This window comes from Miscanthus floridulus, chromosome 1, assembly GCF_019320115.1.
Source record: "Miscanthus floridulus cultivar M001 chromosome 1, ASM1932011v1, whole genome shotgun sequence".
Taxonomy (NCBI): domain Eukaryota; kingdom Viridiplantae; phylum Streptophyta; class Magnoliopsida; order Poales; family Poaceae; genus Miscanthus; species Miscanthus floridulus.
The window spans coordinates 144,433,615-144,505,703 of NC_089580.1; the positions used below are offsets into that span (position 1 = coordinate 144,433,615).

Genomic DNA, 72,089 nt, shown 5'->3' on the forward strand with positions numbered 1-72,089 from the left:
ATGCGTAAAGTGTATTTATTACTTCTACCATGGTGTGTAGCATCATTATCATGTTCCCAAGGATGACCCAATAAGAGTGAACAAGCTTACATAGGTACCACATCACAATCAACAGAATTAGCATAAGAACCAATAGAAAATGAAACTCTGTAAGTTTGTGTTACCTTTGCTTTACCAGAATCATTTAGCCACTGAATATGGTATGGACGAGGGTGTGGCCGTGTGGTCAAGCCAAGCTTCTTGACCAAATTAGAACTCACCAAATTGTTGCAGCTACCTCCGTCAATAATGACACATGCGCAACGGTCGCTGATGACGAAGAAAATCTAGAACAAGTTATGGCGTTGTAGCTTCTCAGGTTGCTAGACTTGTGAGATGAGCACCCGCTGTACAATGATGCTCCTATAAGTCGTCGTAGCCTTGTCACCAAGGACTTCGCTGTCCTCCTCATCTGCATCTTGGTCTTCTTCATCCTCAATGTCAGAGGTGCTGATGTAACCATCTTCTGTAGCAATATATGCCCGCTGACTTGGGCAGTCCTTCTGCAGATGGCCAATGCCATTGTCGTAGAACCGACCAATTTATAAGAGTACAAGTACAATGGCAGCCCGCAAGCGGTCGCACTGTCATACTTGAACCCATATAAACCCGGTAGTCCGTCGAGTACCACGACAGTTCTCGATAAACGATTTACAACAACCAAGATCGCACATGATTCAACATACATGCCACATATTACATAAAGTTCACAGATACATTTCATCATCAGAGTACGAATAAAAGTTATTACAAACTGAGTTTGATAGCTAAAGCGGAAGCAATTAAGTTTGAAAATAAAGTTTCCAACATAGTTTGATACAGTGCCAAATAGGATCACGGTCCACAAAAGCAAAGATAGGGATTAATAAAGAAGCCTGCCCAAGGCTTACTCCTCATCCACGGTAGGATAGAAGCAACTCTTGCAATAACCATGATACACAGTGCCATCTGCAATAATGGGAAATAAAACCCTGAGTACGAGAAGGTACTCAGCTAGACTTACCCGTCATGAACCAGAAATAAAATGACTCCAAGGATTATGCAAGGCTGTATAAGTGGACATAACTCGACAACATTTTGCATAAAAGCAATTGACTCATTGTACAGTTACAATTTCTTTATCAAGTTAATTATAACTATCCATTTCTAGATTAGCAACTATCCTGTGCCAAACATGTGGTATATCAATTGAGAAGCATACAATAGTAACCATAGCAGGTATTGTAATTCCGTATTCATCCGAACCATCATGTTCCATAACACAGTTACTACGATGTTGGGACTAGCCAAGTTTCTCACTATCCGGAAGAGACGGCGATTCAAATCGATTTCAACCAGCTGGGAATTTATTCCTAACACAAACCCAGGTCTACCAGCCACGATAGCCTTAGGTCACCTTTGGTACAACTCAAGTACACATTTCGCGGGTCCGTACCACGCCGCACAATCTGGAACACCAGATGCCAGGTCATTCAGGCCTAGCCTGCCCTTGGGCTCAGTCTGATCATTCCCTAGAAGGAGCGCACAACAGAACGGGTCTCGGCCTGAGTTGAATTACTCCGCTTCGTGGTCGGAATGAGTTATCCGGCCAGCTAAGTGAGAGGCATGCGTTCAATCTTGTCAAAAGCGCCAACAACGGTACGGTCCTTAATCGACACAGACGGGGATAGATCCACACCCAAGACCTCCATGTCTTGTTGCTTCTCTATCGACCTCCCGCCTGGTCTTGATTTTCTTTTACCCCATGGTTCTGTTCCACAATAGCAAATATAGCCAACCGTGCTCCGGTATCCACCTATATCTCGCAGGTGATAGGACATCACCTGACTTCTACCGGTCTAATGCATCAATCATAAGTACTTAAGTAAACATTTGTAAAATACTGGGAGACTTAGAATGCTCCAGGGCTTGCCTCGTAGAAAAGAAGTAGGGCGGTGGTCAGGGCACTCCGGAAGCTCTTTAGGATTCTGCTCCACGCCTTCGGGAGCTGTGGCTTGCGGATTCTCCTGCTGGTCCCCTTCCTCTGCTTCTTCGAATTCCAGCAACGTTATCTCTTCCTCCGATCCTAGATGCATGAATATGGCATAAGTATTACGAATGCATATGTGTTAACAAGTGCATCATGTTTATTGAGTAGGTGCATATCTCTTCTCGATTATTTAATTAACTACTTCCATAATGCATCGACTATACCACAAAACAGTAGCTACTTGTTTCACTCATAACTGGGGTTCTACTAATCCAAATACAGTGATCTTGGACTTTCTGGAAAGCTTATCAAATTATCTACAACTTTGTTATTAAGCATTTTTACAGCAAACATCATCCCTATCATGCAACTTATCCAACTACAGAATCTGTTCGGGAACTAATCTAATTCGCATTACAATGTAACAATACTTCTACTTCATGTAATCATTCAAAGTTTGACAACACAAAGTCTACCAACAGTTTAAGCATACCAAATACATCCAAGAAAATATAATGGTGAAGCCTAAACTATATCTTTATATGCCTTTATTATTTTATTTGGATACATAGGTTAAATAATAAATATATACAAATGTGCATCAAAAATTCTTAAAAATTTATAGTGCCTTACTAATGCTATCAAAGGACTACTGCAAAAGTTTCATACCATTTTATTTAATAAAACACTCTGTACAAAAATGACAAGATAGAAAGGCTTACAATAGCAAAAATAGAAAACCCTAGTGAAAAGTGTCAAGCAATAGATTTCCTATTTTTCTTAGCATCCTTATGGTACTAGGATTACCTCCAACAAATTTCATGAGTTTTGGATTCATAAATAATTTATAAAAATTCATACAAGGATTAACTATTTATAAAAGAAAAATCTATAACTATAAATCTACACATACACTGATCCTCAAATTTTTACCAAAGTTCATATATGACAAGAATAGCTTACCAAAAATTTTCATAATTTTTGGAGCACAGGAACTCTAGATATAAAATAAACAAATTTACATGTATTCAAAAACACACTTCAAATCTCTATTTAAATCTCCAAAAATTTCTACTGTAAATGCCAAGAACATATTTTTCCTAAATACTACACTTCCTAAGGAACACTACACAATTTATTGCACAATTTTTGAAGCTACCAAACTGAAGATATATAAATCACAAAAGAATTCAAAAACTAGAATCAAATGAACTATCCCACACTCTAACTGTCGCTGACCGGTGGGACCCGCTGGTCAGGGGACCCCACGCGTCAGTGACTCGAAACAGGGCAGCGGTGCTGCACAGCGTTGGCGTGGCCAAAGCTCAACGACGGTGAGTTCGCCGGCGGTGAGGTCTTCACCACGTGACCTACGTGACCTAGCGCGCCGGTTGAGTTACTCGGAGAAGGAAATGAAAAATGGAGCACGGGATGGGTCGGGCGGGCGCTGGCGGTGTTAAAGCCACGCTCTGGCTCATCACTGCCACGCTAGGCAGAACGCCGGTGACGCGCGGCCAACCGCGACGTCCACGCGACGCGCGACGACTGACGCCGGTCAGCCACTGAAGCCAGCGTTTCAGATTTGATTCAGTTCATCAGAAAACACGATGGCCTCCTGACAGCGTGTTTTCACATCGATCAAACTCCTAATCCGTGGAGTATTAGCTCACACCATCTAAACCAAAATTGTAGCTCAATGTACCAGCTACAACTCTTGTTCAAAGATCCTGCTCTAATTCTCAACCAATAATGAGTAATGTCATCTCCAAGATGGGTTTGTCAGGCTATCAGTGAACAAGGACTTAGCAAAATTTCATAAGTCATGAGATGTTGATTTTTCTGATTCTTGTGATACCAATTCAAGCATGTTAGAAGCTAAATTAGTCAATGACCCAGAAATAAAAGTTGTTCCTTATGCCAAATACTACAACTTTGCTTTAGTGAGCTCCTCCATGCAAGGTCTCTAACACCTAGTTCAAACTTGGTCAAACATGTCACATTTAAATGATGATACACATCAAAGCATGGCTTAATGACCTTTTTACCCCTAACCATGAATATCAAAGTTGTTCATAATGATACTCTAAACATGTTTAAGCAATTTGCAAGGTCATTTAATCATTTCATGCAGTAGTCACTCATAGGGCTAGCTAGTGTAATCACATGAAACTTAAGTGTTGGTTCATGAAATGTGACCATTAACAAAGTCCTATTTCCTAACCTAGGTGTTGCTATATGTTTGAGTGACTCACATCCACCAAGTACCTGTGTACACTCATGATCATATGCATAGACACATGGAGACATGAAATAACGAGAAAAGTTGCATATGTTTAAGAAACATGCGATAACAAGCACACGTTGCAGATGTTTCAATCCAATATTTCAATGGTAAATGCTTGTTTATGAATGCTTGATGATCATGCTCATGTTATGCAAGTCAAGTTATGCAAGGCTAACACCCGAGGTGTTACAGCCCCTCCCCCTTATAAAAATCTCGTCCCGAGATTTGCAAGACCTACCATTCTTGGAAAAAGGCGGGGATAAATTTCTCTTAGATAATCTTCTCTTTCCTACGTAGCATCTTGTTCACTCTGATTGTTCCACACCACCTTATAGAACTTAATAACCTTACTCCGTGTTACTCTCTCCATCTCCTCTAATACTCGAATTGGCTTTTCTTTATAGGTCAAATCCGATTGAAGCTGCATGTTGGTGGGTGCAATAGCTTCTTCAGGTACTCGAAGACATTTCTTCAACTGAGAAACATGGAACACATCAAATATTACACTCATCTCTGGTGGAAGTTGTAACTTATACGCAACATTTCCTTTTCGTTCCAAAATTTTGTATGGCCCTACATATCTTGGTGAAAGCTTCTTTTTCATCCCAAATCTTTTCACACCTTTCATAGGTGATACTCTCAAGTATACATAGTCACTCACTTCAAAAGTTAGTGGTCTTCTTCTTCTGTCGGCATAACTCTTTTGTCTTGATTGAGCTGCCTTCATATGTTGTTGGATGATACATACTTGCTCTTTGGCTTCATTGACAAAGTCAATACCAAAGTATCTCCTTTCACCGGGCTCAATCCAATTCAATGGGGTTCTACATTTTCTGCCATACAAGGCTTCAAATGGAGCCATCTTGATACTCGCTTGATAACTGTTGTTATAGGAGAATTCAGCTAAAGGTAACCATTTCTCCCATGAACCTTTTGAAGATATAACACAAGCTCTAAGTAAATCTTCTAGGATTTGGTTCACTCGCTCTATCTGTCCTGAAGTTTGCGGATGGTATGCTGAACTTCTGATTAGCTTGGTCCCCAAAGCCTGGTGTAAGTGCTCCCAGAAACAAGCTATGAACTGTGGTCCTCGATCTGAGATTATAGTCCTGGGTACTCCATGCAGTCTCACGATCTGGGAAACATATATCTCAGCGTATTTTCCAACTATATACCGTGTGTTCACGGGTATAAAGTGTGCTGACTTGGTGAGACAATCAACAATAACCCATATTGAATCGTGACCTTGTGGTGTCATTGGAAGGCCTGTGATAAAGTCCATGCTGATTTCCTCCCATTTCCATCTTGGAATAGGCAATGGCTGAAGTAGTTCGGCAGATTTCATATGGACAGCTTTTACTCTACTGCAGTTATCACACCTAGCAACATAGGCTGTGATCTCTTTCTTCATCTTTGTTCACCAAAAACGGGTTTTCAAATCTTGATACATCTTACTACTACCCGGATGGATAGACAATTTGGATGAGTGAGCTTCATCTAAAATTTGATTCCTTAGCTCACGGTCTTTTGGTACCACCAGTCGGTCCTCAAACCATAATACACCTCTTTCATCCAATCTAAAATGTTTGGTTTCTTGCTCTTGCATTTTTCTCTTGATGTGACTTATTCCTACATCGGTCTGCTGTAGCTCTATGATTTTGCTCTCAAGTGAATAACTGATCGTGATATTGTGTAGTACAGCAGGATGTAACAAGTTGAATCCATCTTCCAACAATGCCGCCACAGTGTTGCAATGAGACTTTCGACTAAGTGCATCGGCCACTACATTAGCTTTACCCGGATGGTAATGCACTTCTAAATTGTAGTCCTTAATTAGCTCTAACCATCTTCTTTGTCTCATGTTCAGCTCTGGTTGGGTAAAAATATACTTGAGACTTTTGTGGTCAGTGTATATATGACATACATTGCCCAATAAATAGTGTCTCCATATCTTTAATGCATGAACAACTGCTGCAAGTTCTAAATCATGTGTAGGGTAGTTGACTTCATGTTTTCTCAATTGCCGAGAAGCATATGCAATAACTCTTCCTTCTTGCATAAGCACACATCCCAAACCTATTCCCAATGCGTCACAAAATACATTAAAAGGCTTTTCAATGTCTGGTTGTGCTAGCACAGGTGCCGTAGTCAACAAAGTTCTGAGGGTGTGAAAAGCTGCTTCACATTCTGGTGTCCAATTGTACTTCTCATCTTTCTGAAGTAGTCTAGTCATAGACTTAGCTATCTTTGAGAAGTCTGGAATGAAACGACAATAATATCCTGCTAACCCTAGAAAACTCTGAACTTCATGAACCGAAGTTGGGGCTTTTCAATCCATGACCTCTTGTACTTTTGATGGGTCTACAAAGATTCTATCCCTAGATAAGATGTGACCTAAGAAAGGTACTTTGCTCAACCAAAATTCACATTTGCTAAACTTTGCATAAAGTTTATGCTCTCTCAGTCTGGATAAAACAATCCTTAGATGTTCTTCATGATCTGTCTCATTTTTTGAATAAATCAATATATCATCGATAAACACGACCACAAACTTGTCAAGTTCGGGCATGAATACCGAGTTCATCAGGTACATGAAGTAGGCTGGAGCATTTGTTAGTCCAAAAGACATAACCAAATACTCGTATAAGCCGTACCTAGTAGAGAAAGCAGTTTTTGGTATATCTTCCGGTCTGATCTTTATCTGATGGTAACCTGATCTCAAGTCAATTTTGGAGAATACCTTTGCCTTCGCTAGCTGATCGAACAAAATGTTGATGCGGGGTAACGGATATTTGTTCTTGATGGTCACAGCATTGAGTGGTCTGTAATCTACACACCTTCTCAATGACTTGTCCTTCTTTTTTCACAAACAAGGCTGGACATCCCCACGGAAATGAGCTAGGTTGGATAAGACCCTTGTCCAATAGATCTTGCAATTGAACCTTAAGTTCCGCTAACTCATTGGGTGGCATTCTATGGGGCCTTCTTGATATGGGTGCCGTACCTGGCACTAACTCGATCTTAAATTCCACGTCCCTATCCGGTGGTAGACCTGGTAATTCCTCTGGAAATACATCCGGAAACTCACAAACCACTGGGATATCACAAAGTGTGGTGGTTTGGATAGCACAAGCTAAATGTTTGTTAACACTGGATTTTGGTCAATTCTGGAAGATGACAGGTAGACCCACATGCGGGAAGAAGAGTGTTCGGCAAACAACGCAAGCGGTCGGCTAAATGCTTGTGCGGTCGGTTATTCTGGAAGGCGGTAACTCCATTCGGGAAAACAGAAGATGGCAGGCAAGACCGATCGGAAAGATGAGAGTTGTATTAATAAAGGAATCTATAAGTTTAGGGTAAGGAATCGTAAGTTTCCAAGTTTGTTTAGAAGTTCCTTTGTAAATCGTAGTCCTTTGGGACTCACATTTTGTCTAGGGTATAAATATTGACCCTCGACCATTGTAATAAGGGTTCACAACCAAATCAATACAACCGGCCCCGTGCCAACTTTCGAGTCCTTTTGTCGTGTCGTCGAGTTCTTCGAGAGGAGTCATCGATCCGTCGACCTCCGTAAGTTCCGACAACCTTGTTATCATGTCTAGTATCATGCGGTGGATTTAGACGTGATGCAAGTAGTCTTGTTTGTTTTTTCAATGATCGTGCGGCGGATCTTTGCTTGACAATCAAGAAGTCTTTGCTTATGCTTTGCTTATGAGTAAATACCGTGCGGCAGGCGTTTGTTCAATACGCTTAGTGAAAGCAAGATAGTTATCGGCTCTATTAGATATGGCAAATCTAAATAGATTCATTAAGTTATCCAGTGTTGCATGTTTTAAATATTTTATATATTTGTAACACACTTCTGCCCGATCTAGATCAATATTGTTCGGCCCTCCCTTATGGTTTTATTCGCGCTTCAATGATCATTGTTTTCGTATTACCTTCGCAAATAGATAATACGCTCGTAATGGCTGAGTTATTTTGATCTAGATTGTCACATGTCGTGGGTTCGTGTATTTTAATTACGTTTAAGCTTTGACGAAACTAGGTGTCGTGCGGCAGATGCAGGTTTTAGATTAGTTTGAATGTATTTATTTGCACGTTCCTGCTTCATGGACCCCAACTCGGCTAGATTGCCGAGCTTGGTTATGCATTAACTCATAATCAATTTCACTTGTTCAAACATGTCTTCCCATGCACGTATATTCGGCAATCAGATCTCCACATGCATTTATCTTATCATTAGCTGAATGGTTTATGAACTCATTGGCAGACAGCTCTCTATAGCTGTATGTCATTGTAAGTGGCTTCAGGGCCGTATATGTGGAACTGTCTGGTATTACCCGACATGTTCCAGTTTGACATTTAATTATTTTGTCCCTTGTTAGTTTTCAGGTCAAACTGACTGGCACGCTTCCGGATAACGAAGCACCCGGGAACCCGATTGAAGCTACGCTTTTCGGCTTGCTGTGTGTGAGGCACAGTGTCACATTTTGTGTCAACAATGTTGGAGTTTGAAATTGCGGGAGAGTGGTACTAGAAAAGCATTCCCTCCCGTGGGTTCCCTCAACATAATAGTACGGGTGCTAGTGTCAATAAGAACACCATGATCCTTCATCCAATTCATGCCTAAGATTACACTTATCGATAACCCAGGCAATATTATCAAATCCGTTGTGTACTCCCTCCCTTGTATAGAGATGAGTACATTTTTTACTATCTTTTTGGTAGTAACAGTACCCCCTGCTGAACTTATGTTATAACCCCCTTTACTTACTTCAATTATTTCTTGATCATGTCTAGATGCAAATACTTGACTCATAAATGAATGAGAAGCTCCCGAATCAAATAAAACAACAGCGGGATGCTTGTTGACGAGAAACATACCAGCCGTGATAACTTCTCCAGCGGGCACTTCTTCAACAGCGGTATAATGCACGTGTCCCTAACGTGCCCTGGCATTCGCCTACCTCTGATTGTTCTGATTCTGGTTGACATTCTTCTTAGGGTGGGGGCATTCCTTGGACCAATGACCCAGTTGGTTGCAGTTGAAACATGGTTGATTATTTTTGAATCCCGTGGAGCTGTCCTGACTGCCATTTCCTTTTGGTAAGGCAATAGTGAACGCCTTATGGAATGGTTTCTGTGGCCTGTTATTCTGAACTTTAGGTGGTGGAGGCCTAAACTTGGGTGCAGGTGGATGGAATTGTGGCCTAGTTGTGATAGGCACTTTTGACTGGAAAGATCCGGAGGCACCGGCCTCATATGCCCTCTTGCGACCCTTAGCAACTGCGTGCATGTTGTTGTGGTTTTCTTGGGTCAAGGCATCACTAATAAACTCATTGTACGTGGCACACCCAGAATTGGCCATGGTCTTCATCAGTTTGGTACCCAGACCTCACTTGAAACTCTCTATCTTTTTCTCCTCAGTATCCACAAAACCTGGAGCGTATCTGGACAAGTTGTTGAATGCGTGCATATATTCTATGAGAGTCTTTGTTCCTTGAGTGAGCCTCATAAATTCGGTCGCTTTCATGCGCATCAGGCCTGGGGGAATATGATGTCCCCTAAAAGCCAGCTTGAAATGTTCCCAGGTCACTCGTGCATTAGTAGGCAAGGATGACAGGAAATGTGTCCACCAGATCCCTGCTGGTCCTTGCAATTGATGAGAAGCATACTCAGCTTTCAGATGCTCGGTGACCCTCAGCAGACGAAATTTCTACTCAATGGTATTTAGCCACTCGTCAGCCTGCAGTGGTTCTTCAGCCACCTTGAAGATTGCAGGCTTCGTATCCAGAAACTCCTTGAATGTACTGTGCTGATTTGGCTCGGCCCCTGGTTGATGTGGGTGGCCACAAGCGGTGTTTTGCGCGATGAGGCACAACGCTTCCTCCATTGTCCTTTGGCTCCCTAGGAACTAGGTAAAGAACTCCTGAGCAGACGGCGGCAGTGGGGGTGGCAAGTCATCATGGTTGCCATCCTGGCTGCCACCAGCTTCAGCACGGGTGCACGTCATCTACGAAGTTGCAATAATAAGTGATTATTGGTTGATGCCAAGAGATTGCAGATGAATCATAATCATGCCAAACTGAAATTACTGAAGAAAATTCTCAAATTCACAACAACAACAGAGGCATAACAATTCATTCTCTCAACATGACATCACCAATTTGACCACTTATCGCGCTCATAACACATGCAAATTTAAATCGTGATTACCAACAAAGGACTGGAATTGCATTGATGTTCAACCAAACGTGCGATAGTCATGCGATTAACAACATTACATGATAGTCGGATTACTATTACCAAATTCGAGCTACAGGTCCATTACATGAATAAAGGTGATACATTGGCCCCTCCACTAAGTACTAAGTGATCTAATCCTCATCATGATCACTATTAAGGTCAGACGTAGGATCATCTCCTTCCTCAGGCTCCACTTCTTCCTCTTCCTCGTCCTCCTCTGGATCCATCTCTGTGGCTCCAGGCGGAATATAAGGGTGGAGCTGGTTATTCAGCAGATGAACCTCTTCATGTAGGTTATCATTGTATTCTTCTGCATTGGCCAGCTGCTGCTCCAGCTCAAACTGTCGAGCTCTCAGAACATCTTCCCTGGACCAGGCTGCATTCCTCTGGTGAGTTAACCGAGCCATCTCTACATTGAGCCTCTCAATCTCGGCGTCGTGCTCCCTCTGAAGCTGACGTCGGTCCTCGCGGGCATGACCAAGAGCACCAGACACACGTCTGAGGCTACCTTCTACTCCATCTAACACCTTCATCACTGCAAACATGGCGTTCATGGCAGGGTTATCACTGTTCTGCCCTTCTGCTACACCAATCTCTAAGGATCTTCCTCTTGCCTGCTGCCACGAGTCAGTGGAGGGGTTGCCCCTCGGAAAGACTCCAACCAAAGCGGCTGCCAGCTCCTGAGGAAAACGATCCATGATATCCCTCAGGATCCCAAAGGCTGCCCTACCAGCTGCTTCTTTAGCAGTCCTGCCAGTTGACTCATAACACCAACCTGTCCACTCAGAATCGTCACCTCGGGGATGAACAACGGCCTCCACAGTAACCAAAAGACCTTCTCCCAACTGCTCATTCGCCCAAAAGTAGCAGGGTTCCATTCCATCAGGATAGCCTACATAGCTGAGCACTCTCCACAAGAGTGTAGGCATCCCAAACTCTCCAAGAAACGTATGGTGTTGACGGGTACGTGGAGCAAGCTGACGGCTGGGAGCTCTGCCTCCGGTGGACTTGCGAGCGGTCTGCTTTGTGCGTGCCATCTGCACCATTAACATGTACCACTTGGTGAGACAATGCCATAATGGATAAGAGTTACATAACCGAGTAAGAATTTTATAAGGGGAGGAACAATTTAATTATGTGAATGGTAATTATCATGATGCATGCTCGTTCCGTATGTCCTCACAAACTTAGGAAAAATTTGTTTCTAACGGTAGACACGGTGGCATACATTCGTTCTCTCATATATAGCGTAACTAGTCGAGCTACACGTTTCGTTGTTAGTGTACCTGCATAAGAATTTCATTTCAGCCCTAAACCCATAATGAAATATGCAGAATGTAATTGTAAATACTTCCATATATGTATACTCATACATATACTTCCGTATCAATCTACCCGACAATAATTTAAACCCATAATTAAATACGTACCATATACACATACAAGCATGCATACATAGCCATACCAAAGCTAACTCTTCCCGACCGCACGCTCACATCTTACGGTCATACACTCATCATCTTACCTTGGCGTAGAGGCATTTGATCCATACATTATCACTCAAGTGAATGGCATCCATACTATAGCATGCCGTATGGACGACGAAGTAAAAACCCCCATATTAGTACTTAAATAGCCACCAATAGTCCTTAATTTGGGCATAAGGAAAGTGATCATTGGCACACTTTAGATTTCATATACCTATTAATATAACTATTAGTTGCTAGAGAAGGGTTTTTGGAAAACAAAAACTTTTGTTTTAATTACACATGTGACAATTAATGTTGAACCTTGCTCTGATACCAGCTGTCGTAGAACCGATCAATTTATAAGAGTACAGGTACAATGGCAGCCCGTAAGCGGTCGCACTGTCATACTTAAACCCATATAAACCCGGTAGTCCATCGAGTACCACGATGGGTCTCCATAAAAGATTTACAACAACCAAGATCGCACATGATTCAACATACATGCCACATATTACATAAAGTTCACAGATACATTTCATCATCAGAGTACGAATAAAAGTTATTACAAACCGAGTTTGATAGCTAAAGCGGAAGCAATTAAGTTTGAAAATAAAGTTTCCAACATAGTTTGATACAGTGCCAAATAGGATCGCGGTCCACAAAAGCAAAGATAGGGATTAATAAAGAAGCCTGCCCAAGGCTTACTCCTCATCCACGGTGGGATAGAAGCAACTCTTGCAATAACCATGATACACAGTGCCATCTGCAATAATGGGAAATAAAACCCTGAGTACGAGAAGGTACTTAGCTAGAATTACCCGTCATGAACCAGAAATAAAATGACTCCAAGGATTATGCAAGGCTGTATAAGTGGACGTAACTCAACAACATTTTGCATAAAAGCAATTGACTCATTGTATAGTTACAATTTCTTTATCAAGTTAATTATAACTATCCATTTCTAGATTAGCAACTATCCTGTGCCAAACATGTGGTATATCAATTGAGAAGCATACAATAGTAACCATAGCAGGTATTGTAATTCCGTATTCATCCGAACCATCATGTTCCATAACACAGTTACTACGATGTTGGGACTAGCCAAGTTTCTCACTATCCGGGAGAGACGGCGATTCGAATCGATTTCAACCAGCTGGGAATTTATTCCTAACACAAACCCAGGTCTACCAGCCATGATAGCCTTAGGTCACCTTTGGTACAACTCAGGTACACATTTCGCGAGTCTATACCACGCCGCACAATCTGGAACACCAGATGCCAGGTCATTCAGGCCTAGCCTACCCTTAGGCTCAGTCTGATCGTTCCCCAGAAGGAGCGCACAACAGAACGGGTCCCGGCCTGAGTTGAATTACTCGGCTTCACGGTCAGAACGAGTTATCCGGTCAGCTAAGTGAGAGGCATGCGTTCAATCTTGTCAGAAGTGCCAACAACGGTACGGTCCTTAATTGACACAGACGGGGATAGATCCACACCCAAGACCTCCATGTCTTGTTGCTTCTCTATCGACCTCCCGCCCGGTCTCGATTTTCTTTTACCCCATGGTTCTGTTCCACGATAGCAAATATAGCCAATCATGCTCTGGTATCCACCTATATCTCGCAGGTGACAGAACATCACCTGACTTCTACCGGTCTAAGCATGGCTAAGCATATATTCGATCCTAGACCTATACCGGTTAAAGGTGTAATATCTGGACAAGGAATTTATATGCAACAAGTGGTTCCATTCAACCCTTATAACCTAATGCATCAATCATAAGTACTTAAGTAAACATTTGTAAAATACTGGGAGACTTAGAATGCTCCGGGGCTTACCTCGTAGAAAAGAAGTAGGGCGGTGGTCAGGGCACTCCGGAAGCTCTTCAGGATTCTGCTCCACGCCTTCGGGAGCTGTGGCTTGCGGATTCTCCTGCTGGTCCCCTTCCTCTGCTTCTTCGAATTCCAGCAATGTTATCTCTTCCTCCGATCCTAGATGCATGAATATGGCATAAGTATTACGAATGCATATGTGTTAACAAGTGCATCATGTTTATTGAGTAGGTGCATATCTCTTCTCGATTATTTAATTAACTACTTCCACAATGCATCGACTATACCACAAAATAGTAGCTACTTGTTTCACTCATAACTGGGGTTCTACTAATCCAAATATAGTGATCTTGGACTTTCTGGAAAGCTTATCAAATTATCTACAACTTTGTTATTAAGCATTTTTACAGCAAACATCATCCCTATCATGCAACTTATCCAACTACAGAATCTGTCCGGGAACTAATCTAATTCACATTACAATGTAACAATACTTCTACTTCATGTAATCATTCAAAGTTTGATAACACGAAGTCTACCAACAGTTTAAGCATACCAAATACATCCAAGAAAATATAATGGTGAAGCCTAAACTATTTCTTTATATGCCTTTATTATTTTATTTGGATACATAGGTTAAATAATAAATATATATCAAATGTGCATAAAAAATTCTTAAAAATTTACAGTGCCTTACTAATGCTATCAAAGGACTACTACAAAAGTTTCATGCCATTTTATTTAATAAAACACTCTATACAAAAATGACAAGACAGAAAGGCTTACAATAGCAAAAATAGAAAACCCTAGTAAAAAGTGTCAAGCAACAGATTTCCTATTTTTCTTAGCATCCTTATGGTACTAGGATTACCTCCAACAAATTTCATGAATTTTGGATTCATAAATAATTTATAAAAATTCATACAAGGATTAACTATTTATAAAAGAAAAATCTATAACTATAAATCTACACATGCACTGATCCTCAAATTTTTACCAGAGTTCATATATGACAAGAATAGCTTACCACAAAAATTTCATAATTTTTGGAGCACAAGAACTCTAGATATAAAATAAACAAATTTGCATGTATTCAAAAACACATTTCAAATCTCTATTTAAATCTCCAAAAATTTCTACTGTAAATGCCAAGAACATATTTTCCTAAATACTACACTTCCTAAGGAACACTACACAATTTATTACACAATTTTTGAAGCTACCAAACTGAAGATATAAAAATCACAAAAGAATTCAAAAACTGGAATCAAATGAACTATCCCACACTCTAACTGTCGCTGACCGGTGGGACCCGCTGGTCAGGGGACCCCATGCGTCAGTGACTCGAAACAGGGCAGCGGTGCTGCACAGCACTGGCGCGGCCAAAGCTCAACGGCGGTGAGGTCTTCATCGCGTGACCTACGTGACCTAGCGCGCCGGTTGAGTTACTCGGTGGGACCTCTTGTCGGGGCTATGCACGGCGACGGCGCTCATGGCGGAGCGGTGGCGCTGGACGACGGCGCTACGCCGGTGGAGGCTATGGTGGCTCAAATAAATGCTATGCCGAGCATCACCGAGCTACGGTGGACCTAGCTAGTGCCCTATCGTGGCCTAGGGTGGACGGTGGCGACGTGGCCACGGTGACAGGGCTAGCGACGGAGCTCCGGTGAGCTCGTGCGTGTTGCTGTGGCTTACCAAGCGCGGTCAGCGAGCGTGGGTGGAGGCAGTGAGTCGCGGGGGCTCTAGTGGAGGCGTTGCAGTGGTGGAGAAGCGACGAGGGCGAGCGGGCGTTGGCTATGGCGACGATGGAGGCTCTCGGTGATGCGGAAGCTCGGCAGCTGCGCGCAAGGACAAAGGAGGAGCCGAGGAAATGAAAAATGGAGCGCGGGATGGGTCGGGCGGGCGCTGGCGGTGTTAAAGCCGCGCTCTGGCTCGTCACTGCCGCACTGGGCAGAACGCCGGCGATGCGCGGCCAACCACGACGACTGACGCCGGTCGGCCACTGAAGCCAGCGTTTTAGATTTGATTCAGTTTGTCAGAAAGCACGATGGCCTCCTGACAGCGTGTTTTCACGTCGATTAAACTCCTAATCCGTGGAGTATTAGCTCACACCGTCTAAACCAAAATTGTAGCTCAATGTACCAGCTACAACTCTTGTTCAAAGATCCTGCTCTAATTCTCAACCAATAACGAGTAATGTCATCACCAAGATGGGTTTGTCAGGCTATCAGTGAACAAGGACTTAGCAAAATTTCATAAGTCATGAGATGTTGATTTTTCTGATTCTTGTGATACCAATTCAAGCATGTTAGAAGCTAAATCAGTTAATGACCCAGAAATAAAAGTTGTTCCCCATGCCAAATACTACAACTTTGCTTTAGTGAGCTCCTCCATGCAAGGTCTCTAACACCTAGTTCAAACTTGGTCAAACATGTCACATTTAAATGATGATACACATCAAAGCATGGCTTAATGACCTTTTTACCCCTAACCATGAATATCAAAGTTGTTCATAATGATACTCTAAACATGTTTAAGCAATTTGCAAGGTCATTTAATCATTTCATGCAGTAGTCACTCATAGGGCTAGCTAGTGTAATCACATGAAACTTAAGTGCTGGTTCATGAAATGTGACCATTAACAAAGTCCTATTTGCTAACCTAGGTGTTGCTATATGTTTGAGTGACTCACATCCACCAAGTACCTATGTCCACTCATGATCATATGCATAGACACATGGAGACATGAAATAACGAGAAAAATTGCATATGTTTAAGAAACATGCGATAACAAGCACACGTTGCAGATGTTTCAATCCAATGTTTCAATGGTAAATGCTTGTTTATGAATGCTTGATGATCATGCTCATGTTATGCAAGTCAAGTTATGCAAGGCTAACACCCGAGGTGTTACAGCCATGGCAGCGGTGGCACTGAATGCCCGAAGTGCGTCCCGTCGATGCAACGGATGAGGAACTCTTGGTAGGCACCTACAAATAATTTTTACCTGAATCTGAAGGTCATGCGGGAGGTGCCTTAGGTGTAGCAGAAACTCCAGAGGCTGCTGGTCGCTTGCTCGCTGGTGGAGGCACCCAAAAAGTGGTTGGCTTGGCTAGCCCTGAAGATGGTGCCAAGCGTGGTGTGTATGTGCTGGTGCTGACCTTGCTCTTGCCCTGCTGTTCACGCCCCTGCAATTTCTTTTCTGCAAGCATAGCAAACTGAAACAACTGGTTGACAGTATTAAATTCTTTATAATCAACAATGTCCTAAATCTCACGCCTCAAACCCAAATAAAAATGACAAATGGCATCTTCGTTTCCCTCCACAACACTACAGCGCATCAATCCCTTTTGGAGCTCACCATAGTAATCCTGTACAGATTTATCTCCTTGTTCTAAACGCATCAATTTCTTACGCAAATCTCTATGATAAGAAGGAGGAACAAAATGATCACGCATAGCTACCTTAAGTTCTTCCCATGTACCAGGTAAAGCATCCTGTGCAGCTAGCCCATTCCACCAAATAATGGGAAAATCCTTAAACTCACTAGTAGCTTGACAAACTCTATGATGCTCAGGCACAAGGTGGGCACTAAACTTTTGTTCTACTGTCATCTCCCGATCAAGATATCCCTCAGCATTGTAATGACCCGAAAAAGATGGTATTGTGAACTTAATCTTAGCATAAGGATCATCGGGTACACGGTGATTATTACATTGATGGTGGTGGACACCACCCATACCTGTCGTGTTGCGGCGAAGACGTCGTCATAATCTTGCTTGTCGGAAGGCTGCTCGATCCATGTTTCCAGCGACATCATGCACTGTGTCTTCTGGCAAGAGACCATCGGTGTTGCTGCTGGAGATGTCATTATTGTTGACCGCCACCAATGTTTCCAACTCAGTAGCCTTGTTGGTTAGTATGGAAATTCATTTGTCCAACCTCTCCATGCTGTTGCCAATGTTGAGTTCAATGAGTGCGTCAGTGACGGCCTTCCTGATGGCCTCATTCATCCTTTTTTGGGCATCCTCTACAACAGCTTGTAGTTGCTCTTGACTGACACACTCGTTGAAACCCTTAGGGTTGTTATCTCGAGTCTATTCACCTCCTACCATTGTAAACACAAAAACAGGAACAAACGGTGAAAGTTATCCCTACTAAATGACTATGTGGTTGCAGTGGTGTCACTTTTCACAGCAAGTGGAGGCATCTTATCAAGCTCTTACAAAGTTCTTACCAACGCAAGTAGTGGGCGGTACAACCGGTGGCTGGTTCGTGATACCTGTGAGCTAGTGGTACCGAGATTGCAAAGCCCTTTGTCTGTACTGATCTGAAGAATTTGTGGAGCTTGGAAGGCAAACAAAGAGTAATATGTATATCTGGCACACAAGTCAGTAACAGAAAGTAATGCTAAATTATAGTCCAAAATACTTATTCTCGTTGCTGGTCTAAAGTGTTGCAAGTACCAGGTGTGTGATAAAAGTATGGTGGATAGCAAGGTGATAGGTATGAGAAAAACAAGTATGGTGGATGGAGACAGCAACACAAACAAGTAACCAGACAACACACGCTAACACAGCTCACTTTGGTCTTCTCTATGTGCTCCTCTAAATATTGTTCCTCTTTTGCCCCTCTCTTTTTTCTATTTTTTGGGCTATCGTTGTTTTTTTGGGAAATTTCAACTTTTTATTTTATTTTTTTATATTTTTTCTTTACTTAGGAGCACAAAAGAAGTAACCACAGAAAATATGAGCTCAAACAAGTGAAAGACGTGGCATGTGGAATTTTCAGAAAACTAGATCAAAATCGATAAAAACCTTGTGACCACGAAAAGAAGATCTTGTGACTAGTTTTTGACCAATTTAAAAATCTTTGACCCTAGCAAAGTCGGGGATGGGCGGATCCAAAAAAAATTTCTGATCGATTTGCATATATAGAATGTCGAAAACAGAGTTCGTATGCAAAAACTAGACCAGTTTTAAGAATTGGCTCCGAATTAGAGGACAAAACAGGAACAATGTGTGCAAAATTGGTCACAACAGCCAAGATTTGATGGAAATGATGGGGAAAAACACACGAACTGGACTCTAACATGACCTAACCAGCAACAAGACCTCGACCAGGACACAAACTCAACACGACGGACTCTAAAACTAAAATATGCAAAGACTACGGCGCGGAAGGTTCTAGGACAGGAAAAATAAGTATAGCACTGGACTATGGGACGAATGCGAAACACTCAAACTAGGGAATAAAAGTAAACCTGACGGTATACCTTAGCTCTGATACCACTTAATGGAGACAGAAATCCCGATCTTCCGTCAGGTGATGGTAACTATCGTTGTGGCGGAGAATGACACACCGATCCGGCTTCAGATCGAAAGATCGAACCCTGCAATCTTAGCACCACAGCTCCTCTGGTTATCAACCGAGTCACGGACCAAGTTGACCTCGCCAAGAAGGCTAATCCCTGCCTGCGCAACAAAGAATACAAGTAAGAACAAGAAAGATTGCAACCAAATTGCAAATAAATGGTTAAACTCACGAAGTTGGGGTCTCACAAACCGATGAACGGCGAAAATGTTCTTGACAGATTAATCTAAGCAAAACCCAAAACCTAACGAAGAATATTCTAGGTATCATTATTTATATTTTTACCACTGGGAAGGTCGAGCATGGACATGTATTGATAACATACTATTGAAGGAGAAATAAACCATAGCCAATATTCTACTCACAACAGGGATAAGTCATAAGATAAGAGATGTATAAAAGATAAGTAATGAGAATAATAAATCACTCAGAGCACTACTTTCTATAACATTAGCATGGTCAAAAAGAATATTAGGGGAATAATTCCTAAGTCATTCTTAATTATAAGTCAAAGCATATATTTGATTAGTGCAATTACACCTAGTAATTATGGCTAAGATCATCATCATATCTATACCTAAGGGATATTACTAAGGAAGATTGAGGGCAGAGCTCATTCTACCTTCGTAATCGGACCCTACTTGCACTTATATTCGGGGAGTGGACTACAAAGGACTCAACGGAAGTGTCACATCCGCGATCTACCACATGACCTAGAATATAGGGTGTATCCGCAAGTAAACAACGTATAAGCACCACACTTACACAATGTCGACCACTCACCCCGTGTACATCAGAGTGAGTGTTATACGAACTTATGCATAAATACAATGATAAACTTGTTATACTAAATATATAATCAAAGTAGACATTGAATATCATAATGAAGAACATGAATAAGATGAACACTGAGATTGTCATAACAATTGTAACTAGCATATAAAAATAATGGAGAAACGAGAGAGAGAGAGTGGTACAAAGTTTAGACCAAACCATGCTCTTGACAAGATAGGGAATTCAAGCGAAGTCCTGCTTGCCTCTCTCTAGATCTATCCTAAATAGCTATGCTACAGAGGAGAAGGAGCTCTAAGAAGATTAGGGTTTCTGTCTTCTCAAATGACTTGATGACTAGGGTTATGCCTAGAGAGAGAGGCAGGGGCTAGATTATATAGCCCTAAGCGTCCAAAGTGAGCCCTTGGATCAAACCAACTTAAGCAATGACCTAGATGCATCCTTAAAGGCGGTGGGAGACCGACATACGAAGCTGGCTGACAGGTGGGCCTAGGGGGGCCGGGCGACCCCACCTGTCAGGGGGTGGCCCTCTTCTTCGGTGACGTGGCTTCTGGACTCTTCAAGAGTCTTCCCATGTAGGTACCATGGTAGAACTTCGTATTTTCCTTTGACGATTAGATCCTCCTTGGTGGTTTACTGATTAAACCCTGCTAGAAACGTAGATTCACCAAAACTCATGGAATTTATTAGTTTAAACCCCTAAACCTTCATTGGTGATTATATTTATGCCCTTATACATGTTTAATTGATGGTTTATATTAGTTGTTAACTACCGTCAACAACGAGCGCCTCCGAAAACATGTTATTTCGGGCGGTTCTGCCACAGGGACGATGGTGAGGTTTGGCCACCTAGGTTCGAGCCGGCCAAGAACATGGTGGGCACTTCTACACTGATGCAAGAAGGCTAGCCGGATAGCCAAGCCACACCCAACCCCAACGACGCGACACCCACACCGCGCGAGGCCGCTCGACGTCTCGCACGGTTTACCGAGGAGGTGCAGCTCAAGCAAAAGGAGGCAGCAACCAAAAGGCCCTTCCAATTAGGAGCAAACGGATTGCCGCTCAACCGCTGGTAAACATACCGACCTCCAAGCGAGGCAAGGTACTCCTCATGCAGAGGATGTGCATCGTGCCACCGACAGCTCCAGTTTCATCTGCGTGTAAAGGAACATACGACGCCTTATTCGCAGAGAACTTGACGTCGAGCCACGTGGCAGCTCTGGACGAGTTGTTCCCAGTTACCAACAACGGGGCTGGTAGAAGAGCGCTCTTTTCGGATGGCGGAGTAGGGTCGCGCAGCCAGCAGCGGAGAAGCACAGCTCCGTAGGTCGCTGCGGTGCTCTTATTTGGTTGTTTGCCATTTAATTATGTAATATCGACAGTCTACTAGGAAAGTCTAGTCATAGCACCTAGCACGCTCATCAGAAGCGTGTTATTTGTATGGTTAAAATCTTCTTCTTAATTATAATGATACGTAAATTTTTGAGTATTCGAGAAAAAAACAGTGAATGCACTCACGGATGCTGGATAATGTACAGACAACTGCTGTGCAGGAAACAACACTTCTTAATTCTTAATTATGGCCTCGTTCGGCTGGTATGATATTTGGCTTATTCGGGTTTTTTTAGCCGGAACAGTATTTTTCTCTCACAACATTTCAGCCAGAACAGTGTTTTCAGCCATGTTTCAGACCAGCGAACGGGGCCTATGTCTTTAAGGTACTCTTTTTTAAAGGCATGTTCGGCTGGTATTAAAACCGGCTGAAACTGTTTTGTTGTGAGAGAAAAATACTATAGATTTTAGCTGATAAACCGGAAGCGAACGGGCCATAAAATTGGAATGGAATATGCGGTACCAACCACAAGTTTATACTGATCATGTTACTTGCTTCAGTAGTTCCACACTACTTAGCACCTTTTATCTCTCGATTTATCTCAACGTGCTATCATTGAAACCTTCAAGAATCAAGAGGTTGCCCCCCTCACTAATCACGGCATACATGCAGGTAAAGATGTTCTTGTCATGGCTAAGATTGGAACTGGCAAAAGTGCAGCTTTTCTGGTAATATTCATTTGCAAGAAGGTACTTTAAGATTTATCTCAACTTGGTTTCACGTAAAAAAAATCTTCCAGGCGTCCAAAGATAATTTTGGCCCACGGCGCGGAGAAGTAAGGTCGAACGAGACACCACCACGCTTGGTCGCGGCCTCCGCCCTTTCCGCAGTTGGCCTGTTTGTGCGTGGGCCGTAGCCCGAAAAAACTGCCAGATGGGCTGCCGGCCTAACTGGGACTGGGTAGAGCGGACATCCCGCTCCAGGCCACGATGGCCCACGCTATTATCCACCATGTCATCCCCACAATCTCCGTTCATCTCATCCCAGATCATCTCTCGTCCAATCTGATCCCATTTTCCCATCCCCTTCCGATTCTCCGTCGCCTGAGCGGCTGAGCCAGCCTGCCAAGCCAAGCCAAGCCAGGTCGTCGCCTCCCGAGTCCCGGACCCGACGCCGCGACTCCCTTGCTCCGTCGGCCCGTCCGCGAGCGCGGCACCACCTCGGATCCCGCCCCAATGGCGACAGCGTGCCCGCCGCTCTCGCTGCCGTCCACCTCCCTCTTCCGCGGCAGGTCCGCCCGCGCCAGGCCCAGACGCCGGCAGCTCTCGGCCATCCGCTGCAGCGCCGTCGGAGGTGAAGCTCCTTCTCTTCTGCTCACAGGTTGGGAGGCTTGGGCTGAGAAGTTAATTTAGCTGCTCTTTTGACGTGATGGTGCTTCAGAGGCGGTAGTGGAGGAGGCCTCGCCCGGGACGGCGGAGGAGCCGCTGCTGGTGAGCGCAATCAGAGGGAGGAAGGTCGACAGGCCACCCGTCTGGCTCATGAGGCAGGCTGGGAGGTACATGAAGGCAAGTCCACTTCCATTTTATTACGATTTTCTCTGTTCGTCTGCTAAGCATTTTTGTAGTTAGCATTCCAGTGCGCAGCTCGATGAACGTTCTAAATTGGTTGGTAGTGTTATAGGCATAGTCTCAACTCTCGAAAAGTGATCGGTAGGTTATGTGAGAAATAGCAGAATTAACCAAGATTCTTCATAGAAGGGAACGAAAAATGCTAAATATTTGTAGGGTGCTATGATGTAGACTCCAGTGGCATGTGGGAAAATGGACTAGTCAAGGGGGAGCTACTTTCTGTTAAAAAAAAAAGGGTGGGGGGGGGCTACTAAAACTCATCGTCAAAACTCCCTTTAAAATCAATGCCCACTCCACAGTTGTTCTACCATTTTGATGTTTAAAATGAAGCTTGATTCCTGTTCACACACAACAACGGCCTTGAAAAAAAAGATGCTTGCACTAGTGATTGCATATTGATCTAACTGATCCTGGTTCTGAACTTGTTCGATTTTTTCATAACCATGGCAACTTTGTGTCTGTGACTTATGGTTTACATAACAATGTCAAGTTTGCTGTGGCATATTGAATCAGGATGGGTCTATGTTTTATTTAAAGGCATGCCGGCATGCTTTATTTGTGCAACCAATAGCGATCATCCATCCTTACTAACTTCTTGCCCTTTGAATTTCCTGCAGAGCTACCAATCGCTCTGCGAGCGATATCCTTCGTTCCGTGAAAGATCAGAAAATGTCGACCTAGTTGTTGAGATCTCTTTGCAACCATGGAAGGTTTTCAAGCCTGATGGAGTAAGCTGCAGACTTTAGCCTTTTGTGTATGTTGTTTAAAAATTAAAATCAACAATAACAACATAGCCTTTCAGTCCCAAGCAAGTTGGGGTAGGCTATGTTGTTTAAAATCACTGTTTGGAAATTATCACAAAGCCTACACGAATATCGTGTGCAATATCTGTTATTCTTCTATGTATGGTATTCAGTGTTGTGCTAATATTTGTCATATGCTTTTATTAGGTCATCTTGTTCTCGGATATCCTTACTCCACTTCCTGGTATGAACATACCTTTTGACATTGTGAAGGGAAAAGGTCCAGTGATCTATGATCCTTTGAGAACAGCAGCTGCTGTGAATGAAGTCAGAGAATTTGTTCCTGAGGAGTGGGTCCCTTATGTGGGGCAGGCTCTGAATTTGTTGCAACAAGAGGTTAGTATATGTTGTTCAGTACCTAGACATGAAAATTGAAAAATGTGGTCAATTGGTCACTAGAAAAACATGCTCATGTGGAACTAGGTTTGTCCCTGTTATGATTTTGGTAGTCAACTCACAGTTTTCACTTTCTAATTGATCAACCCTATTGGTTTCACAGAGTATATATCAGTCTATTTAAGTCGCAGGCAATCTGGGCTCATCTTTTAAGTTTTAATGCAACAGTATTTGGAGCTTGCTGAAGGGCGGGCCTGGTGCAAGCGGTAGAGTCTTACCGCCTGTGACCGGAAGGTCCCGGGTTCAAGTCGCGGTCTCCTCGCATTGCACAGGCGAGGGTAAGGCTTGCCACTGACACTCTTCCCCAGACCCCGCACAGAGCGGGAGCTCTCTGCACTGGGTACGCCCTTTAGTATTTGGAGCTTTCTAGAGTCATGAATACATTATGGAATAATTACATCAAGATAGTGCAATTGCTCATGCTGAGTAGCTCATGTGCATTTTTGAATGGGAATGATTTCATAAAATAAAATTGTTGGATTTCAATTTTCATCGCATATGCTTTACTTTTCTTTTGGTCAGCATCAATCCATTGTAACATTTCAGATAGGGCTTGACATATTCCGCAGTTTGCCTTACTGAGAATCTTAGCCTATATAACTGATCAGTCCAGTTTTCATCCAACAATAAGATGCCTCTATTTATTTTCGTAAAAAAAAAATTCAATGCCATTGGGAACTTTTTTTTGTTTTTGTTTTTGCTGTTGTGTAATGCAAATATTGTAAAAAGAAGTACAGTTTATATTTGCTGTCCGTTATAGTCAAATGGCATGGTAAATGGTACATTGAAACAATCAATCTCCATTCTTCAAAAGATTGGAAAATAGTTTAAGTTTCAGTAGAAACTATAAACATGTGTCTCTCTAATCTTATTTGGATTTTTGGTATTTTGCATGGCATTTCATTTTCAGTGTGTAGAGGTAGTATCGAGGTACATTTCAAACATACGATAGTTTTTCTTCTTGCTATGAGTGACTAAGTTGTTTCTTTCTCAGGTTAAGAATGAAGCTGCTGTACTAGGTTTTGTTGGAGCTCCGTTTACCTTGGCATCTTATTGTGTGGAAGGAGGTTCATCAAAGAACTTTACAATGATTAAGAAAATGGCCTTCTCCGAACCAGCGGTATGGAAAAGATCTTTGTTCCACATGAATGCTGTTCTACTCAGCACAATCCCTTGTGAAAATTGCAAATGCATGTAGGATACTGAATGAAGGGCGGGCCTGGTGCAAGCGGTAGAGTCTTACTGCCTGTGACCAGTGTTTTTAAGGCGTCGCCTAGGCGACGCCTAGGCGTCCAGGCGTACCCAGCTCGCCTTGGAAAACTGGCGCCTTGTGGCCTAGGCGTCGCCTAGGTGCCGCCTAGGCGTCCAGGCGTACCAAGCACTCGCCTGGACGCCTAACCGCCTTTAAAACTATGCCTGTGACCGGAAGGTCCCGGGTTCGAGTCGCGGTCTCCTCGCATTGCACAGGCGAGGGTAAGGCTTGCCACTGACACCCTTCCCCAGACCCCGCACAGAGCAGGAGCTCTTTGCACTGGGTACGCCCTTTTTTTTATGTAGGATACTGAATACTACACAGTTTGCTTGGCTTCTAGCATGACATCTGAATAACTTGGTCTATATATATCTCAGAGTACATCAAAAGGACATTTTTAGAGTTTATTAACACGGAGCATATTTTAAGTTTGTTACATTATTTCATTATTTTTTTCTTGATCATCCTGAGTCTTGTTATAAAGCTTTGATCTTGACAGTTGCTTTCGTGTTGTTGTAGATTCTACATAATTTGCTACAGAAGTTCACAACATCGATGGCTAACTATATTAAATACCAAGCGGACAATGGGGCGCAGGCTGTCCAAATTTTTGATTCATGGGCTACTGAACTCAGCCCAGCTGATTTTGAGGAATTTAGCCTGCCTTATCTAAAGCAGATAGTGGATAGTGTTAAGGTAACACATCCTAACTTGCCTCTGATACTATATGCAAGTGGATCCGGGGGCTTGCTAGAGAGGCTTCCGTTGACAGGTGTTGATGTTGTGAGCTTGGACTGGACAGTTGATATGGCAGAGGGCAGGAAGAGATTGGGATCTAACATAGCAGTTCAAGGGAATGTGGACCCTGGTGTTCTTTTTGGATCCAAAGAGTTTGTAAGCAAGCGGATTTACGACACTGTGCAGAAGGCTGGCAATGTTGGACATGTATTGAACCTTGGTCATGGCATCAAGGTTGGAACTCCAGAGGAAAATGTTGCTCACTTCTTTGAGGTTGCGAAAGGGATCAGATACTAAAGAACCTGGTTCTTGCCTTTCTCCAATCGGCAGAAGTTGTAGAATCGGTGGTTGAGGATAGATGCAGAAAGCCACGTGTAGTATAGAGTACTTGAATATATTTTTGTGATTGATTCTATCTGTCGCTTTTCAAGTTCTGATTTCAGTGTAATGTTGTAAGCAGATTTGAGTCGAGGCGAAATGAAGTGCCTACTTGTTTATAGCACTATAGTTCTGTAGCAATCAAGTCTTTTCTACGAAGCAGAAGTATTGATCATATGTTGATAGAAATATTTCAATCTTAGCCATCGAGGGGGTGTGTTCTTGTATTCTCTTAGAATACTAGTTATATACATTTTCTTTTCGTGGTATCACTCTTGTTTTTTTTTTTTTTTTTGTTCTTGAGGTTAACTTCGATTCCTAGATAACTTGCTTGTGATCTATCTCGTTAAGTTAAATTTTCAGCTGTGATTTTGTATCGCACTGTTTAGAATTCCTACCTTGTAAAGTTTGATTGATCCAACTGAAAGGTTATTCGTTCTTCAGGTATTGCTTGCATGAATTTTAGAAATTCTATAAATTTTAGGAATAACACCTGATCCTACATAGAGAATAGTAGTTTGGATCATCAAGCAAATGTAGTTAGTTGCTGAAACATCTGCATCATACTTTTAGTGTTGGTACTGGTGGCAAACAATGGAAGACAAGGCGTTGTTCCTGTGGGAGGTGTTACCAAAATATCTCTATTAAATGATACACATGCTCAAAAGTGAGCAATTAGCAATGCTGCTTAAATATTGAGCAAAGTATGTAGGACTGCAGGGGGATGCCATGGTTAGATGATTCTTTTCCTTACTGATGAAGTCCAGCTGCTTGCTTCAGCTTTACCTGAAAGCGCTGAGAGCAGGCCAACGGTGCAGTCAGGTGGTGCGTATGCCATTGTTTTTCTATGGCTGCTGCATCCATGCTTGTACTCCCAATTTAATCCTTCAGCTTTATCCAGTATGACACGGTGCGCTGTTTGATGATATAATAAGCGTATATTAAAAAAAAAGGAGGGTTCTTATTTAAGAATAAAACTGCAATGCAGCGATCAGGTCATGTTTGGTTCTTTGCTTGATCTACTGCTGCTGACAGATCTATTTATGTCGCCTTAGTTTGTTCTTAGTGTTATGTTAGCTTTTGGGCGGAGGAAAAAACTTGTCTGTGCCTGCCGCGCTTATGGATGTTTATCTGCATTTGGGCTTGATGCTATCCTGATCTGATGCTCACAGCATAATAAAGTAAATAAAGCAGATTAGTATATTTATCAACCCGCCGGCTGCAACTCTCACGTTGATTTAGGAAGGTGACATTTGAAAAGGAAACTGCAGCTTTTGTTAACTTTGTTGTTGTGATGGGCCCCACTTGATTATTCGTGTCAAATGGTTAATTAGACTGACCGATGGATTAATCCTAGTTTGACGGAAATGACCTGGATGGTCACCTCAATTTTCCCCTTTTCGTACTAATTCTTTGTTTTCTGAGAACGGGAAATGTATGGATTTTTTAATAAGATGAAAAAATATCGGTAATGCTTGAGTTAGGGCGACCATCCGCTCGGACTCCGGCTCCCTAGGCTTGCCCCGGCCTGCTCCCCTCAAGGTTCATCTCAAAATAACGAACGCAGTTTTCTTTCTCCTCGCCCAGTCGCTCGCTGCGCCGTGATGTCCGCACCGTCCACCAAGCCATGCTGCTCCCCGATGCCACACTCTTCGCTTCCCCCGCGCCCTCCTCCATCTCCACCCCTCCGAGTGCCGCCGGCCGCCTTGCTCCTTCTCCACCGCGCTCACCGAGCGCTGCGCAGGCGCGCAGGCGCCGCCCGTCGTGTGTGGCCAGGAGGCCAGGAGAGGGGTCGTCGCTAGCCGGGCCCAGGCCAAGTGCAGGCACAGCTGGTCGCTGCTAGGTCGCGCCACCATTCTCGGCCATCGGCTGGCTGGAACCATCCATTCCCCGGTCCGCTTTGCGTCGTCCGGAAGAAGAAAGGCGAACAACACATGTTTTAAGAGTATGTTTCAAGTGTTTCAGATGTTCTATAGGTATGTTGTAAGTATTTCATATGAATGTTGCAAAAGTAGATCGGGATGTTGCATATGTTATAATGGTTGTACAAGTATGTTGCAAGCTTCTGTTTTCAATGTTTCATCTGTTTTTTCACAAGCATATTGCAAATGCGTTTATCTGGATGTTGCATATGTTTTATACATATATTGCAAGTATTTTATCTGGATGTTGCGTATGTGTTTGCAATGGTTTTTAAGTGTTTTCAGGTGTTTTTACAAGTGTGTTCATACACATGTTTCGAGTGTTTCATGTGCCTCAGACGTGTGTTTCAAATATTGTATCTGGATGTTTCAAAAATAGATCGGGTGTTGCACATGTTGCAACGGGACCCACCTGCCGCAGCCACCTGCAGTAGATGTTGGGGCGCCACCGAGCAGGCGCAAACGACAGAGGGGCGTGAGAGGTCCCCACGCCGGTCTAGCGGCGCGGGCCCTGCGTGGGCGCGCAAAACGCGAGCACTGCGGGGCGTGCAGCGTGGAGGCAGAGCGTAGGTGTACGGGAAACGAAGCACAGACGAGGGCGGAGGGCGAGCGTTCGAACGCGTGCGTCCGTCCAAACATCCGGGCACTTGCGCTTCATATTGACGAGGATGATAGAAATCTACGACCCGTTTGGTTTGGACTTTGTACCTGCATATACAGCCACATTTCATAGTTGCATGGTGCCTCTCTAGCTTTAGGCTCCGTTCGACTTACCTTAAATTTGGTTTGTTCGGCTTCTTTTTTTCAGCCGAAAACAGTGTTTTTTCCTTACAATATTTCAGCCAGAACAGTGTTTTTCAGCTACTTTCAGCTAAATTTCAGCAAGCCGAACGGGGTTATTTGATACACGCTCAATTAGACGAGTCTGATTCCTAACAAACGGCCAAACTTCTGTTTATTTATTTTTTTATATATAATAGATAAAAAAACCGTGAAACCCAATCTATTCGGCTGATTGTTTTTGCGGCTGATAAGCCGACTAAAGTCTTGTTCACTTGAACTTATCCGTCATAGTATATTGTTTTTCTCTCACAACAAAACGGAATTAGCTGGCTTATCAGCCACAAAAACCACTACCCGAACAGCTCTAATACTGTATCGTTGTGAGAAAAAATATCATATCATAACTGATAAGCCTAGATTATAAACCATCAACCTATCAAGGACCCTATTTCATGGGCAACCACCTCGGCAACCCCATCGGTAGCCCGACACCGCAACAGCTACAAACCTCGTCCTGTCGCTATAGGAGCCGCGACTTCTCGCGCCTTGATCGGACGAGAACCTCTCTATGCTAAAAAAAAGAGCACCTCTCACCTTCCATAGTTGCACAGGTAGCGACAGGCGGACGAGCCGGCCTGTTTGGTTCTAACCCTGGTGAAGACGTCTGGACCAGGCAGCTCCCCAGATCGTCGATTTTGAGATCGAGCTGCCTGGGCGAGCACCCTGCACCCCAAGGCCACGCTGTGAACCAAACAGGCCTCAAGTGACCATCTAGCCTAGAGTGTCCACCCGAGGAGAAAGCCGATCGAAAGGCCGGGGGCCGTGTGGGTATCGTATCGGATACGTGCCGTGTTGGTGTTGATCGGGTAGTTGCGGTTGGGCGTCCCTATCCAGCGGAAAATATCTCGGGTGGCGGCCGTGCGAGTGCGATGGTGACGGGATCGATGGATGGTCGTTGACAGCTCATCGATCCTCGCTTTCTCCCTTTCTATCAGCCCGTTTTGGTTTCCCCCGTTTTGGTTTCCGTCGGAACTTATCACCCATCAGCATCGGTCACGTTTATCAGTCCAGAAATCAATCAGCAAACAGACTATATCTTCTTCTTCGCAATTTCTTTTTCTTGTGTATAACTTTTGGATTTACTTTTGAGCTCTTATCTTGTTATCTACGCATTCCTCCTTTTATTATTATCGATTGATATTTTCTCGATAACTAGCAAAAATACCCATACGTTGCAACGAGACGTATGGTTTATTGTACGATTCTCGGACATCACTATCTATGTTTATCAAATTTATTAATTGGGCTTAATCCAACCTTAAGTGAATCAAATAAATCTTAAGACACGCTGCCCTCGGATTGCATGTTTTGTTGGTGGAGATGCACGGAAAAGAGAGATGAGCTGCCCACTCAAATTATGGAAACTATACATATTGCCTAGCTACCGAACAATTCCTTCACAATGAGGAGAACAAATGTTTCAAGCTTGTGTGGTTATTTGTCTCCTATAAATCAAAGTTTTTTTGCCCGCCCATCTGAGAGACCGAAGAGTTTCTTCTTTTGACTGTTTTTCTATTCCGCTGCCCCGTTTGATGGATTTTTGTCAGATTTAAATTCGTCTTGTATACGCGTATACTCGTATTTATTTGCGTGCATCACCAGGCATGCAAAAATACATAGAAAATGTACGTGCTCGACATGTGCATGCACGGCAAAGAAACAAGCCACCATGGCTGGAACGCCGGCGGCCTTATGTGCAGCGCCTGTATATGTATGCATGCGTACAACTTGAGCTGGCCATGGTATATGTACGTGTATCAGGCTATTATTTCGTGAACACGGATTATATTGAGCCTACAAGATAGTCTGGGCAGCGCGGCACAACTTGGCAAGCGGTCCGGCACATTCTAGAGGCCTGGCCTTTGGTGTAAACGGCCGGCAGATACGTTGACCACTTGGCCGCGTATGTCTATCGGCCGCAAGCTGTTAACCAAATATATACGTACATATTTTGGGTTTGCTTCACGTTATGCAATGGAACTCTATCTTGCTGGGTCCATGGCCAGACTGCATGGGATCGGAGGAGAGCCAATTGAGTTCGGTCCTAGATAGAGCAATCACCACGTACGTCCGCCCAGAAAACATCTCAGCTAATTGGCAAGTCGAGTCCGTTTTTTTATTGGAAAAAGACGTGAGTTTTCTAGAAGCGTTATCACAAGGGATAATTGTTGTGAAAGGAACCGGCCGGCTCCGGATATCTCTCAGGCCTTAACAAATTTTAGGCATTTAATTTCTTTTATATGTGCATCACGAAATTGTACTTTAGCTTATTGCATTTCCTCATGAATAAGAGAGTCAAAAACAAAATTCTTTTAGAAGCAAACAAACATTATTAAAAAAAACTCGGACCGTGGGGGATTAGCATATATGCGCCTCCCAAGCATTGCGCTTAAGGTAGAGCACTTCTCACTTGTAATGGATTCATCCGGAATGAAAGTGCGATAGTTTTTTTTATCCCGTTGCAACACACATGCATATTTGCTAGTTATAATAATTTCTATGAAATTTACTCTTTTTTTTCTCTGAAAAAAAAAACAGCCCTTGCACCCTCCTATTTTATTGTCCCGTAGCGAGACATCCTGATCCAGGCCGAACCCATACAAGGTCGTTGCCCTTTTGTTCTTGATCTGGGTTTCAATTCAGGCCTTGTTTAGTTGGCGATTTTTTTTGAAAAATAGTACTGTAGCACTTTCGTTGTTATTTGGCAATTAATGTCCAATCATAGTCTAATTAGGCTTAAAAGATTCGTCTCGTGAATTTCATCTAAACTGTGTAATTAGTTTTATTTTTTATTTATATTTAATGCTTCATGCATGCGTCCAAAGATTCGATGTGACGGAGAATCTTGAAAAATTTTACAAAATTTTAGAAACTAAATAGGCACTCAGAATATGGTCAACACGTATTAGCATAAGGAAGCTAATTTTTGTAGGCTAACCAGCCTTGACCTTTTATTTTTCTTTTTTGGCCATCACCAGCACGTCTGGGACAAGGAAGCCAAGTTCGGCTACTTGTCTATACACAGATACGTGACTTGTAATCGTGACTTGTTAGTATTTATAGTACGTGACTTGACCACGGAAAAATAAAAAGAGAAAATAAAACTTTTAGCCTTTTGTATTTAGATTAGAATTTCTATTCGGGTACTCATCGGATGGATCTATTTAGATTAGGATTTTACGATCCAGGCCTCAAAAACATATATTCAAACGGTAGACAGCCGAGTAGAAATAATTTTTACATTCACATAGTTAGTTAGAAAAGGCCATAAAAAAAATAGAAAGAAGGGATGGCCGAAAAAAAATAAGTGGGGAGAAATTTTATTTTTTTATTATTAGTTATAGATATAGATGCATATCCGTCTTCGCGGATACATGATCGAGCTAGCCAGGTCATCAGGGCAGCCGCCGGTAGTACGTAACCTCATCTCTATCCGTTTGCGCGTGCTGCTACGAAACAAATCTTTCGCCCTAGCTTACCTTTTTTTTCCTCTCCCGTAGCATTTGAATACTGCGAGGTGGAGTATCATAGATCTTCCAAGTCCCATCAGATGTATTAGTAGTAGTAGCACATAACATCGATCGATCGGTGTCGAACGGCGGAACTACAAGTCTTATTATTCATTCTATTAAAAAAACATCGACTACGAGGGCGCTGGTTGATATTGCCGGTTGCCGCAGGTCCTAGCGGACGCGAACGTATATCACTGTCGTCGCAACATTGTTCCATCAACAAACCTTGCGTGATGGCCCTAGATTAATTATTCTAATTTCATCTCTCACTGGAGTGTGGACGCCAATCAGTGTGGCTCTACAGGGGATCCGATCCGAAGAAGGGATGTGCATGCTAAGCTGGTAGTAAGCTTTAGCGTTTATCGCAATATGGTTTGTTCTTGTTCGCGACTCGAGCAAGAAATAATTTGGCGTCTGGTCTGACTGTGCCAGGCTGTTATCCGATCCAATCCAACAGTCCTACGTCACTGCACTATGCAGATATTTTCTCTGCCTTTCCACGCCAATACGCCATCGTCGAAATGTTTATTTGGTGGTCTGCCCAGTTTAGCTGGACGCAGCTGCTAGTGCGTTGGTTACTAAATTGAAAAGAATCTAGTGTAATGCGACTCGGTTAACGCTTAACCTACTAGCGGCCGCCGAGGCCTGAGGACGTCGAAAGCTACTCCCTGCCATTCCTCTGCAGCTCTGCTTCTGCTTCCCTTCGGGACAAAGAGTCGAAGACCAGCCCCGTCGATCCGGGTCATCCGGTGTACTGTGTGCCCTGAGAGATCTCAGATCGGCCTAGATCGCTCGCTCGTCAAGTCTCTGTTCTCTGATTTCAGCACAACATATTGGGACGCTTTCTTTACCTCCTATACGGTGCTAGTGCTACCGGCAACACACTTTCTGAATGAAACGAGCTAATCCACGGGTGGTGGGGCTCGAGGTCAAGCGAGGCACCCAAAACCAAATCGGAGCAGGACCCAGTGCAAAGGTGCGAGCTGTACACCACCACCGCGGCAGCACCGAACACCATTACGGATCACGAGGAATATGATTACTCTAACTGATCACGAGGGAAAAATAAACAAGTTTTTTTTCCTTTTTGAGAAAGGGAAAATAAGTGTGTGTTTAGTTCGCGAAATGAAAATTTTTGGATGTCACATCGGATGTTTTAAGATATCGGAAGAGGTTTTCGGATACTCTGGAAACTGCGAGACGAATTTATTAAGACTAATTAATTCATCGTTAGCGCATGTTAGTTACTGTAGTACTTATGGCTAATAATGGACTAATTAGTCTTAAAACATTCGTCTCGCGATTTCCAACCAAACTGTGCAATTAGTTTTTTTTCATCTATATTTAATACTTCATACATATACCGTAAAATTCGATCTGATAGTTTGGGTTAAAATTTTTTTGGGAACAGACCTAAACAAGTGCTCCACCCCACTCCACCGTCAGTCTCAGCCTCTCAGGCAGCAGCAGCCATGCTGCTCCGTTGTCTAGTCTAATGTCCAATCCAACAAACAACAAAGTAAGGTCTGGTTTAGTTTCTAAAAATTTTCACCCTAAATTATTATATCGAATTTTGTGGCATATGCATGGAGTATTAAATATAGACGAAAAAAAACTAATTGCACAGTTTAGTCGGAAATCGCGAGACGAATGTTTTAAAACTAATTAGTTCATGATTAGTCATAAGTGCTACAGTAACTAACACGCGCTAATGATGAATTAATTAGGCTTAATAAATTCGTATCGCAGTTTCTAGGCGAGCTATGTAATTAATTTTTTTATTAGTATTTAAAACCTCTTCCGACATCCTCGAAACATCCGATGTGACATCAAATATTTTTATTTCGCCAACTAAACGCAGCCTAAACAATGGGCCCAGCTGAGAAACCAATGCTTCTGTTCTGATGGGCCCACGGCCACTCGTGATGCTGAGTACGGAGTAGCAAGCAGGTTAGTACTCTCCCAGTCCCAGGCAGCCCGAGTTCATCGACCATCGAAGCTCAGTGCCTCCTCCGCCTATAAAGGGGTCTCTCTTACACTAACCTGATTGATTGAGTCAGGAGAGGAATCGCGTCTCCGCTTTCTTCTCATGCACAGCGCTCCATCTTGCTTGAATCTTTCTGAAGACGAGACCTGACTTGGCGAGGCTCTTCCGCTTCGCCCGGATCGCCGGGATCAGGTACCAGTGCACACCACTTCCCAACTCGATCTTGTTGCGTCCAAAAAAGAATCTAACTTATCGACATGGCTTTGGATTTTTAGTTTTTTTGTATCTGCATGTTTGCCCGTTCATGTGATAAAGTGTATATATTGGTGAATCCTGCACCTGCTCCTGGTTCTGAAACACCAATATATATACTCTTGCAGCCTCTTGATTTAGGCCTGCTCTGTACAGATATACACGGAAGTCAGGAGTCAGTTTGCCCGTGCCTTGTTGTGTCCAATAGAGATGTGAACATGTAGTTGTCTAGTTTTAGTTGGATTGACCTGTGATTTCAGATCAATCTACCTCTCAGTACATCAATTCATTCTTTTGATAAGAGTATCATGGGTATTTTCTCTTCTTGGCATTGCAATAGTAATGTACCAGTTGGCCTCCTCATGAACAAACCACACCCAAGTACTAGAAGCTAGGGTCATTTTTTCAGCCATCCATGTATGGACTTCTTGCATTGACAAATTGTTATCTATTCTAGTCTTTGTGGAATCTATGATGCAGATCGAGCTTATATAGGTTCTCTATCAAGTAGCCTTAGCTCTTCTTTTTATCTCGTAAAAGGACACACATAAATTCAATTTTGATATTCCTGTACATATTTTGATTTATAATTTTGGGTTAAAAGGGCCTAAAATTTATTCAAATTCTTGTGAAATGAACTTATTTCTTCTTCATGAGTCAAAACAAATAAAAGAGGTAGTATTTATCTGTACAGAAATATTCTCCTTTTCATTTTTTAAATTCTTTTTAGTTAATACTAATCAATTTTGTGTCTAAATATTTGTATTTTCTATTGGCAATATTGTCGAAAATATCAAGGGATGCAGAAAGATGTGGTTGCATGATAGAGTACCTTGCTTGGGAATTGGCTGAGTACCCAAACATAATTGTACTTTGCTTGATCTTGATGAGCACACACATAATGGGGCTACGAGTGGTAGCTCAATCATCATCTCAGGTTACTTTCTAGGTGGAGACGGCTGAAATTGTTGGTCACTTACAATTACAAGCATCCCCTACATCATTGTTGCCTATCACCAACTTATTCAAGTTTGAAAGTCATTGCTTTTATCGTGGATATAAAACACTGAGAAGATGGCTGAGAAAGAGAATATTCTAATGCAGAGATATGAGATGGGAAAGTTACTTGGAAAAGGGAGTTTTGCCAAAGTTTACCATGCTCGCAATGTTAAGACTTCACAAAGTGTTGCTATCAAGGTGATTGGCAAAGATAAGATCTTGAAGTGTGGTCTTATGGATCAAATAATTCGAGAGATTTCAGTGATGAAGTTGGTAAAGCATCCAAACATTGTCCAATTGTATGAGGTGATGGCTACCAAAACAAAGATATATTTTGTGATAGAGTATGTCAAGGGAGGAGAGTTGTTCAACAAGGTTCAACGTGGAAGGTTAAAAGAAGATGTTGCCCGTACATATTTCCAACAATTGATTAGTGTTGTTGACTTTTGCCACAACAGACAAGTTTATCATCGTGATCTAAAACCTGAAAATCTTCTTCTTGACGGAAGTCGCAACTTAAAGATCTCAGACTTTGGTTTGAGTGCACTTTCAGACTGCAAGAGAAAAGATGGGTTGCTCCACACAATATGTGGGACTCCTGCATATGTTGCTCCAGAAATAATTAGTAGAAAAGGGTATGATGGTGCAAAAGCTGACATATGGACTTGTGGAGTGATCCTCTTTGTGTTGTTGGCAGTCTATCTTCCTTTCCAAGACAAGAACTTGATGGACATGTATAAGAAAATTTGCAAAGCAGAACTCAAATGGCCAAGTTGGTTTTCTTCAGATGTCCGAAAGCTTTTGCGGCGTATCCTTCATCCAAACCCTAATAGAAGAATCTCTATTGAAGAAATAATGAAACATCCTTGGTTTAGAATTGGTCTTGATGCAAGATTGTCTGATTCTACTATGAATACAACAAGAGATGCTATGCCTATTGACGTGGATTTGGCTTTGGATTCTTTAAATAGCAATATAGTTGAGTGTAATTCAGCAGCAGAGGAACTTACTAATTTGAATGCTTTTGATATCATCTCTCTTTCCAATGGGTTTGATCTCTCAGGTATTTTTGAGAATAACTCAAACAAGGAGGAGTCTAAATTCACATCTACCAACACAACTTCGACAATTGTCACAAAGCTCATGGAAGTTGCAAAGGGTTTAGGACTGAAGGTTATAAAGAAAAATGGTGGATTGTTGCAGATGGAAGTTTCCAAACCAAGAATAAAAGGTGTGATGTCCATAAATGCTGAAATATTTCAAATCACACCAAATTTTCATCTAGTGGAGATTAAGAAAACCAACGGTGATAGCCTTGAGTATCAAAATTTTATGAACCAAGGTATGAGACCCGCACTGAAAGACATTGTGTGGGCTTGGCTAGGTGAATAATTTGATGAGAAGTAGAATCATCAACTTTAGATATTGTGACAAGTGTAACGCTGATAGAAATTATCAAACAAAATTTTGTTATTGTACTTCGCTTTTATTTTCATGTTCATGCAATGAAATTTTCTTTCTATTGACCATACTATCGGAACATGGTTTCTATCACAAGGGAACATTTTAATAATCATTTATTTCTATTAGTAAAAATTAGATATTAGAAAACAAGCTGAACCAAACAAAACTAGTATTTTATCTGAATTTGCTATGTGACAAGATAAGGTTAGCTAAGAAGTTATGCTTTACTCTAGTATAAATGTTAAGAAAATGATGCATGTTATGATATAGAAGTTGTTTAGACATCTACTTCCTTTTGTATAATTGAGAGCTTTGGTTTATTTGGATTTGTTATCTATCTACTAGTTTTGCTGGAAAAAAAGCGTGATGTTTACAACCATAAAGCTTATAGTTATGAAAAACTTCATGGACAAAGAAACATTATTTATTAGTTTAAATTAGACACAAAAAGCGTTGAAAAAGTATATTAATGTAAGAAACTAAAAAGATACCTCACTATATTTTGGCTTCCCTTGGATAGAAAACTTAAGGAAAATGTCCTCCTAACTTGTTTTTTCTAGATCAACCCCTGGACAAGTTAGTGTCCCTTTATAACGTTCATATTATGGTGACTAATGTACTTAAAACATTGCCCTTGAGTATATAGAACACTCTAGACACATCTAGATCTTTGCTACTCATCAGTTGTCTGAGCCTTATTGGCCCCATATCGACTCTTGGGGGGTTTCGGGCCTTTTCACCAGAAGTCATAAAAAAGGGTAGCAACTGAATCAAAGATCGGCCAGATCGGGTGGGCTTATTCGGCTATGGTTCTTGCTGCACACATGCAGTGCAATCCACAGGGCCGAACATGTTGGATCTCTACACTAGATAATGCCAAAACAACAACAGTCTATCATGTTATCAGCCTGTTCGGTTGGCTGATTCGTATCGTTGCTGGTTTATGAAGAAATACTGCTGACTGGTTTGTATGAGAGAAAAATACTGTTCCGACTGGAAATTTACGATCGTTTACGACAAGCCACGACCAAACGAAGAGGCTGCTTGTCTGTGCTGACCCGCTTCGTGTACGATTGGGCTAAGTACTAGTACTGGGGTCTTATCGCCGTTGAAATGGAATTCGCAAATTACAATACAAACACATGCTCATAAACATGCCCGCATATTAACCCTAATAAACGCAACACATATTCACACAGTCCACCCATATAAGCGTATTCGAGAGACTAGGTTGTCAGGTCCTAAGATTGTCGAAGTAATCGTCGTCCTGTTTATTTGGGTTTGATTGGCTGATAAGTTATGGCTGAAAGTACTGTTGGCTGATTTGGTGTGAGAGAAAAATACTATTCGTTGGCTGAAAAAAGTACGGCTTATAAGCCAAATAAGCCCAAACGAACATGGTGCATATATGACTTATGTCGACGAGCAAATTCAAGAACATATCTACATACAAGTGTTGCTCAATCACCTAGGCTATTCTTCCTAAATCATTGAACCTCGTGCAACCTTTGCTTCGCCGGGAGCTATTTTGGTTTTTATTAATATTTTTAACCTCCTCCGTCTCTGGTTTCTTGTGGTAGATGCCAAATAAAGTCACACCCACACTGCATATACATATACGCATAGAAGTCGTGACTAGAGTGCCGAAAGCAAATGTCTAGCTTTCTCAATGACAAGTGAATCAACAGTTTTTTTTATATAATGGAAGCAAATATCTAACTTTCAGAATGAGAAGTGAATCAACAGTTTTTTTATAACGGGAGTTATCAACAGTGTTCAAATCTTACAGAAAACGTCGCCATCTTTAGGGATGATTGGGTGAACGGGGAAAAAATAGCTGGGCGAAAATAGAAAAACGTCGACAGCAGGGTTCGAACCTGCGCGGGCGAAGCCCAACAGATTTCAAGTCTGTCTCCTTAACCACTCGGACATATCGACGCTCTCGCAACAGATTTCAAGGCGCATTATACAAAATTACTGCAAGTATCGTTTGACACAACCAGCTAACATTTACATGTGGCCACTTTGAAAGCCTCTTTTGTTATTTTTATTTGTATATAAACATAGATGCTCAAATTCATACACACACACACACAACATGTTCCTATGAACGCCTGCGAGGAAATAGTTAGCCATAAATGTGAGCAATTGTGTTGAGTTGTTAACTCGAACCAAGTTCCACTCAACTAAGCTACACTTAGTTCACATTCACAAAGGTACTCCTCAAATTACTCCAATTTATAAACGACAAAAATAAAAAAGAAAACAACCTTATATTTTTTGGTTCTATCTCTTGTATAATTGACGACCCATAGTTGCCAAGGATAATGGTGCTTGTGCATACCAAAAAGGTGAATTTTAGACCATAGGTACCTCAACGCACAAAGGTAAAATTTGGGTCCAATTACGTAGATCTCAATAGCATACATAGCAAACAACTGTCATTCACTACTCTAATTAGCAGCAAAAATTGCTACCGGTACATTTAGGAACTAAAAATACTACCTCATTCCTCATATAAAATATCTTGATATAATTAACTACTAATGGCAAGGTTGAACTACATCTGCATATTACAATACTATAAAGTACAGCACTGATTTTGGGCCAACTTATATCAGTTTAAAAGGATTCTCTCTTCTTCTTGTTCTTTGATTGCTTCGCCAGGAGAACAGAAAGCCCAGTCAATGCAAACTTCTTCCTCTTTCCTGAAACTCTTTGGCGAGTAGCCATATCTTCTCTGCACAAAACACCACTCCTGTTTAGAATCTGACCAAGTGAGATATCTGGTATCTCGCTTGCTTTGTCATCCCAAACACTTTTGTCATACCCATCAGGTCCCATTAACTTCATACTCAGTATCTGCCCAATTGATAATGTTGGTTTGTGTGATCTATCTGAAACATCAGAAATCATATCTGTGGTGTGCGAATCTTCGCGACGGTGAGCTGCATTTTTGAATTTTGGGGAGCCACCAAGAGATCGCTTTTTGTGTCCACTCTCAGATTTCCATCTACGAAGAATCTCTTCCACCGCAAGTTTCCCATGGTTTGCAGCCTCTACCCTCTTTAGGGCCTCTTGTAGCGCCTTCTTGCATTCCTCAACCTCTACTTTGGCATCCTCGAGCCTCTTAACGGACTCGGACTCTGAATTGCTAGCAACATCTACCTGCAGCATGGCGTCTTCTACTTTCTTCCTGGAGCTTTCATCAGCTTCAAGAGCTTTGGAACACAGTGTGAAATACTCCTCCATCGAGAGAGTTACTCCATCAGAAGCGGTGTCACCTTCAAAAGAACTTTCGCTGCTCAGTAGTGCTTTGATCTGAGCAAGTGCAGGGGCTTCCGCTGCTCTAGCGGCATCTTCCATCTTTCTGGCTGCAATGCACCTGACCTCAGCTGTGCTAATGCTGGCCTTTGCCTGCTCAATTTCTGCAGCCAGCACCATTGCTTCAGATTTCGAATCATTTGCCATGCTCCTGAGCTGCTGCACCTCAGTGGTCATTTTCTTGATCTCCATAAAAATGTCTGAGGGGTCTTTGCGTCTCCTCTGCAGATCCTTCAGCGTTTCCATCTTTTGTGCTGCCTGATCCAGCTCATCCTCCAAAGAAGAAACCAATGAAGTGTTAGAGGAGAGCTTTTCTCGGCCTCTTTCAAGCAACAATTTCTCTTTTGCTATGCTATTTCGTAGTAGCTCAACTGCAGCCCGCACTGCAGCCAGATCACCTGTAGTTCTGTTCAGGCTTGCCTTTGCCTGCTCAAGTTCCGCCGGAACTGAACCTGAATGATTTTCCTCTGCACCTTCCATGTCCACTTCGACGTTGATGTTTTCAGGCTGCTGCTCTTCAGGTCCTGCCTTAGAGATCTGATCAGCTTCATCAGACTTCGCAGCTTCTTCAGGGGATGTTTCAGTGGCTTCCTTCTGTATCTTCAGTTTCAGGTGTGCTATGATTTTCTTGGTTGCCTCCAGTTCCTTGAGCACATCAAGAGTTTCCCTCTCTTTGACGGCCAGCTCGTTTTCTAGCTGTGCAGCCTGCTCCTCTGCGTTGATGGCCTCTGCAGCTTGTTCAGAGTGTTCATGTTTCTGCAGGTTGCAAGCGTGGGAAGGAAAGTAAGAAACGACATCATAAAATATGTAGTATATGTAGAATGGGGAAAAGATACAGATCCCGGAATGAGGAGATGCCTTTTTAGTCCTCGCTACAAACGTCGAAGGCAAAAAAAAAAACCACACAATAGTTTACACACGTCACTCGACACTACTTGAGCTTTGCCGAAATAAAAACGGAATGCTGCACCAAGATTGCGAAGACGTTATTCGTGGAACTACAGTGACCACCCAATTAGGAATCCAATGCTAAACTCTCTCGTCATAAATGTGCAGAGTACAATGCATAGTAGCAAGATTAGCATCATCTGTTCACTCTGTTGCTGGCTTGCTGGGGGCAGTCACAGTCACTCGCGGGACCAAGCAATTAGGAAAAACCGAGATGGAATTGATTAGTATATGTGCTTATTGACGGGCAGCAATGCAAGCACCAATGCACCAGCATATTTCCAAATCACTGCAGGAGAGTAAAGTAGCCAGGTACCGACATCTAACAGGAGCCAAATGCCGAAATCCATCCGGACAAGGAGGAGGACCCATCAACCTCGGAGCTCATAATAATCATCAACTAGCAGTTGGATTCAGCTGCAGCAACCGCAGCAAGCTATAGCACGGCAGGGATCGACGGAGGAGCAGGAAACGGGAGAAGAAAAGAGGCGGCGGGTGGTCACCTTGGAGGGCGCGAACATGCGCCTGACGAGGTCGGAGCTCCAGGCGGCGCTGCCGCCGAAGCGGTCGACGGCCTCCCGCACGGACTCGAACGGCGCGGACGTGTCGATCTCCGCCTTGCCGCCGCCTGCCGCATCGGGGGCGGCGGCCGTTGCTGCGCATTCGGCCTCGGAGCTCATGGGGAACGGTGGGATCAGTTTCTTGGTGGCGCACCACACTGGTGACTGGTGCGCGAGGAGAGTGGAGAGGAACTGGCTAGAGGCGGAGGAGAGATGTGGGAATACGGGAAAGCTGCGGGGGTTTTCAAGAGCGAGCGAGTCACCCGGCGAGAGAGACGTTGACCGCCCGCCCCACCAAGGAGCCGTTGGCCGTTGCGTTTTCGTATTTTGCAGCACAGCCCCTCCTAATTTTTAAAGCTTTGTAAAAAGAAAAAGTTTGCACTTCCCACCAACGTTGCCGTGTCACGGTGGCACATACCCTAACCTTGACTGATGACTGTAAACAAAGCAGTCTTGCTTGGTCTGCCTGTTGCTGCTGCCACTGCCAGTGCCAGCGAGCGCCCACGCACAACAAGGCTGCCACACGTTACCGTTTCCCTGCAGCTGCAGCCTGCAGGCCGCAGCGGCTGCTTCCTCGGTTCCTCTGCCTCTGCCACACCGAGACCGAGGCAAATCAAGCGGAATTTTTTTTATTTTTAACATTTTTTAATTCTAACACTGTTTTTTTAAGTAACACTTTGACGTGTCTGTTCCCATGACGCGGCAAGTGCGTCATGCATGATGGCGTGGCATGGGACGATCAACAGCCGCAGTGACCGCGGACGTGACGGGGCCGACGCGCCGTACATCATGCCGCGCGCCAGGGCCGACCCTAAGGGCGTGCGGGAGGTAAGACTGAACAGGGCCTCAGATTTCTAGGGGCCCCTAACTTCCAACGCTTCAGACCATTATATGCCCACTAATTATATATAGCCCAAGTATATATACTCCCTCTGTCTCGATTTATTTGTCGTTTTCGATTTTCGTGCCACAAATTTGATTCGATTTGTAGAAAATATTAGTAATATTTGTATCTCCAAATAAATTTATTAAAAAACTAGATTCAAAGATCTTTCCGATGATAGTAATTATGTATCATAAATATTAATATTTTTTAATATATATTTTGTTAAAATTGTTTCTCGGGAAACGAAAGCGATAGATATTTTGAGACGGAGGAAGTATAATCGATTGGCTCCGCTCAGTTCGCACCAAGGGCGCTGGAGTGCCCGACAAGCGGCGGGTGTTAAGGCTTGCTGCTGCCTACGTGGTGTGCTAGTGCCATCCTGCCAAGATGAGGTTTATCTCCGACTCCGAACTCTCCATTTTTAATTGATTTTTCTCTATTCAGTTCTATTTCTCCCGTGTGTTGATGAGTTAAAATTGATCGGCTCCTATAAAAAATTGATTGGCTAACAGGTTAAAATAATTGATTGGCTAACTGGTTAATTAAACAATTGATTGGCTAACTGGCTATTCGGAGAATCTGAGTTCAAACGCTGCCTGCAACATTTACGTGGCTAGTAATATATATAGTACTTTCCAGTGGAGTTTAAAAATGGAGTATGTTCCATTGGTTGGCCAAAATTTCCAAGGAGACCATGAATTTGATAATTTGTGGTCTTAAATTGAAAGCCAACAAGTGAGTAGTGACCGAGATAAAGTCCTTCATGTAAACTATAACTATTCATATATCTTGAAAGCCGTAACGAATCTTTCGGAAAAAAAACTATTCATATATCCATTGCTATATCAGAATAATATATTATAACATATACATTATTATATAATTCTAGTTTTCTAGGCAGGTAGATCTGTTTCTAGAGTTTGGAACAGGGCTCCGGATTTTGCCGGCTCGGCCCTGGCGCGCGCGAGGCTTTACTTACTCGTTGTGGCGCTAGCTCCCTCCCTCTGTCTGTCTGCCTGACTCGAGGTGAGGCCGCTCGCGGCGTCCGCGCCATTGCCTTTCGGCTCCCCCACGGCCGGCCGCCGACTTTTCCTCCCTTGCCGGCCCTCTCCCTACCTTCTCCGAAGCTCCTCCTCGACGTTGTGAAGGTAATGAAGCTCCTCCTCGACCTCCACGGTGGATCAAATGATTTGAATGAGTAGTTAGGGTATGTAGGAAAATATGAGTTCGTTAGAATGTTGGATTGAAGGATTAGGATTAGGATTGTCAATGTTAAGGTTAATTGATTAGTTAGAATTATGATTACCATGTATTCTAAGGTCAATTTTTATATGAATTTTGCTTGTTTGAGTTTGCATCTCAACTTTTATATGTGAATAAATATATGGATACACGGTTGATGTACCAAATTTTATTTTTTAATGACAAAAGTATAGTTTTTATATAGTTTGCATGTTTACATCTAAGATAGAGTTTACACCAAAGTGTAGGTTATATTTTATTTGTTGTAATGCAAATGGTTTTCATTGACATTAATTTGTGATGTTTTAATTTTTGTTTGTTAAATTACAACCGTTTTTTTAGATGCAAGACATGTATCGGAAGGAGTTTTGGCGAAAACGGAGTCGTCCTAGAGAATTATACCCCGACGCGTCTAGCAAAGATGCATCCGTCCCTCCTCCTCCTGACCTTCCCGTCTACAAAAGCATTTCAAGAAACTTCATCAAGCCGTCGAAATCGTCGTACGTACTGTCCATAATAATATTAATACATATACTAACTAATCTAATATTAACACATATACAAAACTAACTACAATAACTAATTATACTAAATAAAATAACTAACTAGACTCACTAACTCTACTAACTAAACCAACTAACTTTACTAACTATACTATCTTACTATACTACCTATACTAACTAAACTAACTAGCTTGACTAACTATACTAACTATACTTTACTAACTATACTAACTAATCATTCAAACTAATTTTGCATCTTAACCCTAAGTAACAACAATTTCGATTCAATCAATAAATACACAAGGGAAGTCCCTTGACAATGAGGGGAAGATTGGGGCTTAGCCAAATCCACCCATAGCGACGATGTGGCCGGCGGCGGCAATGCCCGTCGCCGATGGGCTTCTTCTGGGACCAGGAGACAGAAGGGGGAGGGGTGCGGCACACCACCGGCCGGGCAAGGAAGGGACAGGGGGGGGCGCAGGTGAAGGAGACGATGGAGAGAGGCCGGTCGGCGGTGGGGAAGGGGCCGCTGCGCCGACGACGAGCACCGCTCCTGAAGCGGCCTAGAGAGGGAGGAATGGGGAGAGAGGGAGAGAGATAGGCGGGTGGTCGCGGGGGGGGGGGGGGGGTTGCGGGCGCTGGCGGGTGGACACGGGCGGCGGCGGCGGGCGCGTCTCCCCCTCGATCTGTTTCACTCGAGTGTGATAGAGAGACAGTGAGGAGAGAGAGGCCAGGCCACAGTCCTGTGTTGGGCTTCACCGTGCCGTGGGCCATGGGGCGGCACTGCTGCGCCAAGATGTGTGGTGCGGCATCTCCTGCCACGTCAGCGGCCATGGCCCAGAGAAGTGCCACGTCATCGCCGTTGCCGTGCCAAGCGTTGTTTGCCCGCGCCGTGGCAATAGACGTGACCAAAAGTGTTAGATTTAAAAATAAAAAAAAATCGGTGTCTGATTTGAAAATAGTTTTAAAAAAGGTGTTAAAAAAACACCAAGCCCAACACCAGCGGAAACGAGCGTGGCATCAAACGGTCGAAAATGGAGTAGCTGGCGGGGGCGCCGGGGCGGTGATGGTGCTCAGCTCAGTTCCACGAAAAGCCGAAAAATGATGCAGCCGGACACCGTGCGATGAGTAATGAGTTGCCGTTGCACACCGCCGCGCCCGCGCACTGCAGTCTGCATCCAAAGGAACGCAGCATCCGCCGGGCGACTCGTCTTGTTCCCGTATGTGTCTGTGTGTTGGCGCGCGCGGATCACGAACCACCAACTACCCTAGCCCCTATTGTGTGCAGATCATATGTCCCTTGGACGGTGAAGCAATAAAACACTCTGCCTGCCAGTGCCGGCACACGGGAACTGATTGTGAACGTTGCCGGAGAGAAGACGACACAGCAAGGGGCTGCTTCGTTTCTGGACCGTTGCCAAGATCTGAATGTGATATAAACAAAACCAGTTGCTGATCCCTATCCATGGTACTATAATTAACACTGAATCAGTTGCTACTAGTACTACAAACACGAGCCTCATAGCTTGAGCTTTTCTTAAAGAAAAAAAAACATCTTGACTGCGTGAGCTCCTTCTGTTTGGGTGTGTGGCCATTTCTGCAAGTGAGCATAGTATATCCGAAACAGACAGTTTTGCAGCTGTCTGCCTGTCCATGTTTCTGGGATCCCAAACGTTACAAGCCCATGAACTATGTTCTGGGTTTTAGCCCATGTGCTGCTCTAGAAGAAGACCAAAAAGGATGGGCTCTCACTATTAACAAGCCCATACTTGTCCGACGCAAAAATGGTTTGTCTTAAAAATAAGAAAAGGTACCACAGGCAAAGTTTTTTTTTAAAAAAAAAACACAGGCAATGTTTTTTATGGAGCCTTGGTGGCAAGCCAGGCAAAATGATCCATTTTAGCCCCACGTTACTTTATGTATTTTCATAATCGTAGATGTACGTAGCTTTTTATAGAATATAATAATTAGATACAGTGCCTACTATTACCAACAAAAATTAGAGTTTATCAAATTAAAGGCTAGATGTTTCTGATTATTGTAAGAATTTTTTATAATTTATTTTTTCTAGCCGAGGATTAATCTGAAGTAATAATACAATTTTGATGAAGTTGCCAAATCTATTGTAAAGTCCAAAAAATTGATGTACCAAACATGTTAAAATGAAACGACTTCTCAAGTGGAAACCCGATCTGACAAGGGATGGGCGCTAGGTGTACCTGAAAATACTAACTTATTCCAGATCCCTCTCTCCTATTTATTATGATTTTTTTTATTAAACACTTTTTTTCCAAAACACCAAGTAGAGCTCCTTAAAATCCGGTCACACAAGAGACGGTTGGGTGGAGCTAAAAATACTAGCTTCTTCCACCCCCTCTCTCCTATCTATCATGAGAAGTTTTTTACCAAATGTTTTTCCAAAACAACTTTAGCTTCACTATTGGAGATGCTTGTGGAGTTGAAACCAAAAGAATGTTGCTCCACCAGTGAAGCAGAACCGTACCAGACGGGGTTTTAGAATTGCACGTTTTTGCAGAACCCTACCACTAGCTAGTGATGCAGAAATTTTCGTGAATATTTCGCTTCCTTTACATTTTCCCACTTCTCATGAATAGTGTATGTAAACTGCTTGTGATTTACCATGGTCACTCCCACCATCTATAGGCTTACTTGTCTAATCTTGTTAGTTTTCTTAGAGGGTTTTTGTTTTTCTTTTTAGTTTGGACTTTGGAATGGATTCAGTTATGCAATTGAGAAACAATATTGGCATTTAACACTAGATAAAGATAGATTAGAAAATAGGTTGTTGAACTTAATAAATCCAAGGATATATTCTCATAAATTTTTAATCCCTACATATCCAGATCAAAGGATATCTAAAGATCATTATGTTCAGTGGTAAAAAACACAAGACAACAAATAACCATATTTAAAATTTTATCTTTCAATTACAACACATAATTTAATAAAACTTTAAGTGTGAATATAATTAATTGTCTAATAAGCCCGATATACAAATCTGTCTGTTTGCTGTTGTTAATATATCTTGTAGCTTCCCATAGTTCCATTTGCCTAATCATGAATGCATATAAAGATGTTGTTGCTCACTTGATCTGTTGATCTTATATGGTTGTTAATTACTACAATTTGCTTTTAAAAGTTATAGATGTTAAGCATTACACCATCTTAATACAAATTCTTGTCTTCCAAAATTGTTTAATGCAATCAGTTTGTCATTCCAAAAAAGTAGATAATATTGTATTTAAGAACACTAGAGCACTGCCCATAACACTCTTGTGTTGTGTAGCTTTCCAAACGTCTCTTTTAGTTTGGTGAATTTAAGCAATGCTCAACGACTCCAATCTCAAATGGAATGAATGTAAAAGAAAAGGAATTACAAAAAGCTTGGTGAGCACAACATGTAGTGTCGGGTTCAAAAACCCGGGGTCCCCAATGGAACCGCTTCCCGACAATACTTGGCCCAGCAGGCGACGCAGCGACAACGCGCGTCTGGGCCGGCCCAGATACACAATGACAGGTCAAGACCATGATCCGGTCCCCGGCCGGCACCTCCGCCCTAGAGACCTGGTCGGAGCCCCGACCGGAAGGCCTGGCCGTGGTGGGACCGTAATCTGACTCCGACCCCGTTCCTCCGACCGAGGATATGCCAGACCTTTGCTCGCCTCTCTTTCCCGACCGACACGGTCGGGGCCATTGGGAACGACTAACCAGGACGCCTGCTCGGTGTGGGCCCGAGGAGCATGCAGAGCAGATAAGGTAAGGCGCTCAAGTCAACCGCAATACTGAGGACTGTACCCTGCCATACCCTGCGCACCTATAGAACGATGTCATCAGGCCATGTCAGACAGACACTATACAGCCTGCCAGACGCGTCAGAGCACAAACAATATTGTGGGCGCCGTCATTTGCCGTCCTAGGCGAACATTGTGCAGCCTACTAGGTACAACAGGTCATGATAGTAAGGTGGGCGATGGCAGCATAAACAGTATGGTAGGCGATAGCATGCCGTACCCGACGGTGTGGGCGACAAGACTAGGTAGCACCCGTACACACTCTCTCCCTTTCCATCTTTGACTTATAAGGCCATCATTTTCATCTATAAAAGGGGATGCACTCTCTCCAAAAAGGATACAATCTACACGCTCTCAACAGCGGATAAGCTTGGACACACAGAGCATACGCTCCAATACTTAGCGCACATTTGAGCATCCATCACTCTCTTCCACTCGGATCAGAGTCCGGCCGGGCCTCTAACACCCCCTTCTCATTCCTTACTCGTTTGTAACCCAACAACAAACTTTGAGCACCTGGGCTCAGAAATAAAGTCACCAACCGACTGAAACTAGATGTAGGGCACGTTGCCTGAACTAAGTAGAAATCCTATGTCATCGCGTGCTAGGCCACATCTGATCACAGCGCATGGCAAAACTATAATTATTTATTTGTTGGCCACATTTCGCACTGACAGTTGGCGCCGTCCATGGGGAAGACGCCGTGCGTTCATGCTTTTGGTCATCGGATGGCCCACCTTTCCACCATCTTCGGCATGGCGGGCTCGAGCTATATGATTCGCTTCGGCTCTGAAAGGATCAAGATGCCCAAGAGGGGGGGGGTGAATTGGGTTAATTCTAAATTTTCTTGCAATAATCAAATCCTACGGATGGCCCAATTAACCCCTTGTGCCTAGAAAGGTGTTTCTATCAAACTAACGCACAAAGGACTTGCAACCTATGTTCCAAACTTACTCTAGCATAACAATTCTATGAATGTAAAGACAAGTATGAATTGCTCAAAGTAAATACTCAAAGTAAATGCTCAAAGTAAAGAGAGAGAGGAATGCGGCGATGTTTTGCCGAGGTATCGGAGAGTCGCCACTCCCCACTAGTCCTCGTTGGGCACCGACGCAAGGGTGTAGCTCCCCCTTGATCTGCGCAAGGATCAAGTGCTCTCTACGGGTCGATTCTTCGACACTCCGTCACGGCGAATCACCCAAAGCCACTCACACCTTGAGTTGGGTCACCCACAAGCTCCGCCGGGTGATCACCAAGCTCCCAACCACCACCAAGCCATCTAGGTGATGGCGATCACCAAGAGTAACAAGCACGAACTCTCACTTGACCACGCAAAGCCTAATGAGAAGATGGATGCACACGTTGCTACTCTTGATTCACTAATGAGGCTACTCTCTTGAATTCTCAAATCTCAATCACCTCACTAGGGCCTTGCTCTTCTTGGCACTCACAAACATGTTTCTCAGCTGTTGGAATGAGCAAAAGTAACTTCACACACGAGTGGAGCTTCTATTTATAAGGCAGCCTGAAAAACGAACCGTTATGAGCTTCTGCGGGGTGACCGGACGCTCCGGTCGTGTTGACCGGACGCTCCGGTCAGTTCAACCCGCGAACCAGTAAAAATGAGTTGACCGGACGCTGGCAGGGTCCGGTCAGCACTGACCGAACGCGTCCGGTCGCATGAAACCCTTACTGGACCCTTACTGGACTCGACCGGACGCTGAACCCTCAGGGTTCGGTCAGTACTGACCGGACGCGTCCGGTCACAGATTCCCTTCTCTGGAACCTTACTGGAGTCGACCGGACGCTGCCTTTCAGCGTCCGGTCACTTGACCTCTTCAGCGTCCGGTCGCACCGAACGCAGACAACTGATCAAATGAACTGACCGGACCCTGCGGCCAGCGTCCGGTCACACTGGGGCCAGCGTCCGGTCAGCATTTGACCCTCCATACACTTCCAACTCTCGATCATATGTGAATGAAGTTTGCTCCAAAGGATCTTAGGCATTCATAGGAGCTATCTAGAGCTAGTTTAATAAGTGTGCACCACACCTAACTCACTAGACTCAACTAGGTCAAGCTACCCGTCCATACCCCCCTTATAGTATGGCCAAAGGAAAAACAAAGTCCTAAACTACTCTATGTGTCTCTCCAACTCCAATCGACACTTAGAAGTAGTCATCCTTAACCTTGTAGTCCATCCTTTGAAAACCGAAATGATTTCCATCGTAGGGGCATGACCTCTTTGATTGCCCAATCGATCTCCATTACCATGACCTAACTTAATTGCCTCTGCAAAACATACGTTAGTCATAGTAATCTTGTATTGTCATTAATCACCGAAACCCAACTAGGGGCCTAGATGCTTTCAATCTCCCTCTTTTTGGTGATTGATGACAATACCACCTCGAGTATGTGAAAGAGTGAGGTTTTTGACGGGCTTGGTTCATATAAGCTTTTGTCGATAAGAACAAAAGTGTTAGTCAAGCTTATATGACCCAAGCCAACACAATGTACTCAAATGATATGAATTAAGCATGAGTACGAGTAATAAAGCTCATTTGCATCGGAGTATAAATGCGGAAGCAAAGGCAAATGAGCATAACACAAGTGATATGACATATACATAATGTAAAGTAGAGAGCGCACATGTCATATATCACAATCACGAAGATAGCACTATCACATAGATATAATAATATGCACGGAAGTAAACACACAAATGCATAAGTAATAGTGTATCACACAAATGAAACTCCAAATGTATATAATAAGCTAATACTATATAACTAGCTCCTCCTAGATCACGCTCCCCCTGAGTCTACATACTCGAACCCTCTCCCCCTTTGGCGTCAAACACCAAAACCTAAGGGTCGGTCGGCGGGGCTGTAGCGGATGAGTCGGGCGCTGAAGTACGTGGGGCAAGCTAGAACTGGGCACCATCATCATCTGACCCTAAGCTCTGTACTGACTGACCCTCTGTGGTAGGAAGTGTCGCTGAAGCGGTCTGGGTCTGAGCTGGGGCTGGTGCTGCCTGTGAAGCTGCTAGTATGTCTGTGGTAGGATCTGACGAGGCGACAGACAAGGGGAGCCTCTGAGTAGTCACTGCAGCTGGAGCTGCTGTGGAAGGACCGACAGTATACATATGAGGTGGTGTAGGCATGCCGGTCAGCTCGCTGAAAGATGCTCCAAGACTCCTGGAGACTGATGTGTCAGGCACAAAGAGCGAGGGTGACTGCTCTGGTGAGAAGCCCGTGTGATATGGAGTGAATTGCGGGGCAACCACCGGTGAGGACAACCACTGGGACACCTGAACTATAGGTGAAGCAAACTGAGCTGGAGGCTGTCCCTAACTCTGAAGCCCGCTGGGCTGTATAGCTGGAGTCATCGTGGTGGAGGCAGACTGAGCAAGTTGGGGCGAAGGCTGTGGCAGTGGGGCCCCAAGTGCTGTCACTACATGCTGCATAAAGCCCATAAGCTGCTGCTGCATGAGTATCTGCTGGTGATGCATCTACTGCTGCTGCTGTTGGAGAAGCTGCTGCTGCCTCTGGAACTCGTCCTGACGAGCCTGGAACTATGCGAAGTTGGCAGCGGTCTCCTATGCCTGTCGTGCCTAATCCTGCTGCATCCGCTCAAGAATGGCAATCAATGTGGGGTCCGTCTACGATGCTGGCGGAGCTGAGCTGGAACTGCCGGCCTCTGCATCATGTCTGCGTGGAGGCATCTAAGGAATCGGCAGATAGTCATCATCCGAGCTATCACTGGACTCGGTCATCTCCTGCTGTGCCTCAAGCTACTCCTCTATGGCGGCAATGCCTCTAATGATCTCGTCCTGCTGAGCTGCTGACTCTGGAATATCTAGACGATGACTGGGATGAGCTGGTGCCTGTGGAGTGCTGTGCCTGATCCTCTGTGCCATGTTATATGCGGGAAACTCTGTAGTGGCAGCCCTGTACTCTACAACCAACTCAGGGGTCCTGACGTGCACACACTATAGCATTAAGAAAGTGACCCAATGTGCATAAGGGAGCTGTCGGCGACCCTTGAAGCCCTCAGCAATAGTATCCTCCATCTCTGATAGAAGGAGGTCCCAAATATCGAACACGGTCTGCTGCATCAGGGCATTAAGGAGCCAGAGCTATAGACGAGTCAGACCCTCCCTGTATCCCAACCTGGAAAGTAGTGTCCTCCTGATGATCGCCTCTAGCACATGAGCTGTAGGAGTCAGGTCACTGGGGTTCCTGCTCGACCCCTCACCAAAGGGCTCCTTGAAGCAATGTCTCACCAGGTCTATAGGAGGCACCAACCCTCCATGAGGACGCCTGGGAGGCTTCTGCTGTCCATAACAGACCTCATGCAACTTTATAGGCTGCTCCTGTAATCTCAGTATCTCCCGGGCCCTGAAGCTCATCACCCGATAATCTCTGTCGTTGAATGCAAAATGAATGAAGTTGTGATGCGGATCAACGTAGAGTGAAGCATAAAACTGCTGGACCTAAGATGATACATATACTCCTGTCCGGCCAATCAGATCTGCAAGCCCCGGCAAATATGACAGATAAGGGCGGATGTGCTCTCTAGCTGCTGCCACAATAGACTCCAAACTACAGACTCTCTGTGATCTGAACACTACCCCACTGTTCAGATATGTGTTGTAGAAGTCCTCCTGGAGAGGTGTATAGAACCCCTCAGCTGCTCTCTCATCCCTGCTCGGAGGGAACCACATGTCGAACTCAACAAAACGCAACTAGCGAACCTATCTGGCTGTGGCGGCCCTCAAGTCGAGGTGTACCACTAGAGGCGGACCCTGTGGTCTGGACGGTGGGCGTGAGCCCCTACGCTGTGTAGCTGGCCTCGGTGGAACTATGGCACTGGTTCGACCAGAGCGGCGTAGCTAGGGTGTAGGCACGGTCTCCTTAGTCTGCTGACCCTCCTGAGTCTCCTGAGCTAGCTGAGGCTCTGCTGGTGGGGGCTGCTGCTGTGCCTCCTGCTGGGACCCCCCTAAGGTCAAGCCTCCTCAATAGCGAGTCGACATCCTACCATCATGACAGTCCTAGGTAGACCACCATGATGATGCTCAGCCTCCTCAAGTGCTGCCCTCTGTACTGGTGTGAGTTGTGGATCTGCTATGACAACACCACTGCGAGCACCTCCTCTCTCGGCACACTCTGCGGCCTCTGCAACAGCTGCTGCTCTCGCTGTCTCTGCGTTGGGGTACTTGCGCTTCTTGGATGTCACCTGCTTTGTTGACTTGCCTTTCAATCCTACAGGCTGGCGAGGTGGGGGCCTCCGATCATCATCACCTGGGCCACCACCAACGTTCTTGGTGTGAGCCATCTGAACTGACAAGAGGATGAACTACCGCTGATGAAGATCAACTATCAAACTAACACTCCCGAGGCTCGGTCTCGATCCATACTCGCGAGCTTGGCTCCGAGTTGACTGCCAACTGCCACGAGAATCACAACGACACCGACTTGCTGCACGATAGAATAGATGGATATACGAATAAATACCATATATCTAATAGATGCGAAAACCAAGGAAGCAAGCAATGTAGGTACGAAATTGAGACGACGGGCATGCTACCTGACGAGTCGGCGATCCGAGAAAAGGAAAGACGTCACGCGGGGGGGGGGGGTCCTCGGAACCGGCTGGGGCTAGAGTTACGAAGAACAGCGATGAACCGGTGTCCCTAGATTATTTGAAATCAGTGCATTGAATTGCAATATGATATAAGCAAATCAAAATTGGAACAAGGAACTAGCCTTACCAAAGAGGAGAAAGGCCTAGGGCACTGGAGTCGTCCTTGAGTGATGCTCGGTGCCTAGAAGCCGACGACGACGCTGGCCCGGAGGGTGCACGGTGAGCGCGCTAGGGAGTCCAGCACGAGGCTACGGCGGCGCTACGAGGTGCTGTGGCGTGGTGGCTTGGACGCGCGGGCTCGGGATGAAGCTGTGGTGGCGCGGCGAGTTGCGGTGGTGCGGGAGTGCAGCAGCGGCGATCTGGCGGTGGCTTGGGCTAGGGCAAGGCGAGGTGAGGGGCGAAAAGGGTATGGCTGCGGTTAAATAGATCCCCCAAACGCGATAGATAAGGAAACGGAGAAAAGAGTCTTGAAGTCGCGTGAAATCCACTGACCGGATGCTCCGGTGGTAGCGACCGGACGCTACCACCCAGCGTCCGGTCGATTCCAGAGAGGTCCAATTCCTGTAGAATCGGGACCGGACGTGTTCGGTGGTCTATGACCGGATGCAGGCAGGGTCTGGTTAGTACAGCTTGTCCTTCCTTCGATCGACCGGACGCTGGATCCCCTCCTGACCGGACGCACAAACGCAGCGTCCGGTCACTCCTTCGGCAACAGTTCGCCTCCTGTGAATTGACCGGACGCTGGACAACAGCATCCGCGCGCAGCATCCGGTGCACCTTTTCCAGCAAATCTTTAAAGTTCCTTCACGCTGCCTGTTTCCAATCAAGTCCCAACTTGAATAAGATCCAAATAAACACCAATTGGGACTGATGTGAGTGACCTCTCTCAAACCTTCATATTTTTCAAAATATTTTGTCTTAGGCTATAATTCTTTTTAAGAAAATAGGCAATAAGAGGGCAAATGGAACAAAACGACAAAACAACATTCATACATATGCAATACTTGTAAGTAAATCTAGTTGCTTGTCAAGTTTGATCCAAGGTTAAGCTTCTTCACACGCTTTTCGGCGGTTATCTTAACCATGTTAGACAGGCCCTATATGCATTGCCAAAAATTAAACATGTTGTATATTACAATGAATGCAAGGGACAACACAAGCTCAATTTTTAGTGAAGTTACTAAAATCAAGCACATTGAGCTCACTCCGCAATCTACAAAATGTAGCCTCATCTAGCGGTTTAGTGAAGATATCCGCTAATTGATCTTTGGTTCTTACACCTTCTAGTGATATATCATTTTTAGCAACATGATCTCTTAGAAAGTGATGGCGGATATCTATGTGCTTGGTGCGAGAGTGTTGAACCGGATTATTTGCAAGTTTTACCGCACTTTCATTGTCGCACAAAAGAGGTACCTTTTCTAGAACTACACCATAGTCTAGCAAAGTTTGTTTCATGTATAATATTTGTGCACAACAAGCACCCGCGGCAATGTATTCCGCTTCGGCGGTGGACAAAGCCACACTATTTTGTTTCTTGGAGGACCATGACACAAGTGATCTACCAAGCAAATGGCACCCTCCGGATGTGCTTTTTCTATCCACTTTGCATCCGGCATAATCCGAATCGGAATAGCCAACTAACTCAAATATAGCTCCTTTGGGATACCAAAGGCCAATGCTTGATGTGTGCTTAAGATACCTAAGGATTCTTTTTATGACAATTAAATGTGTTTCCTTAGGACTAGCTTGAAATCTAGCACACATACACACACTAAACATAATGTCGGGCCTAGATGCGGTTAAATATAACAAGCTACCAATCATAGAACGGTAGAGAGTTTGATCAACTGAGTTACCTCCCTCATCTAGGTCGAGATATCCATTGGTAGGCATTAGTGTCTTGATTGGCTTACATTCATCCATCTTGAATCTCTTGAGAAGATCTTTTGTGTATTTCTCTTGAGAGATGAAGATACCTTCTTTCATTTGCTTGACTTGAAAACCAAGAAAGAATGTAAGCTCACCAATCATGGACATCTCGAACTCCTTCAACATCAATTCACCAAATTCTTTGCATGAGTCTTCATTTGATGATCCAAAGATGATATCATCAACATATACTTGACAAATGAAGATATGTCCATCAAGCTTCTTGGTGAATAGTGTGGTGTCGACCTTTCTAATGGTGAAGCCCTTCTCAATGAGGAAATCCTGAAGATGCTCATACCAAGCTCTTGGGGCTTGCTTAAGCCCATATAGTGCCTTGGACAACATATAAACATGATTAGGATATCTAGGGTCTTCAAACTCGGGAGGTTGATCAACATAGACTAGTTCATTAATAAAGCCATTTAAGAATGCACTTTTCACATCCATTTGATATAGTTTTATTTCATGGTGTGATGCATATGCAAGAAGGATACGGATGTCTTCTAATCTTACAACCGGTGCAAAGGTCTCTCCAAAATCCAAACCTTCAACTTGAGAGAATCCCTTTGCAACTAGTCTTTCCTTGTTCCTCATAACAACACCTTGATCATCTTGCTTGTTGCGGAACACCCACTTCGTTCCAATGACTCTTGCACCTTTTGGTCGCTCTTCAAGAGTCCAAACTTTATTGCGAGTGAAGTTGTTCAACTCTTCATGCATGGCATTGATCCAATCCGGATCTTTTAGAGCTTTTTCTACCTTGGTAGGCTCATAGCAAGAGACAAAAGAGTGATGAGCAATAAATGAAGTAAGTTTTTGAGATCGAGTCATTACTCCCTTTGATGAACTCCCTATGATGAGATCTTGTGGATGATTTTGTAGGAGAGGTGTATTTCTTCTATTGACCACTTGGGGAGGAGGTTGTGGAGCATCAACATCTTGTACTTGTACCACCATTTGCTCATAGGAGATATGAGTATCTTCATTTTCTACTCTCCCATCTTTTTCACCATCTTGTGGTACACTTGATGAGGAAGGTTGATCAATGATTTGTACATCATCTTCATCGTCTTTCGGCTTGATGTCTCCCACCGGAATATTCTTCATAACCTCCCTCAATGGTTCATCACCTACATCATCAAGATTCTCATGTGCTCCTTGGGAGCCGTTAGATTCATCAAATTCCACATCATATGTTTCTTCAACCAAGCCGGTGGCATGATTAAATACTCTATATGCTTTGGACTTTGATGAGTAACCAACAAGAAAACCAATATCACAACGTCTTTGGAACTTCCCTAGGTGTTGCCGCTTCTTGTAGTTGTAGCATTTGCAACCAAACACCCTAAAGAATGAGACGTCCGGCTTCTTCCCATTGAGCAACTCATAAGGTGTCTTGCCAAGGAACTTTTGAAGGAATAGGCGGTTTGATGCATAGCATGCGGTGTTGATTGCTTCCGCCCATAGAGCTTTGGGGGTATTGTACTCATCTAGCATTGTCCTTGCAAGAGTGATCAAAGTCCAGTTCTTCCTCTCAACTACACCATTTTGTTGAGGAGTATAAGTTGCGGAGACTTCATGCTTGATTCCAACTTCATCACAATAAGCTTCAATATTTGTGTTGTCAAATTCTTTCCCATTGTCACTTCTAATTTTTTTGAGCTTCACTTCAAATTCATTTTGAGCTCTCTTGGCAAACTTCTTAAAGCAAGATGCAACTTCGGATTTGTCATGAAGGAAGAACACCCATGTATACCTTGAATAGCCATCCACAATCACAAGACAATAGAGATTTCCTCCCAAACTCTTGTATGTTGTTGGTCCAAATAAATCCATATGTAAGAGCTCTAGCACTCTTGTGGTTGACATGAAAGCTTTGGTTGGATGAGTGTTTGCAACTTGCTTACCGGCTTGACATGCACTACAAAGCTTGTCCTTCTCAAACTTCACATCCTTCAACCCTCTCACCAAATCATTCTTCATTAGCTTCTTGAGTGAGCTCATCCCAACATGAGCAAGTCTTCTATGTCATAGCCACCCAAGTGTTGTTTTGGTGAATAGGCAAGTCTTTAAATTTGCATCTTCGGAGGTGAAGTCGACTAGATATAAGTTGTTGTATCTAAATCCATTGAATATCACTTGATTGTCATCTACCTTAGATACAACAACCTCCTTCTCGGTGAACAAGCATTGGAAGCCAAGATCACACAATTGCCCAATGGATAGTAAGTTGAAGCTCAATGAAGCAACATATAGCACATTGGAGATAGAATGATCATTTGATATTGCCACTTTGCCCAATCCCTTAACCTTGCCCTTTGAGTTATCTCTAAATGTTATTTTCTCTTGCCCATCTACCTCTTCATCTAGTGAGGTGAACATATAAGGATCACCGGTCATATGTTGAGTGCAACCACTATCAATAACTCAATGACTTCCACCGGTCTTGTAGTTCACCTACACACATGAGATTCAAACTTTAGGAATCCAAACTTGTTGAGGGCCCTTCACCTTCTCAATAAGTGACTTAGCCACCCAAATCTTCTTAGGCCTACTCTTGTTGGGGGGTCCTAAGAACATGACTTTCATCTTTCCACTAGAATCTTTTCTAAGCATGTAGTGAGCATTGAAAGCAAAGGATCTAGCATGCTTGGGCAAGGGTTGTGGCGGTGGAGTTTGGCACTCATGAGCAAAGTGGCCTTCTTGTCCACACTCAAAACATCTCTTTGGCTTTGGCTTTGGCTTTGATTGTTGTTGTTGAGCTTGAGCCTTCTTCTTCTCTACACTTGCAACATATCCAATCCCACTTCTATCCATCTTCATGACGGTATTCATGAGTAGCTCACTTTGGAGATGCTTGCCTCTAGCAAATTTGCTCAATCCCACCTTGAGATGCTCTTTCTACATCTTGAGCTTCCTATTCTCTTCCTTGAGAACATCATTTTTCTTCTCTTCCTTGAGCTTCTTGTTTTCTTCTTTGAGCTTCTCATTCTCAAGGATCAACTCATTGTCATGATCAAGAGTTTCTAGCACAATGGTGTTGTGGCTTTTCATCTCTTCAAGATCTTTCATGAGCTTCTCATTTTCACTCTTGAGCTTGACATACTCATCATAGTCATTACACTCAACCACTTGCTTGCCTTTGCTACTAGATCCATGCTCAATGCTTTCATCAATCAAATCATCACATGATGTGGCTATATCAATCTTAACAACATGGTTAGTAGCATCATGTGGCTCATTTGGTAAGAATTCTTGAGCAATAACAAGTGTATCATGATTGATTTTAAGAGTAGTGTATTCATCTTTTAGCTTGTTGTGACTAATGATGAGCTCATTGTGCACCCACTCAAGTTTATCATGTTTATCCTTAAGCTCTTTCTTAGAAGATTTGAGCTCCTTGAGTTTGGATGATATAGCATCATTAGTTTCTCTAAGCTCATTATTAGCCTTTTCCAATGTATCACACTTAGCTAAGAGTGAATCATTTTTAGCATCAAGCTTTTCATTTATAGCTCTACTCTTTCTAATGATCTTAGTGTATTTTCTTAGTATTTTGACAAGATCATCATATGTAGGTGAATCATCATCATCGCTATTGCTATCATTATCATTAGCATGCTCATCATCACTACTATCATCACTCTTAGTTACCTTGCATTCACCTTTGGCCATAAGGCATAGGTGTGTAGAGGATGATGGCAATGGTGGCGGTGTGGATGCAAGATCAATAGCAATAGCGGCCACCTTTTTATTGTCACTATCATCATCGGATGATTCACTTAATGAATCAATGTCCGTGAGCCAATCACCGACAATGTAGGCCTTTCCACTCTTCTTCTTCTTGTGGAAGTCCCTCTTCTTGCCATCTCTCTTCTTATATGGCTTCTTCTTTTTCTTTTCATCTTCATCTTCATTGCTTGAGTCATCTTTCTTGTCCTTGTTCTTGTTCTTGAACTTGTCTTTCTTGGGCTTTGTGCATTGATGAGCTAGATGGCCAAGTTCGCCACAATTGTAGCAATCCATCTCAGAGATTGGCTTTCTTCTTGAGCTAGTGAAGAGCTTCTTCTTCTTGCTGTCAAACTTGATGCCACTCTTGTTTAGCTTCTTTAGCATCTTGGCGGTCTTCTTCACCATGAGAGCAAGACTTTCTTCATCATCTTCATCAGTCGAGCTCTCATACTCAAGTCTTGCTTTGCCCTTATCTTGGCTAGCTTTGAATGCTAAATCCTTCTCTTTCTTCTTTGTAGAGGATGAGCCGTCTTGTGGCGTGATGTGCATGTACATCTCATGAGCATTGATCTTTCCTAATATTTGTGTCGGTGTAGCGGCGGAAAGATCACCTTGATGTAGCACGGTCACAATATGCCCATATTTGTCAATGGGGAAGACACTTAAGATCTTTCTCACAATGTCGGATGGTGACATTTGAGTAAGTCCAAGCCCATTGACCTCCTCTACAAGAACATTTAAATAAAAATACATTTCATTAGCACTTTGTTTGGGAAGCATCTCAAATGAATTTAGCTTTTTAATCACAAGGTGATAGCGTTCTTCACGCTCACTCTTGGTTCCCTCATGGAGCGCACAAACGTCCGACCATAGAGCATGGGCGTCTTTGTGGTTCCTTACACGATTGAACACATCTTTACAAAGGCCTCTAAAGATGGTGTTGCGAGCCTTTGCATTCCATTTTTCATAATTAACCTCATCGCCTTGTAGGTTAGTAGCATTTTGAGGTTTTGGGAAGCCTTGTGAGGTGGCTCTAAGAATACCAACGTCTAGAGCTTCTAAGTACGCCTCTATGCGGATTTCCCAATATGGAAAGTCATCTCCCTCAAAGATAGGAGGAGGTCCATCCCTGTGAGACATCTTGCTCTAAGCGGTTAAGCTTAAAAATGTGAGCACGAGGCTCTGATACCAATTGAAATGATCAAGATGCCCAAGAGGGGGGGGGGTGAATTGGGCTAATTCTAAATTTTCTTGCAATAATCAAATCCTACGGATGGCCCAATTAACCCCTTGTGCCTAGAAAGGTGTTTCTATCAAATAACGCACAAAGGACTTGCAACCTATGTTCCAAACTTACTCTAGCATAGCAATTCTATGAATGTAAAGACAAGTATGAATTGCTCAAAGTAAATACTCAAAGTAAATGCTCAAAGTAAAGAGAGAGAGGAACGCGGCGATGTTTTGCCGAGGTATCGGAGAGTCGCCACTCCCCACTAGTCCTCGTTGGAGCACCCGCGCAAGGGTGTAGCTCCCCCTTGATCTGCGCAAGGATCAAGTGCTCTCTACGGGTTGATTCTTCAAAACTCCATCATGGCGAATCACCCAAAGCCGCTCACACCTTGAGTTGGGTCACCCACAAGCTCCGTCGGGTGATCACCAAGCTCCCAACCACCACCAAGCCGTCTAGGTGATGGCGATCACCAAGAGTAACAAGCACGAACTCTCACTTGACCATGCGAAGCCTAATGAGAAGATGGATGCACACTTTGCTACTCTTGATTCACTAATGAGGCTACTCTCTTGGATTCTCAAATCTCAATCACCTCACTAGGACCTTTCTCTTCTTGGCACTCACAAACGTGTTTCTCAGCTGTTGGAATGAGCAAAAGTAACTCCACACATGAGTGGAGCTTCTATTTATAAGGCAGCCTAAAAAACGAACCGTTATGAGCTTCTGCGGGGTGACCGGACGCTCCGGTCATGTTGACCGGACGCTCCGGTCAGTTCAACCTGTGAACCAGTAAAAATGAGTTGACCGGACGCTGGCAGGGTCCGGTCAGCACTGACCGGACGCGTCCGGTCGCATGAAACCCTTACTAGACCCTTACTGGACTCGACCGGACACTGAACCCTCAGGGTCCGGTCAGTACTGACCAGACGCGTCCGGTCGCAGATTCCCTTCTCTAGAACCTTACTGGAGTCGACCGGACGCTGCCTTTCAGCGTCCGGTCACTTGACCTCTTCAGCATCTAGTCGCACCGAACGTAGACAGCTGGTCAAATGAACTGACCGGACCCTGTGGCCAGCATCCGGTCGCACCGGGGCCATCGTTCGGTCAGCATTTGACCCTCCATACACTTCCAACTCTCGATCATATGTGAATGAAGTTTGCTGCAAAGGATCTTAGGCATTCATAGGAGCTACCTAGAGCTAGTTTAATAAGTGTGCACCACACCTAACTCACTAGACTCAACTAGGTCAAGCTACCCGTCCATACCCCCTTAATAGTACGGCCAAAGGAAAAACAAAGTACTAAACTACTCTAAGTGTCTCTCCAACTTCAATCGACACTTAGAACTAGTCATCCTTAACCTTGTAGTCTATTCTTTGAAAACCGAAACGATTTCCATCATAGGGGCATGACCTCTTTGATTGCCCAATCGATCTCCATTACCATGACCTAACTTAATTGCCTCTGCAAAACATACGTTAGTTATAGTAATCTTGTATTGTCATTAATCACCGAAACCCAACTAGGGGCCTAGATGCTTTCAGGCTCGCTGGAGTTTTCCACACTCCCACTTGCTAGGATGTGGATCCCTCCTATCTTCGTGCCACTCTAGACCTTCCTCTTTGGGAGTCTAGACTTTGTCACCGACCAGCTCGGCGTACTCCACCTCCGCGAGGAGGTGCTTGTCCCGATGCCCACTGGAGGAGCAGCACCCTCCACCTAGCCCCAGGCCATTTAATGACCTCAACGTCGAGACACCCACGCTTCGCCTTGAGCCCATGCTGGGCTCAAACCCCATAGTGAGCGATGTACATATTGTTCTTTACTTACTATTTAACACCTTCCGCTAGCTCTTTGAAGGGACCCCATTGTCCCCACTGTGACTACCACATGACCAGTTCCCCTACGGCTTCACATCCCCTGTGGACACGTGCGCACGGGAGCTCCAAAGGATGCTGATGATGCCCCCTCTCATGTTCGAGTTCATGGGGATGGCGGGCTATGCCCCCACCTCCTTCCACGACCTCATCGATGATGAGGTCAAAAGCAATGGCTCCAGCATTGGCGACGTCATGGCACCTGGCCACCCTCTATCCTAGGAGTGCGCTATGGCGGATGCCCCAAGATAGCTATCAGAGGTAGTGGAGTCTCTATAGACTCACACTCCTCTGGACCCCCGTGCATAGGCCCTGACACATTCGTAGGAGCAAGGCGAGGAGTTACGACAAAGGCACCTACGCCGGCGCGCCTAGCGCATCACGCCGTGCCACATGCATGTAACCCGGCGAGCGGTGCTTGGGGTCATGCCCATCAGGTCCAGTGTAACATACTGGATGGAGGGGATGATCCTCCCTTAGTTTGCTCGGGTTGTCCAGAACATCGCTGCTATGGTGATGCTTCTGCGTGGACTCCCCAAGCCTACCGACCCCTAGGAGCAGACGATCCACCAGAACCTTCGGGCGTTGGTGGAGACCACCGCCATTTAGTAGGCGGAGAGCTCCACGTCGCGACACTGGCTTGTGGCCTCTTGCCCAACCGGGGCACTGGGGCCACACCAGTCGAATCGCTCCGTCCACTCACCACAGCAGTTGTGGGACATGGAGCAGGAAGTCGTGGCCCGACCTAGCGCCCGCTCCACACTGACCACCTATGCTCGAGCAGCTTGGGCCGAACCATGACGCTCGCAGCATGATCAACAATTGGTGCCATACTCAGCACGATCATGACGTCCATCGAATGGCGGCAAGAGCGAGCAGCACGGGCCCTGGCCGGACCACCGAGGAGTACCAGGACACGCACCCTAGGCGTGGTGGTCGACCAAATGACCGGAGCCCCAGCCCTAATGGCCTAGGGCCATGGGCCTTTGGTCTCCGCATCCAGAAAGCGATGTTCCCACAGCGTTTCCAATCGCCTACCAACATCGCCAAGTACACTAGGGAGACAAACCCCGGTGTATGGCTCAAGGACTTTTGGCTCGCCTGCTGAGCCGGTGGAGTGGATGATGACTACTTCATCATCCAGTACCTCCCCATCTATGTGGGGGAGCATGTTTGGGCATGGCTCGAATTCCTTTCGTCCAACAGCATCCGCGACTAGGCGGACCTCAAGAGGGTCTTCATTGGGAACTTCTAGGGGACGTATGTCCATCCTGGGAATTCCTGGGACCTCCAGAGTTGCCAACAGGAGCCCAACGAGTCCTTATGGGATTGCATCCATAGGTTCTCAAAATAGTGCAACTCCCTTCCTGATGTTGTCGACACAGACATCGTCAGCACGTTCCTCTCTGGGACAACCTGCCAGACCCTGGTCCACAAGCTCGGCTATGTGAAGCCCCATACCACTCGCGAACTGCTCATCATTGCCATGAACCACGCCTCCGATGAGGAGGCAGTCAGGGCGGTCTTTAGTAGCGGTCAGGACAAGGGCAATTCCAAGCGCAAGGACCAAGGCGAGGGCCCCTCCACACAATAGGGCAAGAAGAACAAGAAGGATCGGTGTCATTCGGCCAACCTAGCTTTGGTCACCGCTGTCGATCACATAGGCAAACAGCCCCGACAGGGCCAGTTCGACCACTTCGATAAGCTTATGCAGAACACATGCACCAACAATGTCTACCCCGTCAAGCACCTCTACAAGGACTGCAAGCTCCTTAAGCGCTTTCTGCGGCAAGCCAAAGGAAGGGAAGTCAAGGAGGACGTGGCCAAGAAGGGAGGCATGGTGGGTAATGATGGAGACAACTTCCCCGACCCCAAGGAATGCCTCATGATCTTTGGGGGATCTAACGCCGTCCACTCCAAGCGTCAGCACAAGGTACGCTACCGAGAGGCATGCGCCGCCGAGTCGGCCATTCCCTCTTTCCTTGGTTGGTCGGACTCCCCGATTAGTTTTGATCAGAGAGACCATACTTCCCACATCGCCCGATTGGGTCACTACCCGCTCGTTGTCGACCACATCATCCACAAGAAGCACCTCACCAAGGTGCTGATGGACGGAGGAAGTGGCCTCAACATTCTATACGTCGACACCCTCGATGCCATGCGCATCCCCTGGTCAGAGCTCCGTCCCGTGAGCTCTCCCTTCCATGGTGTGATCTTGGGGCCATAGGCGTACCCACTCAGGTATATCGACCTGCCCATCACGTTTGGCAATCGAGCCAACTTCCGCTCGAAGGTCCTGACCTTCGAGGTGGACTTTCTGGGGTCCTACCATGCCATCTTGGGGCAGCCATGCTACGCCAAGTTCATGGCGATCGCCAACTATACCTACCTCAAGCTAAAGATGCTAGGACCGAACGGCATCATCACTGTGGGTGGCACCGTCTCGCACGCCTACACGTGCGACCACGAGCATTACGAGCTCACCACTGCTGTCATCAACTCCATCGAGCTCCCAGAGCTTGGGAATTCAATGACTCCAGCAGTCCCTGACTATAATGGGCCAACCTCTTTGAGTGCCTTCCATCTGACCAAGGAAACCAAGGCGGTGGAGATCGACCCCACTAACCCAACCAAGATGGTGCAGATCAAGACCAAGCTCTCGGCCAAATAGGAAAGCGAGCTCGCCGACTTCCTACACGCAAATTGGGATGTCTTCACATGGAAGCCTTCTAACATACCGGACATACTGAGGGAGGTCACCGAGCATGCACTATGCGGCATCCTGGGCTCAAAGCCCTCCAAGCAACGCGTGCGTCGCTTTGATGACGAGAGGCACAGGGCCATAGGCGAAGAGGTCGCCAAACTTCTGGCAGCCGGATTCATCAAAGAGGTATTCCACTCCGACTGGCTAGCCAACCCTGTTCTTGTGAAAAAAGAAGAATGGGAAATGAAGAATGTGTGTTGATTATACTGGCCTCAATAAGGTGTGCCCAAAGGACCATTTTCCTTTGCCACCTCAGGATGCGAAATCCTCTCCTTTCTAGATGCCTTCTCAGGCTACCACTAGATTGCGATGAAAGAGTCCGACCAGGTCACGACCTCATTCATCACCCCGTATGGTTCGTACTATTACGTAACCATGCCTTTCGGTCTAAAGAACGCCGGCGCCACCTACCAACGGTGCATGAAGCAATGCTTCACCGACCAAATTGACCCACCCGACCAACCTGACCAAGTCGAGCGGCCAAAACTGACAATCGCCATCTATGTAGATGGCATAGTGGTGAAAACGGCTTAAGCTAGCGACCTGATCGCAAACTTGGCCGCCACATTCGTGAACCTCTGAAGGTTCAGCGTCACATTAAATCTCGAAAAATGTGTTTTGGGGGTTCCAAAGGGGAAGCTACTCGGATACATCGTGTCCGAGCGCGGCATCGCAGCCAACCCCAAAAAAATCACGGCCATCTCCAACATGGGCCCTATATGCAACGTCAAGGGCGTGCAGAGGCTCACCGGCTTCTTGGCCGCCCTGAACCGGTTCATCTCCCGACTAGACGAACGAGGGTGCCTCTCTACAAACTTCTCAAGAAGATAGACACATTCGTCTAGACAAAGAAGGCACAACATGCTTTAGAAAAGCCTCAAAACGTCGCTAACATCGGCCCCAATCCTCGTCGCTCCCGAACAGGGAGAACCTCTCCTCCTCTACATCACGGCAAGCAACCATGTGTTAAGCGCCGCCCTCGTCGTCGAGAGGGAGGAGCTGGAACACCCCCTAAAGGTCCAACGACCAGTGTACTTCATCAGTGAGGTACTCGTCGACGCCAAGGTTCGCTACCCCCATGTCTAGAAGCTTCTATACGTAGTGTTGATGGCGACCCGGAAGCTCCTGCACTACTTCACCGATCACGAGGTCATCATGTCACTTTGTACCCACTAGGCGTCTAAATCCTATTTGGTTACCCTATGCGGTACAACAAACCAAGGGAGAAAACACCAAAGTTCCAATAAATAGCCTGCCTCCACGGCGTAATGGGCACATGAATTACAAAGTAAATACAAGCTTTCATTAAGCTAAAAACACAAGCCCCGGGCTTTTACAATAACACACAAACCGTGTGTGAACAACCATGGGACTGCTCCGCACCTTGGAGCATGAAGCGGACTCCTGGGCGTCCTCAAAAGCCCCTTCACGGCTTTACAGAAGTCTCAAAAGGGGCTCAGGGGCTTCTGTTGGGTTCATAAACTAGGGGTCCCCAATGGACCCGCTTCCCTACAATACTTGGCCCAGCAGGAGGCGCAGCGACAACGCGCGTCTGGGCCGGCCCAAATACACAATGACAAATTGAGACCATGATCCAGTCCCCGACCGGCACCTCCGGCCAAGAGACCTAGTCGGAGCCCCGACCGCAAGGCCTGGCTGTGGTGGGACCGCAGTTCGACTCCGACCCCGTTCCTCTGACTGAGGATATGCCAGATCTTTGGTTGCCTCTCTTTCCCGACCGACACGGTCGGGGCCGACTAGGAACGACCGACCAAGATGCCTGCTCGGTGTGGGCCCAGGGAGCAGGCGGAGTAGATAAGGTAAGGCGCTCAAGTTAACTGAAATACCGAGGACCATACCCTGCCATGTTAGACGAACACTATACAGCCTGCCAGACGCGTCAGAGCACAAACAGTATTGTGGGCGCCGTCGTTTGTCGTCCTAGGCGAACACTGTGCAACCTACCAGGTACAGCAGGTCATGAACAGTAAGGTGGGCGATTGCGGCGCAAACAGTATGGCGGGCAATGGTATGCTGTACCCGACGACGTGGGCGACAAGACTAGGTAGCACCTGTACACACTCTCTTCCTTTCCGTCTTTGACTTGTAAGGCCATCCCCTTTGTCTATAAAAGGGGATGCGCCCTCTCCTAAAAGGATACAGTCTATATGCTCTCAACAGCGGATAAACTTGGACACACAGAGCATACGCTCCAATACTTAGCGCACGTTTGAGCATCCGTCACTCTCTTCCACTCGGATCATAGTCTGACCGGGCCTCTAACACACCTCCTTCTCATTCCTTACTCGTTTGTAACCCCACAGCAAACTTCGAGCATCTGGGCTCAGAAATAAAGTCACCGACCGACTGAAATTGGATGCAGGGCACGTTGCTTGAACCAGTATAAATCCTGTGTCATCGCGTGCTAGGCCACATTCGATCACAGCACACAATAAAACTATAAATATTTACTTGTCGGCCACATTTTGCACCGAGATATAGTGTGCTTCTCGTTCAACGTTTGTGACTTACCATTGCAATTTTCTCATGCCACCAGGTGAGGTTGCCCTTGTTTTTCTGTTAAAAATTGACATGTTCTAACGACTATCTTAATCTCTTGCACAACTGGTGCTTTGGACCACGCCACTGACAAGAAGACCCTAAAGGCCATTGAATTGGATATGATAGGGGAGCGTACCAGATTTGCATACCAGTGTTCCTGCATTATGTCCCATATTCTATATTATATCCCATATCTTTTATTGGACCTTAGAACCGGATACGGGTCATTCGAATATTTGATATCTATCTCATATACATATCAATACATATCAGAAATCTAATTTTGAGTATTCAGAATTGCATACAGTGAGCATATTAAATGTTCGGATTCAGATATGGACTATCCAAATAGTGTTTTGACCCTTTCAGGACGGACGAATATCAGAAAGTATCCGTCCCATTTTCATCCCTACTTAAATGGATAGGTGTTGGGTGGAGACAGTGGCGGAGCCAGGATTCCAAACTTGGGTATTCCTACTTCCACGTCAATAAAAAAAATCAGTTGTTTTTAACTGCAATGAGTGAAAATACTACAAAATATGAACCAATTTGAGAGGATGTTTTTTTTACTATTTTGGGCTTCAATGAGTGAAAATACTACAAAATATGGCATTATACATATACATATACAAGTATATACACATATATACATAGAAGTGTGCTAAAATAGTTGGGTATTCCTGGAAATACGGGGAATACCCTCTGTATCCGCCCATGGGTGGAGATGAAAAATACTAGCTTCTTCAAGCTCTCTCTTTCCTATATATTATGAGGAGCTATTTTATCAAATATTTTTTTAAACATCAAGTGTAGCTCCTTTTAAAATCCAGTCTCACAAGGGATGGACATTAGATGGAGCTGAAAATACTGTCTTGTTCCAGCTCCCACTCTCTCCTATCTACCGTGAGAAGCTGTTTTACTAAATGTTTTTTCTAAAACAATTTCAGCTTCACCAGTGAAGTTGCTCATGGAACTCAAGTCAAAAGAAAATTGCTCCACCAGTAAAGGAGAATCATACCAAAGAGGGTTTTATAGTTGCACGTTTTAGCGGAACAGAGGGAGTGCATTAAAAATTTTTAAAAAAGAGGGACTACTCTATGGATTATTGAGAATTGGTTGAACCACACTCCAAAACAAGAAATCAAGAAAGTCAATCTTTGGCCTGCGCACTTTGTTCACGTACGCATATATCAAGAAAAAAAGAATTCGATTCTTGGGACTCCTAAGTGTATGGAGACAACATTATCTTGGCAGTAGTAGTACAGGAGCTGAACGGTACCAGTAGCAGCGTATGCGTAGTACAAGTGTACAAAGTTCGGGTGCTGTTGTGGTTGTCGTTGTCGTGCACTCGTGCTGGGTGCATATAAAAAAACGCTTAATAACGGAGAAGCAAGTACGACCAATGAGCTTGGGTCACACATGCAGCTGAGTTAGTCTTGGGTAGGTCAATTAGATCACCTTCATCTCATATTCTCATGAAGCTTGCCCGCTGAGCAAATCGAGGCAACTTCCCCGCGATTAGTTGCCGGCGATCGTCATGCATTAGGATATCATCATCATCAGATCGACCGGTGGTTAGCTAAAAAACGTTGAGCAACAAAAGCCTCACCGCACCGCAGCCCATCCATCAGTCATTCAGTCTCCAATTTTCCTACCTACCAGCTGGAAATCCTGAGCATTTCATAGAGTAGTCAACTCCACACTCCTTTCCTTAGTTCATCTACTGAATCATTTATCTCACTTTAACGCTTTCTGCGCGAAACGCTAGCTTAGGTAGCTTGCTTGCGTAGAACCGAGTCGACGAGTCAACTCCATGGGCTATATAAATCGCTTCCAGTAGTGCTTTTCTCGCATCCACTGGAGACAAAAGCCAGCTTTGATCGGTGAATTAGTTGTCGTCTGATAGCTCAATTAGTTAGCTGATTAACGTGGTGCAGAAGAAGCTGTTGAGCTTGCCGGCGATGGTGGCTTCAATGTCTCACCGTTTCGTGGCGGCGGCGTGTGTCGCGACGACCGTGGCGTTCGCTCTCTTGGCCACGACCAGCAGCGCGCAGCTGGACACGCACTTCTACGACAGGGCGTGCCCGGCGGCGCTCCCCACCATCAAGAGGCTCGTGGAGGAGGCTGTGGCGGCGGAGCCCCGCATGGGCGCGTCGCTGCTGCGGCTGCACTTCCACGACTGCATGCATGCATGCATGCATTACTAGCAAGTTAATCGCGTCCCACCACGCTGATGCATGCATGCATTTCAACATCTCTCCGACATGATCTTTATCTTTGTGCTTGGTTCAATTCAGGGGTGCGACGGGTCCATCCTGCTGGATGACACGCCCTTCTTCACCGGCGAGAAGATGGCCGCGCCGAACGCCAACTCCGTCCGCGGCTATGACGTGATCGACCGCAGCAAGGGTGCCGTCAACGCCGCCTGCAGGGGCAACGTGGTCTCCTGCGCCGACATCGTCGCCGTCGCGGCACGTGACTCCGTCGTCGCGGTTCGTTCATTCGCCTCCATCGTCTTGTTGCACGCACGCACGAAAACCTTCACCACCCGTCCATGCAGCACGCACTGCAGCTAATTAACTAGTTAGTGGCGCATGCATGCACGAATGCATCGTGGTCGTCTTTCCCATCATGCATGCAGCTGGGACGCCCGTCGTACAACGTTCCGCTGGGCCGCCGGGACGCGCGGACGGCGAGCCAGGCGGCGGCGAACAACAGCATCCCGGCGCCGACCTTCAGCCTGGACCGCCTCGCCTCCACCTTCGCGTCGCACGGCCTCTCCCTCCAGGACCTCGTCGTGCTCTCGGGAGGCCACACGCTGGGCTTCTCCCGCTGCACCAACTTCCGGGACCGCCTCTACAACGAGACCGCCACCCTGACCCTGGACGGCTCCCTCGCCGCCTCGCTCCGGGCCGTGTGCCCGCGGGCCACCGGCAGCGGCGACGACAGCCTCGCCCCGCTCGACCCCACGCCCGCGCACTTCGACGGCGCCTACTTCGCCTCCCTGCTGCGGAGCAGGGGAGTCCTCCACTCGGACCAGCAGCTGTTCGCCGGCGGCCTCGATCGGCGTCACGGACGCTCCCGTGAGGTTCTATGCCGCCAACGCCGACGCGTTCAGGAGGGACTTCGCGGAGGCCATGGTGAGGATGGCCAGCCTGAGCCCGCTCACCGGCAGCAGCGGCGAGATCCGTTACAACTGCAGGAAGGTGAACTACTCTTGAGTGGATTTGGTTCGCGCGTGCACAGCTCACAGCTGACGGGTCAGACTGTTCATGTGGTCGTGTCAAACATACAGAGTGTGTTATTTGAGATAAGTTCTCTACATTTATGTTGTTCTGCCACCGGCAAAAGGGAGCTTTAGGGCTGGTTCTTATTTTGCTGTAGTCTTTCGTTTATTTGATTCGCAGTTTGTGAGGTAAGACTGTTTCATCTGATGTTTCAGTTGTACTACGCATTTCAAATTACTACTGTACTTCGATAGAGAGGAAGCAAAGATGTTTTTAAGACAGATGAAGGATGATCTGCACCTTATTGGTAAAATGCTGGTGTGCTCAAATCAT

General features: G+C 44.8%; 3 protein-coding genes, 1 non-coding gene and 1 pseudogene across 4 annotated transcripts; 3 read left to right on the forward strand and 2 right to left on the reverse strand.

Annotated features, from left to right (window-relative positions):
- Positions 1 to 22,389: 22,389 nt before the first annotated feature.
- LOC136496738 (uroporphyrinogen decarboxylase-like) lies at positions 22,390 to 26,736 on the forward strand. Its single transcript, XM_066492500.1, has 6 exons — positions 22,390 to 22,690; positions 22,778 to 22,902; positions 23,583 to 23,693; positions 23,916 to 24,104; positions 25,159 to 25,284; positions 25,936 to 26,736. The coding sequence occupies exons 1-6, from the start codon at positions 22,573 to 22,575 to the stop codon at positions 26,449 to 26,451; spliced, it is 1,185 nt and encodes a 394-aa protein (XP_066348597.1). The 5' UTR covers positions 22,390 to 22,572; the 3' UTR covers positions 26,452 to 26,736.
- An 8,066-nt stretch (positions 26,737 to 34,802) lies between these two features.
- On the forward strand, positions 34,803 to 37,571 carry LOC136496747 (CBL-interacting protein kinase 10-like). The gene is made up of 2 exons (XM_066492510.1): positions 34,803 to 34,988; positions 35,847 to 37,571. Exon 2 carries the CDS (start codon positions 36,123 to 36,125, stop codon positions 37,437 to 37,439), a length of 1,317 nt encoding a protein of 438 aa, XP_066348607.1. The 5' UTR covers positions 34,803 to 34,988; positions 35,847 to 36,122; the 3' UTR covers positions 37,440 to 37,571.
- A 1,796-nt stretch (positions 37,572 to 39,367) lies between these two features.
- TRNAS-UGA (transfer RNA serine (anticodon UGA)) lies at positions 39,368 to 39,449 on the reverse strand. The gene has a single exon. It is a non-coding gene; the product is annotated as a tRNA-Ser (tRNA).
- Positions 39,450 to 39,917: 468 nt separating this feature from the next.
- On the reverse strand, positions 39,918 to 42,603 carry LOC136496755 (WEB family protein At2g38370-like). The gene is made up of 2 exons (XM_066492521.1): positions 42,287 to 42,603; positions 39,918 to 41,591 (listed from the first exon to the last, which is right to left on the reverse strand). The coding sequence occupies exons 1-2, from the start codon at positions 42,461 to 42,463 to the stop codon at positions 40,134 to 40,136; spliced, it is 1,635 nt and encodes a 544-aa protein (XP_066348618.1). The 5' UTR covers positions 42,464 to 42,603; the 3' UTR covers positions 39,918 to 40,133.
- Positions 42,604 to 70,422: 27,819 nt separating this feature from the next.
- LOC136496766 (peroxidase P7-like) lies at positions 70,423 to 71,750 on the forward strand (annotated as a pseudogene).
- The last annotated feature ends 339 nt before the right edge of the window (positions 71,751 to 72,089 follow it).

What these genes read in the sequence shown, in the direction of transcription:
- LOC136496738 (XM_066492500.1), top strand. Translation starts at nt 22,573, where the DNA reads ATGGCGACAGCGTGCCCGCCGCTCTCGCTGCCGTCCACCTCCCTCTTC. An exon ending in CCGCTGCAGCGCCGTCGGAG is followed by an intron (nt 22,691 to 22,777) that starts GTGAAGCTCCTT and finishes ATGGTGCTTCAG; the next exon opens with AGGCGGTAGTGGAGGAGGCC. An exon ending in TGGCCTTCTCCGAACCAGCG is followed by an intron (nt 25,285 to 25,935) that starts GTATGGAAAAGA and finishes GTGTTGTTGTAG; the next exon opens with ATTCTACATAATTTGCTACA.
- LOC136496747 (XM_066492510.1), top strand. Translation starts at nt 36,123, where the DNA reads ATGGCTGAGAAAGAGAATATTCTAATGCAGAGATATGAGATGGGAAAG.
- LOC136496755 (XM_066492521.1), bottom strand. Translation starts at nt 42,463, where the DNA reads ATGAGCTCCGAGGCCGAATGCGCAGCAACGGCCGCCGCCCCCGATGCG. An exon ending in GCATGTTCGCGCCCTCCAAG is followed by an intron (nt 41,592 to 42,286) that starts GTGACCACCCGC and finishes TGCAACCTGCAG; the next exon opens with AAACATGAACACTCTGAACA.